Consider the following 65610-nt stretch of genomic DNA (forward strand, 5'->3'; position numbering starts at 1 on the left):
GGTGTGATCTTAAAGACTTGGTATTCATTCGAGGAACATGAAGCGTGAAGACTTTTGTTTTCGTAGTTTCATTTTCTCTTTCTTGAGTCATAGGAAACATCGTACTGTTAAAGGGGGTCGAGGAAATACTAAGGAAAAATTTTCATGTGATGCTCAACTCAAAATCCTACACCTACCAATCCCTTCGAGTGAAGCCATTGGAAATCTCATACAGTTCAGTCAATTTCCTCAGTGACAGAGATGAAGTTCTTCTGGTCTCTAAAGAATTTGTTCTGACTGAGGAGTTAGGAATTCGCCAATGCGGATTGCCTACACTGTGAGGAACATGATAGCCCTGAGGAATTTGAGCCTCAAATTTCCGACCATTGTTGTGCTACGCGCCAGCTGTCCCAAAATATATTATCCACCTAACGGTCATATCATTGAAGGGCATTTATGTCTTATCATGTCGGGCTGCTCCCTAGGCTATAAATAGCCGCCCCCCTACAACCACTAGCTGGTTGGCTGCTCTGAGAGAAACTGACACTTGTCATTTGAGAGCATCCCATCCTCCAAGGACTTTGAGCGAAAATCATCAAGTGAGGAAAACCCAAACCCAAACACCTACAAACCCAAAGTGATTGAGTATCACTGAAGAGATTGATCCTGCATGGATCCGACGCTTGTTACCTTTGAAGATTGTGCTTCTTTCAGACGGTTAGGCGTCATGGTCTAGAGCATCTAAGAGGAATTGTGGATCACTGAGTGACCGAGTTTGTGAAGGTTCGGAAGTCACCTGAAGACTTACCATGAGTGATTGGGCGAGGTCTGTGTGACCTTAGCTCAAGGAGAATACAGTGAGGACTATGTGTCCTCGGGTTTAAATACCTAGCTGCTCCAACCAGATGTACAACTGAGACAGCAGTTGGAATTGGTCTACCAAATTATTGTCTTCACCAAGCCAACTAGTTCTATATCCTCAGCTCTTTCATTTCCTCGGTATTGTGTTGTGTGCTTGTCATATCTGTGTTTGAAGACTTTGACTGAAGACTTTCTCAATTTTCTCAGTTCAATTTCTTCAGTCTGTTTGTCTTCATCCTGTGTTATCCTGTGATTACGCTTTCTGTACTCTGTGCTTGTCTTCATTTCATCATGATGACTATGCTTGTCTTCTGTTATGTTTACTTCCGAGTACTTATTCCGCTGCAAGTAGTTCTTCGCTAAGGAATTTCCTCACTAGCAAATTCCTCAGTGAAGAATTCATAAAAATCGCCTATTCACCCCCCTCTAGTCGATATAACGCACTTTCAATTGGTATCAGAGTAAGGTACTCCCTTGTTCTGTGTGATTTTGGTTTAACCGCCTGGAGTTTTAGTTATGTCGACCGCAGGTATGATCAAGGTCTCTGCTGGGTGTCATACCTTCAACGGGACGGACTACCCCTACTGAAAGAATAAGATGCGAATGCATCTTGAGGCAATTGATAACGATCTCTGGTATGTTGTGGAAAATGGTGTTTCTTCTGTCTCACCCTCACTGAACACTATCGACGTGAAGAGATTCAAGCAACTCGACTCTCAAGCGAAGAATATCATATGTGGCCATCTGAGCAAAGGACAGTATGGAAGAGTGAGTGCTTTGGAGACTGCCAAGCTGATCTGGGATAGGCTGTCCAAAGTCAATAAAGGAGTTTCAACTCAGTGTGACTCTCGAGTTGATGTTCTTCGCAATCTCTTCAACCGCTTCAAAAGACTCGACAATGAAAATGTTCAGCAAACCTTCGATCGCCTCACTGACATCTCAAATGAGCTTCAAGCACTTGGTGCCACTGACATCACCGACCATGAGGTGGTGAAGAAATTGCTGAGATCGCTTGATTCCTCATTTGATACTCTGGCATTGATGATACAAGAGCGTGCTGATTACAAGTCACTTGACCCCGCTGATATCCTCGAGAGGCTAAATACTCACGAGTTCCAGCTTGCTGAAAAGAGAGATCTCCATGGTTCGAGCTATGGCAGATCACGTGCACTGAAGGCCAAGGCAGTATCTGAGTCCGAAGATGATGACTCTTGTAGCAGCCTTGGTGACCCTGAAGAACCGAGTCATGAGCTAGAACTGCTCGTAAAGAAATTCCAGAAGTTCTCAAGACGTGGTCGCTTTGAAAAACCCTCAAGGAGCAATGATTCCTCATCCAGTGAGTACGAGAAGAGGCTTTGTCACAAGTGCAAGAAACCTGGACACTACATTCAAGATTGTCCTCAATGGGAAAAGGAATCGAAGAAGAAGAAATATAAGGACTACAGTTCTAATGATGCGAAGAAAAAGAAGAAATCCTCAAAATCTTCATCATCAAAATCCTCAAAGTCTTCATCTCACAAGAAGAGCAGCTCCAAGAAGGCTTGGACATTCATTGGCAAGGAAATGGACTCTGAAGCTGAATCTGAGGAACAAGAGGAAGAGGAGGCATCTGAGGACTCCGAGTCTGGTGTGGCGAGCCTAGCCCTCGCTACTGCATCCGTCAATAAGTCTATCTTCAACTCTGAAGAAAATGACCTCACCAACAAGGCTGATGAAGGCAATGATGACTATGCTCCCACCTCTTGCAGCTATTCTACAGCTACAATTTTCCGCTTTTCTCTCAATCTTAAGGATGTCTTGGAAGAAAATATACATCTTATACTCTTGATGCATTTTATATCCTGATGATTAATCACACCTTGCATGTTCACTTGCAATTTTGACACTCTGAGGTACTGCATGTTGACAGTTTGAACTCTTGCAGTGGCTACTAAACAGCTGCTGCTGCTGCTGCTACAAAGAGTTCACCCATCCTTGAAGTTGTACACCTTCCTCTGGTTTACTCATTGTTTTAACTTATGATAATTGTTGTGCTTGCTTATCATACATTACTATGCTTCCATTATCTGCTTTGGCAAGTCTATAAATTGAAATCATTGTGTTTCCATAAGATTGTAATCTTGCTATTATTTTTTATTTAGCTGTTTTTATTTTACCAGGTGTGTATGCAGTTCGGGATTCTTATGATATTATCATGTTGCGACATAGACGCTTAGGAAATTCTGATTATAATCAGAACGTAACAATTATTTACAGGGTCATTTAAATTACAACGATTTCTATATCATGAGAATTTGGAATGTGATAATTATACGTGCGTTGCACGTGCACGCTTACCAGTAGGAGAACCAAAAACTCTTCACTGAAGTGCAGTATGTTCGCCCAGCCCAGCCCAGCCCAGCCCAGCCCATCATCAGCGAGACTGGCGTGTGGGGTCACCTTGTCAGCATCATGGTCGAACCAGACCAGCGACCATTCTTCTCTTCTCTCCAAAAAAAAAGAAAAAGAAAAAGAAAAAAGAAGAGACCAGCCCAGACCACACAAATCCTCTCGCTCTCGCACCCGGCCGCTCGTTCCCCATTCCCTCGCCGCCGGCGCCACCGCGCCGCCGCAGCGCCATGCTCCGGCTCCGTAGGTGCGTCCTTGCCCAGCTCCTATCGTCTCCCTCCGCCTCCACCATCTCCCCTCTCCTTCGCCTCCTCTCCGCGGCTGCGCCCGCCGTCTCCCCTAACCCTAGCTTCGCCGTGGAGGATTACCTCGTCGCCACCTGCGGCCTCTCCCGAGCGCAGGCACTCAAGGCCTCCCCGAAGCTCTCCCACCTCAAATCCCCCGCCAAGCCCGACGCCGTCCTCTCCTTCCTCGACGGCCACGGCTTCTCCAGCTCCGACGTCGCCGCCGTCGTCGCGGGAGACCCCAAGGTACTCTGCTCCAGCGTGGAGGGATACCTCGGCCCCGTCGTCGCCCAGCTCACCGGCCTCGGCCTCTCGCGTTCTCAGATCGCGCGCCTCATCTCCTACTGCCACGGCAATTTACATCTGACATCCATCGTCTCCAAGCTGCAATACTACCTGCCCCTCTTCGGCTCCATCGACAACACCCTCCTAGCTCTCAAGCGCTGCTTATACCTTATCTCGTCTGACCTAGAGAGGGTGGTCAAGCCCAACGTCGCGGCCCTGCGGGACTCGGGGCTGGGTGATTGCGACATTGCCAAGCTGTGCGTCCCTAGTCCACGGCTGCTCACAACTAATGTAGAATCCATCCGGGCAATGGTGTCATGCGCTGAAAGTCTTGGTGTGCCTCGTGGATCTAGGATGTTCAGGCATGCCATGTCTGCTGTTGTGTTCCTCGGCGAGGAGAAGATCGCTGCCAAACTGGGGTACTTGAAGAAGACCTTTAGGTGGTCAGATGCCGAGGCCGGCATTGCTGTGTCCAAGTATCCAATCTTGCTAAGGAGGTCTAAGGACTCTCTGCGGAGCAGGTCAGAGTTCCTCATCTCTGAGGTGGGGCTGGAACCGGCATACATTGCTCATCGTCCGCTATTGCTCTCTTACAGCCTGGAGGGCCGGCTCAGGCCCCGGTACTATGTTGTGAAGTTTCTCAAGGAAAATGGATTGCTACATCGCGGCCGGGACTACTATTCTGCAGTCGCGGTGACTCCGAAGGTATTCATGGAGAAGTTCATATGCCCTCACATGGAAGCTGCACCGCACCTTGCTGAAGACTATGCGGAAGCTTGCAGAGGCGAAGTGCCGACTAGATTCAGATTTACATGAACCAAGAATTTTATGGTATTAAAGTTTGAAACTGCTTACTGCACCCCAGAGATTTCGCTTGCGGAGTAAGCTGGTAGGCTTTGTTTCAGTATCCGTGCCTAACTAGATGTTGGTTGTCTTTCTAGTATGGCTATGACATGCTGGTTTGGTCGTTGCTACTTGCTAACACCTGATGAAGCTACTAATTTATTTCTTGAGACCTGGTATGTCCATCTCATCATTCAGCAGAGAAGAGAACATCAAACTGCTATCTTGCCCATTCTCTTGCCTTATTGACACACATATTGGAACTAAGAGAGTGTGAGATCAGGTCATTGTGCAGACACATTGAAATATCTGTGACTAGTATATCTGCATTTGTATATTTGGAATACTGATATGAAAGGACCAGGATGACCACAATATGTTGATCACTGTCGAGGATGGCATTTTGATATAGTTTGTTGGTTGCTTGCTCCAGTTCTTGTTAGCTGAAAATTGATCATTTTTCTTTCTGCAGCATCTTTGTTTGAAGAGTTAAATTTTTGTTAAAGTAATTGATGGTTTACTAATTCATACGAGTATTTTCCTTTATTATTCTCCTGTATTTCTGAATGGTGTACTGGTTGATACTTTCTACCAGTATTACAATTTCTGCATACAGCCTACCAGTACAGTCTTGGTTTTTGAGAATTTGTAGCTATATGTTGATTATTACTGTTTATTAGAGCGAAGGAGAAAGACCTGGGTGACCATTTTATTTTATTTTGCATTTGGATGCCATTGTACAGATAATGCGCCTCTGCCCCCATTCATTGTTTAAAGGTGCAAACAAATTTGCCCTCTCATTTTTTCCGGTTTTAGCTTTTAAGAATAGGAGATAGATAGTCTGTCTATTCTTGTGCAATAAAGGAAAGCTCGACTATGCCATAGAAAGTGTTGTTGTTATACTGTCTGTACTTGATCCACAAAACACATAAAAGAGCTCATTGCCTCCTTGAGTTAACGGTTTGTATTCAGCAAGTTCATGTTCTGTTTATGAAGCAGGTGACTTGTGATGACTATTGGATGTCGTTCAATTGCTTTTCAACCATGCCCATCATCTTTTTGTGCTATGATGAAGCAGGTTGAGGATATTGTCCATGCAATGATATAGGCTTGCTTGCAGGAACCCATGGCAGGTACTTCATAATCTAGAGACATTGTACTTTCTCCTTTTTCATGTTCAGTCACAAACATATGTTCCATTCTCACATGAAAAATAGAACCTGCAGCTACCAAAACAAACTGTGAGCTGCATTAGTTTCAGTCACACCACTGAATTCATTGGTGCTCTCACTTCCTTTTTGTGAAAAAATGCGGTCTGGTGAATTGTTGATTAGTTCACATGGCCTAAACATGTTAGTACAGAACTAAATATCTGTAAAAGAACAGGGCCGGTATCTGAAAAAACTTCCTCCAATGTTATAAAGGAGGCCAACTTTTATTCTGGGGCAGGTACAGAAACTGAGGTGGCGTGTCGATTCTTTTATCGTGCTCAAATTTGTTGCTATGACCTGGCAGCAGTGTTCTTTCAGGCAACGGCTCAAAAGTTCATGTTGTTGAATGTTGTTTAAAATTATATATCACGTTAAAGCAGTCAAAATGTTGCAGAATGCAGTGTACGCTTTTAGAGCATTTATGTTCTATTGGTGTTTGGGTTTATATATTTACTGAATAAATAAAAAAATATGTCTGGTTGCTGCAAATAGTTCCTTTTTTCCTGTTGTGCACCTCCAAAGTGTTAGCTTTGAATTGTAGGCTTATCTCACCATGTTTATTATACAGGGAGGTGACCGGTAGCTGATAGCACAATCTGATCTTCTCAAGAACCGTACTTCGTTCAGCTGCAAGACAAGGCAAATTGCTTTAGGTTATCACGTCCTATAATATCAAATAAACATCCTATTAGTTTACAGGATCACATATTTTTAGGTTTTTAATGCGGTTCATGATGAAACAGCTAGAGCTTATCAGCATAATTTTTTGATATATACTATTACCTAACTGACATGGTATTTCAGCATAATGCGGTTATTACGTCAGTTATTTCCGAACGGAGGGAGTATCACTTATACTAATACTGATTTTAGGTGACCGCTTATCATCCTCTGTATATCACTGATGCTACATGCCACAACAAGTTTTTAGTTTTCCTTTCTAGAGATAGTTGTGCTTAGAATCAGGATATTGTCACCAGATATGCACTCCATTTACCCTTTTAAAGAGAAAGGAGCAGGCATATTTGATAGCCGGAGGCTCCTTGACAACATCCCATTTCAAAATATCGAAACAGTTATTATGTTCTTGCAATGAAATGCCTACTATTCTGATTGTTACCCGAAGTTTGTGACCGTTTTCCCAGGTTTTGGCCTTGCTGCACATTTGCGTCCCTTGTCAAATGCCACTAGATTTATGAGGGTGGGGTGATCTATTATGAGGCATTTTTTTGTGTTCTTCAAAATTTAAACGGTGGAAATGTTTTAATTTTTAAATAGACAAACATGAATGACCATGTTAATGATCCATTACTAATACCATCCGCTTGGGTGCATTCTATGGCTGAGAATAGGGGGGTGTCCCTGGCAGGAAAATGGCACACAAGAGAGATTGTTTTCTGAACTAAACTTTGGCAAAACCGCGGACAGGTACTTATGGCTTTCATGGAAGGAACTCTGAGTATCAGTGGATGTTTGGTGAGGAAGATCTTAAATCTCTCCCTGTCCGATAACACGCTGAGCAGCGAGTGCATCAGGATTGGGTGATTATTCACGGTTTTGGTTTGCTTGGCTCCACACTGCAGAAGACAAAGAATTTGTTTCAAAATCCTGGCAGGTAATTTCGGAGTTAGGAAATTGGAGTATCTACACCACTTTGTTGAGTTTGTTTAATTTATGAGAAAAGCAATGCTAATGTGAGATTCTGTTTATGTTCAGAAGGCAGAATTAGGTCAACAGAACAAGTATTACTATGATGACAAGTTGAAGCGATTGGTAGTGGAAACAACTGCTCATTTATGTCACAAGCTGCATCATTGAGTGGGACATATTATATACTCCCTCTGTTCCTTGATATAAGGTGTATAGATTTTTGAGAAAAAGTCCGAAATATAAGGTGTATTGCGTTGCACCACTCGTCTGGATAATGTTTTTAGGGATTTGACTACATTTCCTTATATTAGGCAGGCTTCTCTATTTTCTCATGTCAATTAGTCAGGTGTAATCTCGCCCAAAACTTGGGAAATTTTCCCTCCACATGCGTTCTTTAATTTCCGTGTCAAAAACTATACACCCTATATCAAGGAACGGAGGGAGTAGTATACAAGCGTAGTTCGGTGTCAAGCAGGCGCTAGATCACCTGAACGTCCTTATGCTAAATGGAAATTCATTTGCCTTGTGCTTTGTGTATGGTATGGTGTGTACATCTTTGATTCAACTCAACATTTTCTACATATCTTACGCTGTAAGTAAATACACTATGCTCCCTAATTTTTAAGCATCGCAATCAATTGAGGACTAAATTGGGAATTGGATCATTTGATTTTGACCGGGTCAACAATTTCTCAAGAGACTTTTTTGTGTGTGAATAAAGACTCTTATTCAATTCTTTTAATTCGTTGTGGTTCTTAATCTTGAAGCTTTTTCATTCAATTGAGGTATCCAATTTCAGATTTGATTCATGATTTTGACCGGGTCAACGGTTTTAAAAATCAATTGGGAGCAACCTGGCCTATAAAAACATATGAATCCTGCGTGCCGTCTCATCACCTAGAAAAAAAAAGCATCAATATGCGATATTGTAGCACCAAAATAGTGCATGCAAACACCAATGCACAAAATTTTCCCACGTAAGTATGGGTTGATTAGCAGATAAAACAAAATCACACTGCAAAAGGCCCATCAAAACACCGTATTGTATATAAAAAGAACACACTCCATCATCTCCCCCTAGCCAAACCAAATACACCCTCGTTTCCAATATATAAGGTGTATTTGTTTTTTGAAAAGTCAAATCTATTTAACTTTGACAAAGTTCATGGTGAAAAATATCAGCATCCACGATAATAAATAAACAAAATATGTAAATTAATTTCATGATGAATCTAATGATACTAATTTGATATTATGGACGTTAATATATTTCTCAATAAATTTGGTGAAACTTAAAAAGGTTTGACTTAAAAAAAAACTAATACTACACCTTATATTTTAAAACATACGTAGTAAAAGAATTATGAAAATCCAACAACACGAATGGCACAAGAATGTTCACCCTACTCTTCTAGTCAATGATGATTCTCTTGACTGCTAGGCAAAATAGGAAACAACTAATGTGATTGTGTAGTTTTTTTTTTGTTGAGAATCATGTGATTGTATAGATAATGCACGGATGTCAATAAGAAAATGTAAAGTTTGGTCAAAAAACAAACTTCCTCCTGTGAGCTACTCCCTCCGTTCCGAATTACTTGTTGCAGGTATGGATGTATCTAGATATATTTTAATTCTAGATACATCCATTTCTGCGACAAGTAATTTAGAACGAAGGGAGTAGATGTCTCCAACTTTTCCTTTTGGATATTGAGCTAAACAATTTGTTTGGACGATTTGAAGATATTGAGACCAACTAGATACCTAGGGAAAGAGCAACTAGCACAAGATACTAATACTTTCAGGTCTTGAGAGGCGAATAGGAATCGTACCTAGTTTTTGAAAAAATGCGGTAAGAAAGTAGTAGAAGGTGCTCTTGTAAAATTCACAATCAGGTCGAATTCAGGGCAAAGAACACTTAAAATCTTTATCCGACGGATGGAAGTGCATCAGTTTTTGTGTCATTAAATTAAAAGAGAAACAAAGAATAAATTCAGTTGTCTTTATATAGGAGAACCAAAAACTCTTCGCTGCTGTATGTTCGCCCAGCCCAGCCCAGCCCAGCCCATCATCAGCGAGACTGGCGTGTGGGGTCAGCATCAAGGTCGAACAGACCAGCGACCATTCTTCTCTCTCAAAAAAAAAGAGACCCGCAAATCCTCTCGCTCTCGCATTCGCACCTGGCCGTCGTTCCCCATTCCCTCGCCGCCGGCGCCACCACACTGCCGCGCCGCCACCACATCGCCGCGCCGCCATGCTCAGGCTACGCAGCCACGTCCTCGCCCATTTCTTCTCGTCTCCAGCCACCTCTCTCGGATCCCCTCTCCGCCGCATCATCTCCGCCGCCGCGCCCGCCATCTCCCCGAACCCTAGCTTCTCGGTGGAGGAGTACCTCGTCTCCACCTGCGGCCTCACCCAAACCCAGGCCGTCAAAGCCTCCGCCAAGCTCTCCCACCTCAAGTCCCCATCCAAGCCGGACGGCGTCCTCGCCCTCCTCGCTGGCCTCGGCCTCTCCGGCGCCGACATCGCCGCTCTCGTCGCTAGGGACCCGCAGCTCCTCTGCGCCAAAGTGGAGAAAACCCTGGCCCCCAACGTGACGGGGCTCACCGGCCTCGGTCTCCCGCCTTCTGAGATCGCATGCCTCGTCTCGCTCTCCCATAACAGCTTCCGCTCTAGATCCATCACCTCCAAGATGCACTACTACTTGCTTTCTCTTTGGGTCCTCTGAGAACCTCCTCCGGGCCCTCAGGATGAACTTCTACCTTCTCTCGTCTGACCTCGACGGCATCGTCAAGCCCAATGTCACCTTGCTGCGGGAGTGCGGGCTAGGTGCTTGTGATATTGCCAAGTTGTGCATCTCAACTCCGAGGCTACTCACCACCAACCCCAAGCGTGTCCAGGCGATGGTGACATGCGCTCAAAACATAGGTGTGCCCCGTGGCTGCGGGATGTTCAGGCACGCGCTGCAGGCTGTTGCATTTCTCAGTGGAGGACAAGATCGCAGCCAGGGTGGAGCACTTGAAGAACACGTTCAGGTGGACGAATGCTGAGGTAGGCATGGCTGTTTCTAAGGCTCCAATGGTGCTGACGCGGTTGAGTGGTGTGGTGTCGTGCCGTTTGGCGGTGGATCAGGGTTTCGGGCCCAGATCCAGTTGTCGCGGGCCGTCGGCGGGATGCGGCGGTGTTGGCTGCTTTGGCCCGCGCGGGCGGCTGCACGTGGTGGGGGCCGGCGACTCTGGTTGGCTGCGGGTGGATCTGGAGCGGCCGCTCCTGACCTGCTTCTCCTGCTGGACGGCGCTGCTCGGCCGGGCCGGCGTTCTGGGCGGCGGCGCTGCTTCGTCCCAGGTCCGGTTCGTTGATGGATGGCGATGTTGGACTCCAGGGCGGCGGCCCCGGGACGGTGGTTGATGTGTCGGTGGTCGTGGAGTTCACGCTGGTGATGCGGCGGCCGCGGTATGCTTGGTGGAGGGAGGCTCGTCTCTCGCAGCTCGGCTCGAGGCGTGGTGGTGGTCCCTGAGTGGCGATGGCGCGGTTGCTGCGTAGGGGTGCGCGGGTCAGTGGAGGTGCTGGTTGGCGTCGATCGACCACGTGGGAGTGGTGGTGTTACTGATTCGGGCGAAAGCTTGGCAGGTGATTGCTGGCCGGCGGAGGCGGCGCTCGTGGGCGTCGCTTTCTTCCTTCGAGGCGGCGTCGTGGTGATCTGTGCATCCTCATCTCTCGGGTCAAGATCTCCGAGCGAAAGTCAGGATCCTTGTTGGATTAGGCGGCGACGGCGTCTCCAATGTCGTTTTCCCTCTTGGGGGCGCTGTCTTGGAGATCTTGGTCCCTTTTGTGCTTCTTGCAGGCTGGACGTGCACCACATCGTGGTCGGCAGGTGCCCGGCCGGCGGTGAGGTTGGTTTGGCATTGCGACGCGTGTGTCAACGACGATGGTGGCGAGTAGAGCCGAGTCATGGCTTGTCCTTTTGATGTCGAAGGTCTGGTGCGCCAATGGGTGAGCCCATGCTGGTTTCTGGCTGTGACAGAGAAGTCGGCGCTGCGGGCGGCGAGGCCGCTACGGCAACGATGACTCCATGAGGGCGGCTTTCAGCGTGCGGTGCTCTCCGGATGTTGCGCTAGACTAGGTCGGTGCAAGGCTTGCAACTTTCTTCTGTGAAGCTCGTCAACAAAATCGGAGCTGCCGTGTCCTCGACATTGCGGTCGACTGTTTGATGTTGTTGTGGCCAGGTCGTCTGCGTGTGCCCCTTATGGGGTTTGTATCTAGGTTTTTGACCGGTTTTTCTCTAATTAACCAGGCAACTCTCTTCTTGTTAATCAATGAAAATAGCAAATCTTTTGCCTCGTCTCAAAAACAAAGACTCTTCATGGGAGTGCAGTATGTTCGCCCAGCCCATCATCAGCGAGACTGGCGTGTGGGGTCACATTGTCACCAGACCATTCTCTCCCTCCCTCTCTCTCTCAAAAATAAAAATAAAATGAAGAGACCAGACCACGCAAATCCTCTCGCACTTGCACTCGCACTCGCACCCGGCCGTCGTGGCCAGGGTGAACTACTTGAAGAACACCTTCAGGTGGACGGATGCTGAGGTAGGCATGGCTGTTTCTAAGGCTCCATCGGTGCTGGCGAGGTCCAAGGAGTCGCTGCAGCGCAGGTCTGAGTTCCTCATCTCCGAGGTGGGCTTGGAACCGCTGTACATTGCTCAACGGTCGGAAATAATCGGTCACAGCCTAGAGGGCCGGCTCAGGCCCGGGTACTATGCTGTGAAGTTTCTCAAGGAAAATGGATTGCTCAAGCGTGACCCAAACTACAGTACCGTTTTCAAGATTAGTGAGAAGGCATTCAGGAAGAAGTTCATATCCCCTCACAAGGAGGCTGCACTGCACCTGGCAGAAGACTATGATGCCGCTTGCAAGGGGGACGTGCCGACTAATTTCAGATTCACATAAAGACGGGCTATGATGTAATTGGGTGCTGGTTGTCTGATGTTGTATGACTGTTAGATGCTGGGTTGGTCATTGCTAACGTGTGATGGAATTGATAATTTGATCCCCAAATACTGGTATGTAATGCTATCACTCAGCAGAGAAGAAACCATTGATTGGTTATGAACTTCTCATCCTCATTCATGTTTTAAACACACTTATTGGAACAAAATAAGTGTGAGGTCAGGCCATACTGCAGTGCATTAAAATTTCAGTTTTCAAGTTAGTTGCTGGTGCATTGAGACAATGAGCCACAGTAAGGTTTCCTTCATGTGGGTGGTGCATTCCTAATATTCTACTACTGGTTTTGCAATTCATAGTTGATAATTGGAGGATCAGTCTGATGTCCGTCCCAAATTTAGGTAAATAGTCTTCTTGGTGCGGTCAATTCACCTGGCTTTAGCTTAATCTGTTTTTCAGTTATGGTTTGATATACAAATCATTTTGGTTTGCTCATATGCAGATTCATAGTGACCCGTCTTTGTTTCAACTAATGAAATACTCCCTCCATCCCATAGTGTAAGTGTAGTGTCAAAAAACGTCTTACATTATGGGACGGAGGGAGTAGATACGTATTCATCCGACTAGGTTCACTAGCAGCTAGTTGGTGTTTCTTCCTTCTTTGTACATCTTCTTTAGTTTTGCTAAAACTCAGTGGTTAGGTTATTGCTTTGGTCGGTGTGATTGTGAATATAGGCACGAAACAGTTGGTATCATGTACATCCATGCTCTGAATTCATGGTCTGAATATCTGCAGAGGCTGCAGGTTCTTAATTACTTCCCCCTAGTATCTTGTTTATTTGAAATGCTGTGCATAATGTGCTAGCCTTCTGGGGCAGATTACTTCCAACTCGCCACATATTCTGCACTTGAATTAGTTTTTGCCACCTTGGGTGTTCATCTGGAGGAAGCTATCATTGAAGTTCAGTGACGGATAGTAAAATTTGCTATATGTGTCTTGAACCATGTTTGATCTAAAAACACAAGGAATTCCAGTACTTTCTTTAACCTCCAAAGTAACTGCCGAAGCGTGCTAGAATTAGTTTAACTTTTAATTATCAAGCAGATAGGTTGTAGTTGTAATGGTCTGTTTTTTGTAACAAAGTAAGCATTTCAGAGCTGGCCGTACTTCAACCAATCATACATCAATGTTTGCTACGTGTCATTTTGCCGTGTTGTTAATGCTCTACTTATTTTCCTTGTCAATGCAGGGTTATGGTAAGGCTCCCGGGGGTAAAAATTGATTTTCCTGGAGAAGGACCTTAAAGATGCATCATTGTTCAACTGCCAACTATTTGTTGTTTTCAGTAAGACACAACCCTGTTGAAGTCTTGCAGTGATTTTTCCTCCTAGGTTTCATTAAGATTTGGTCGCTTTGTTGGCAATGATAAAGGATATTGTGTCGCAGTTCATGCAGTAAATCTATGTCATACACTTGTGTGTTTATATGTTTCATCAGGTTTGTCTGGCCTATGATGATATGGAAGCCCAACTGTACCATTGACCTTGACTTGTTCTGCCCAGCGTAAATGATAAAACAGTTCCCCTTATAAGTTGTGATTGTTTGGACTGCTAGCTGATTCCTCTTTTAGCATTTTCAAAACTCTCATCATTCCTGTGCGTGTATTTAATTCTGTAACTAAAATGCTAGGATGCACAAGTTAACTAAAATGGCAGGACTTACTGGTAATGAAGAAATACCTCTGATGACCATGTGTGCTTAGGGGATGTGAGTCGAGTTCGCTCACAAGAGATGGGCCATCATCCTTTCTAGAAAGACTTTCCTCTGGATATATAAACCCTATTCCACAGGATTTGTGATCAAAGTTTTTGTATTCCAGTCCTGAAAAGCTCATTTTTGTATCAATCGAAATAGCTGTAAACCCACAATATTTTTCATGTCAGCTTGGCTAAAAGAGGCCGACTTGCGACAGCTTCCAATTGCCTCCTCTCTCTACTCCACAGTTCATCGGAATCTAATTGTACTTCATCTGTGTCAGTGTTTTAATTTTGCACCCGATGTGCATATTTTTTTAGAAATCTTAGCAACCTTTCTGGTAGGGGTATTGTCATTTCTAATGTTAATGTTTCTCGGAGAAAGTTAGTGTCGTACTGACCTTCAATCATCAGAGTTTGATGTAAAAATCGACTGCATTTAGAATTTTATCATAGCAGTGTGTTAATTCATTAAAGGAAAGCAATGAAGCAAGTTAAATCGTAACTTCATACATGCTTAATATCGTAAACTTGAAGCATGTGCCTGTTGCAGTCCTGATGGGTACATTATACATTAATAATTTGTATGACATGGCATTCACCAATGCAGTCAGATGAAAATGTGGCTCAAACTATTGATGGATGCCCCCCCGCTCTTTTACCTGTACCCTTGTTTGTTTCTTAATAACTCTGTACTTATGTGTATCAATCTGACTATTGTTTTTCTTCATTTCTTCCTTCGTAGAGAATTGGAGCGTGTCCTTGCAGCCATTGCATATCAATGCAGTCGAAATATAGTAGGCAATCAAGATGCATTTTAGCGTATGTTTCTTTTCTGATATCTGGAATATATGTTGAGATTATAGTAACTGAAATATATGTTAGCTGCAATTTGCTAAAGGGTGATATGCTTATGATCTTATGGATGGAAGCCCTAGAGTTCAATTGCCAGGACTTTTTTCACAAGGTTAGTGTACTGCAGGCCTAGATCCTTATTTATGTTACTACAAAGCTTACGTTTTAGACTGCACCTAAGTTGACATGTTTCTATGGTCTACATTTTGCGGATTGGAGAGTTAGGATCAGCTGGCCCCGAGTGCAAAGAACTTCAAGAAACAACAAAGAGTTGTTGATGGATAATTCAGCCGGCTTGCTTCTCTGTTTGCCAATTGTTTGGAGCTACGAGGGTAACTATTTACTGTATTGTGGTAGATTTCTTTTGCTCTGATAACTAATCTATTTTAAGTTTTTAACTGATTTCAGTGTCCTAAATCTCTAGTGCAAAAACTATAGCACTGGATGTGTTGCCCTTCAGAGGTGGTGCCGGAAGGATCAGGGGCGAAGCCAACATAGAGAAGGAGGCGATTGTGATCGCAGCTAAGGGAAGCAAAAGCACGTGGAGGGGCATTCCTCAGCCTACTGGTACATGTCATTCTTCCAGCAAGCGGCGCCAGTTCCAAAATGAAGATTTGCTTAATTGTGAAAGGATGTTTTGTCTCAAACTCTATATGGTCCAAGATATACAATCATTTCTTGAAAATCATATTACTTCCATCCCAAAAAGCTTGTCTTAGATTTGTATAAATGCGGATGTTGGTTCCCTGCTCTAGTTCTTGTAAGCTGAAAATCTGCGTTCTTTCTGCAGTATCTTTGTTTGAAGAGATTAACGGCTGGCAAAGACTAAGTCTCCTCTGGTGTGCATCAATCAAGGGTTACATGTAGTTCTACTTATGCCCAGCCCGGCAAGGTAGCGGGTATATATGGAAGAAGCTATGTTGTTAATCTGTTATATCGTGATTTAAGACCAGCAAATGGTTAGAATATTAACCCTCGGTTAGCATGGTATCCAATATGCCTAGATTGATATAAATTGTTGCCTAGATTGATATAAGTTGTTACATTCACAGGCTATCTTCATGCAAACAGAGTTAGGCATTAACTGATGCAAGCTGGCTCTTCCAGATGGCATCTACTCTGTTTTCAGTGGTGGAAAAAATATATCTTCACAACTATATTGAGCCTTGAGCGTGTTCTGTAGACTGTAGTCCTTTCTTCAAAATTTTTTAAAGCTGGATGTGATACTGGATGGTCTGAATTATCGGCTGTCTAGGTTTTTTCTGCCCTGAGAATAGATCGCAAACTGTACCTGCATATTTAATAATTTTTGTGCACATTATGTTTTGCTTCCATGGTTTGTATGCTTTTGAACTATTCCTGTCTTCATTTAGGCATGGATGTGGTTCGCAACTCAGTACTTTATTTCGTTGTCCACAATATTGGCTGATAAATCAGTTAAGTGCCAACATTTGTTACACTCTATAAAACCCCACGTCAAGACATCATATATATCATAGATGACCGATAAAATTAGTCTTTTGTTACACTCTATAGCAACTTCACTAAGAAAACGGGACGTGACAACACAAATTGATTGGACCAGTATCTTACAAAACTTCCATCATTATATTAGCCACAATAAACTTCACATGTTTTCCAGCAATTCACATGACATCATTAAAATGTTATAAGTATTGGATAAGAAGAATCGACAACACATTCTTACTGGGATAGCATCTTAGGGTTCCTTGAATATATATCTCATGTCGGGTAAATCCTTAGCTCCCTTCCCCATCTTACTTTTTTTTACGGGGACTTCCCCCTCTTACTAATACTACAGAGTGGCTGTTTAGCTAGAAGATAATCAAAAGGAGAGACGTAACACTGGAATAGTTATTGGTTAGCGTGGATTGAAGGTAAGTGCACCATCTACAAGTAATCACGATTAGCATGTGGGAAAGAAGATGTTAAGTATAAGACTGGTAATGGCGTAATGCATGGAGTAGTGAAAAAAATCCATTCATATATACATCTCTGTTATTTATTCCTTGCTACTGCATTTATTGGTCTCTTTACGATGAACACTCGTATTTGGAGTGGTATTACCCAGAAAAACAATAGAAATGCAACTAACCTTATAATTATAATGCCTCCCTCAAGTTACGCACTGACGAGCCAGTGTGACTCTTAGCTCTGACCACTATCGATGAACTTAACACCCATGGTTAGATTGTAAAACTAAGAAAACAGTGCTGATAAAACTAGAGATGGTGCACATCGTCTTCGTGAAGAACATAAACAATGGCAGTTTCATCATAGCTTTTTTTTTGTTACAATTGTTGGATCTTCCATTCTTCCCGGTGTCTCCTGTTCCATGGGTTTTTGTCACTTTTATTCCTCTCACACCATTTCCTTATCTTCTGTAAATGAGTTTCACCTATTTGATGATAGACTATAGCTAGTGTTGCCAATATGCAGAAGTAAAGCTAGTGAGACGCCTGAGCATGCTATCCATTCAGGTAATCATAGAGTAGTATATATAAAGGCCATAGTACCATTATTCAACGTAGTGAAGGTTGGTGGAGCATTCATTTTCTTTTCATGAAATGAGTGCATAAGAGTTGCATTGGCATCGTGTTCGTGACAAAGTGGGAAAGAGTAGTTTGTTAATAATTCAACTAACTAACGTATAGTCCAATTTTGTTCCTTTAGTTGACCTTAGTTGGAAACTATGCGTATGTTACCTCTCATCCCTCAAACCACTGCAAGACTATTTCAGATGAATTGACCGAGGTTTCACACAGGTGGCAACCATTCAAATGAAATAAAATCAGGAAGTTCCAAATAAATTGGAAAAAGGCGAAAATAAAAAGAAATCCAAACTCTTGAACAAGAGAGGGGGCTCATCCAGAAAATAAAATATAATTAATTTGATAATTTGAGTTAAAAAAAAGGTAGCTCGATCCTTTTGCTACCAGTGCCGGCAATAAGCATCCATCTTGCAGCTTTACTCAGGCTCTTCCAGGCTGGCACTCACATGCAGAATAGACCAAGTAGTCATGTCATCCAGTAAAACAACAGACATAAAACTGACCTCGTAATATGTATATATAATTTCTCGGACACACTAGTTACAACAGGAAGATAGTAAGCTTCCAGTGTGACATGAAGAGAGTAGGAAACATGACGAGAGTAGGAAATTATTCACTAGTTAGTACTCCCAATGTGGTCTAATTAATTCAGTACAAATAGCATTGAGCCACTTGGCACTGGTTACCTTAACACTCAAAGCCTTGACGGAACTGTACCAGGATCAGTGGATCACTAGACTGAAGATCAATAATAATAGTTCATTTCTACATTTTCACAACCATTTGGTCTTCTGTTCTTCCCGTTGTCTTCTATTCCCACGGCTTTGTGTATCTTCTTTTCATTTCTCATCCTCTCCTCATCTACTTTGTATGTGAGTTTCACCTACTTGACATACTAAGAAGCTAATGCTGCTAACATGTAGAAGTGATTCAACCGCAAAAAAAACATGTAGAAGTGAAGTGGGGCACTATATTTGATACCTAGTTGTGCGAACATAGTGGTATATATAGAGGGTAGAGGCGAAGTGGGGCACTGGAATATATAGTAGTATAAATGAAGGGTACAAGTGGAATGATGCACTGGCATTTGCTATCTAGTCAGACAAAGATTTGTGGTATATATATAAGGGAATCACTATAGGTCACCCAACTGATCTTTCCATGCGTGTCCACCGCCTCCATGTCCATCATATATGTTTTAATCAGAAGGCTCCGTAGTAACCTTCGTTAGAGTACATGTTTGCCTGTGGGAAAGAAGATGTTAAGTATAAGAGGGGTGACTGCACAGGAGCAATGAATAATATATGTCGTGGTGAAAAAAAAACATTTCATTATTTGCCAGTTATATACATCTTTGTTATTTATTCCTTGTCACTACATTTGTTGGTCTATTTCTGGCCAACACTTGCATTTGGAGTAGTATTACCCAGAAAAACAACTAACCTTATAATTATAATGTCTCCCTCAAGTTACACACTCACGAGCCAGTTTGACTCTTTGCTCTCACCAACATCTGAGATGAACTAAACACCCACGATTAGATTGTGAAACTAAGGAAACTGTGCTAATAAAACGGAGAGATGGTGCACGTCGTCTTCATGAAGAACATAAACAATGGCAGTTCCATCACAACAGCAGAGAGCCAGAGACAGACTCTATACAGCCTGGACCGTGGCCTGGGTCGTGAGGCCCGGGGCGGCCCGGGCCCTGGCCAATTCTTGGCGCCGCCACTAGTTCCATCATAGCTCTTTACAATTGTTGGATCTTCCATGCTTCCCGATGTTTCCTATGTTTTTGTCTCTTTTGTTCCTCTATCATCATTTCCTTATCGTTTTTACACGAGTTTCACCTATTTTGATGATAGACTAAAGCTAATGTTGCCAATATGTAGAAGTAAAGTGAGAAGCCTGAGCTTGCTATCCATTCATGTGATCATAGAGTAGTATATTTTAAGGCCATAGCATTATTCAAACAAGTGATGGTTGGTGGAACATTCATTTCTTTTCATGTCTTTTAATGAAACGAATGCACATGAGTCACATTGGCATCGTGACAAAGTAGGAAAGAGTAGTTTGCTAATCATAATTAAACTAACGTCTATTCCAAGTTTGTTCTTAGAACTCCAAAATTAAACAAGTTGAACTTCAGTTGAAACGATGCATATGTTGCCTCTCATCCCTCAAATAATTGCAAGAATATTTCGGACGAATTGATAGTCGTTACGCGTGGCAACCATTAGAGGAAACAAGAGAGGGGGCTCATTCATACATCAGCACTAAAATTAAATAAGTTGTTTTCCATTATAGTTAAATGTGTAAGTTTTTTTTTGCGGGTGAAAAGGGATTTCTCATTACTCAAGGTGGTCTCTCAGCGGAGGCCAGACGTACAACAGGGTCAATCCCCGAGTGGAACCACACAGCGGTTCGTGGGGTTCGTCGCCCGTAAGAGGCAAGTTCATGGCTACATTTATTTTGTGACCGGAAACATAGAGTAAATGAGATCTCCCTTCCAGCGGCAGTCGCTAAATCTCGTATCTCCTGAATGAGGGTGCGGTGCACCGAACGATCCTCCCCATTTGCTGTGATCATCGCCACAGCCTCCGTGCAATCAAGCTCGACCGTGATAGCCAACCCGGTCCTGTTTAGGGCCAGCTCCAGGCCCTCCTTGCAAGCCGCAAGCTCCGCTCCGAGCGCATTATCGCATGTGCGCAGCTCTCTACATGCAGTATAGATGATTTCTCCTCGATCATCGCGCAAAATCATCCCTCCTCCTGCCGCTTCCGTCTCCGCAATGAAACTGCCATCGGTATTCAGCTTAGTGCGTCCCGACGCTGGCGCGGTCCATGATCGCTCCTCCTTAGCCTCCTTGGGATGCCGAGTGACAAACGGCGGCAAGGAGACCGTCATCTTCCCCTTGACCACATCCACATTTGGGAATTGTTAGATACAGAGCGGTGAAGTAATGTACCCATGCAAGAATCGTCGTGAGGCTTCAGGAGGTGGCGGCTTCTTGTCATGCGTGATCTCATTCCGGACATGCCAGGTTCTCCACATGATCATAAGGACGACCATCCTCGTAGCCTCGTCAAGGGGGTCCAGCAGGGTAAATAGCCATTCCGGTCCTGTGTACAGGATGTCCTCCACCTTGGGGATACACCAATCCGTGGCCATAGCATGCCACAGCTCCTTTGCCAACGGGCACCTGCAGAAAGCATGGAACATATCCTCCCGTTCCAGTCCACATAAGGGGCATAGGTCAGAAACCTCAAGATGGCGAGAGAGCTTATTTGCCCAAGTAGCAAGAGAGTTCGTAACGATCCTCCAAGCAAACACGCGTACCTTTGGGGGAGCAGGGCACCCCCATATGATCTTCCAGATGGCGCGATGACCATCTGGTGCCCTACTCGTGGCGGTGGCCAGTGGACGCTCGCGCTCGTCCATGGCGAACCGATAAGCGGATCGAACGGTGAAGATACCGTTCTTCTCCGAGGCCCATGCGATGATGTCGTCGGTGACGCATGTCGAAGTACGAATGCTGGAGATCATCTCCACGTCTGCCGGGTGGAAGTAGCGATGGAGCAGGTCAAGGCGCCATGACCTATCCTCATGCAGGAGCTCGGCCACTCGTCGTAGTCGGCAGGTACCCTGTTGGGTGATAAGTTGGCGTGAAGGTTCGCGGGGGATCCATTTATCTCGCCAAATCCGGATGTTACGGCCATCCCCTACATGCCAGACGATGCCCTTCTTGAGGAGCTCAAGGCCATACTGAATGGCCTGCCACGTAGGGGAGGCGTTGCCTGAGAAGATTGTATCCTCTAGGCTGCCTTCAGGGTAGTACCTCGCCTTGAGCACCTGCGCACATAAACTGTGAGGATTTATTAGTAAGCGCCACGCCTGCCGGGCAAGGAGGGCCTGGTTGAAGGCGCGAAAATCTCGGAAACCCAGCCCGCCCTGTGTTTTGTGCGCCAGGATCTTTGGCCAAGCCAGCCAATGTGTCTTCCTCTTCCCTTCCGATGCTCCCCACCAGAAGTTCCGGACCATGCGGTTGAGGTCATCACATACAGACATAGGAAGCTTAAACACCCCCATAACATACGTCGGTATAGCCTGCACAATAGCTTTGATCATCGTCTCCTTTCCAGCCAAGAATAACGTGTCTCCCCATGCTATGATTCTCTTCAATAATCTGGATTGCAAGTTTTGAAATTTCCCACGAGACATGCGACCCTTCGGTGTGGGTAGCCCCAAGTATTTATCCTCAAACAAATCTGTCATAAGAACTGCACGTACTTTCTGCTGCTCTTCACTTGTACACGCATCACCAAATAAGGCACTGCACTTGGCCGGATTAATGCTATGTCCGGTGGCTCTCTCATAAGCATGCAGGACTTGCTTCACATTTCTTGCTTGCTCCTCTTCAGCTTTGAAAAAGAGTAGCGTGTCATCTGCAAAGAGCAGATGGGACACACCAGGAGCTCTGCGGCACACCTTTAGCGGGGTAAATGTGCCACTCCAAAATTTTCTTTTGGTTTTTAGCAAAAACCTTGTTGGTTTTTGAAGAGAGGCCATTAATTTTTTTTTCAGAAAACCTCTCTCTTAAAAACTTTCACCTTTGGCAAGGATTTTCATTTACATCCTTTTCAAATTGGGTGTTTGAATTATGGAAACTTTTCTTCTGAATTCTTCTCCTCTCAAGTGTATTTTTTTTTGAATTTGATTATTTTCATTTAAAAGGAAAACCCTAGGAGTTTTTGGGGCTTCTCTCATTTTGGAACCACCCATGATTTTATTTTGCCTCATGTGGAGAGACCTCCCAAAACCTCTCCATCCACTTTGAAACAACCCAAACTTTCTGTCCAAACTAAAAAAAAAATCCATTTTTGGATTTTATTCCAATTATTTCTCTTTCCAAAATAATTCTGTCTTTTCATTTGAACCTAAGGGATTTACAAAGCAAGTACCCTAATGCCTTTGATCCTTGAGCCCAAACCAACTCCCCTGGATAGTCCTTAGTACCCACAACCTAGAACCCTCTTGATCCACTCTTCTTCTTTTCAAAATTTTCAAATTTCACTCACTGCAAGTTTGGACCAGATTTGCCAAATTTGGTGAAATTCATATCTACACTTCCCCAAAAATTCCACCAAAATTCATACAAGCTCTAGTTGCAATGAGAGACCACTCCACCAAAAATCAGCTCAAGGAAAAATCCCTAGAGGCCAGAATAATTCTGTCGAACACTTGGCATGCACTGTTTTTGTTCATATTCAGTAAATTCAGAGTTTCAGTGTCGTTTCCCCGACAGAACTTCAGTCACATGCCCACTGTGCATTTGGCTCGATGCTTGCAGCCCCTCCCTCTTGTCCGGATGTTCACACGCGCGCTTGGCGCCTTCCTGGCGTCGGTGGCGCCCTGGGCCGCCTGCGCCGGCGTGCTTTGCGGCGGCAGAACCACCGTAACGGCCGACAGGGGGCAACACCGCGGCAGAACGCCGTTCGGCGCCGCCCAACCCTCCTGGTAGCTCCGCGTGGCCATCTCCTTGCCAGCGCACGCATGCAGCACCGTCGCCGTGGCCTGGCACGCGCAGAGCGCGTTCTCTGCCACCAACGGGCCGTGCTGCCGTTCTGTCGAGGGCAGGCCGTAACCCTCCCTCCCGTGCTGAGTTGGACCCTGTAATGGCACCACCGCTCCACCTAGGCGATGCTCAAGCTCCTAAGCCGACCGTCCCGCCACAGCGCTGCCGTCATCACCCGCCGGACTTATCCGTTCACGGCAACCGCCTCGGGCCGGCTATAAATAGCACCCCCGAGCTTGCTCTCGCCCCCGCACAACTCCACCACCTCACTAGACCCCGCCTAGCCACTGGGAGAGCCTCGAGGGGCCTTTCTTCTTCGACTCCGGCCGCCCCGTTTCGCCTCGGCCTACACCTCGATTCGCTCCGGTGAGGCCGTCTCCGGCTCCCCAACTTCGTCAGCAACCCTCTCGAGCAACTAAGAGTCTAACCCCCACTCCAATTTGATCTTCACAGCTCTCTCCGACGAGGTCCACAACCACCCGAATCGCCGTCCGCCGGAGCCAGCGTCGCCGCCGACGTGGTACTCGCCGGCGACCACCACCACCTCCCACAGACGCGGAATGGCGCCCTGAACACGGAGGTACTCTCCGATCTCCCTGCCTCGCCGTGGATCGCCGCTAGCGACCACCGCGGCTCTCGGGCGCCGACGAGCTTCGTCTCCCGTTTGAAAATTCAAACCTGACGGGTGGGACCCGCCCGTCAGCCTCTCAGTTCTTTTTAAACGAACCGTTTTCTGAAGGCGTCTTCTGCCAAAGTACGTCACCCCTCTGGGCCGGCGTATTTTCAATCGAATCGTTTTCTATTTTTATAAAGAAAACCCTGGAAAGTTTCTGTTTCATTACAGATAGGTCCCTGGACAAAAACACTAATAACTTTTAAACAGAAGAGTATTTTTAATTGATTCTTTTTCTGTCCTCTTTGAAATTTTGTCTAGTTTTTTATCAGATTTATTTGAAAAATATTTGGAGAAATTTTTGTGCACCTCACGGTATTCACGATAGCGCGTATATTTTCTTTATACCGTAGATACCGAAGGAGGTGACGGGACCGCAAACTTCACCGAGCTAGGCTCTGACTACTCTGAACCAGGCAAGCATGTTTGAAATTTTGATATGATGATTGTTTTGGCATGTTTGCATTAAGTAGTTTCATGGCATGTTGATGAACATACCGACGAATGTCATGTTACATGCAACGATGAGGCAAGTGAGTTTCGGAAATCCATAAGTGGATGGATGTGAGTATGCATGGCCATGTGTTGGCATGAGGATGGGTAAGATGGCAGTGTTGTAGCATGCCAGTCTTATGCCAGACTATATGACTTCAGTGTCAACCCGTATCGGTCCAGTTCCTTCCATTTTCCCTTCCCTGTACTACCACATGTTTTTCGCAAGGAATATGGCTTAGTAAGTTGCAAACCGCTTTCTTGGTACACACCAAAAGGAGAGGCCGTGATGATGGTTCCATGGCCCTGGATTAAAGCCAGTCATCCGGTCAGGGGGCATGGGTGTTTCCGGTTGGGACCGAGAGGGGGGCACCCCTTAGAGCGCGCGTATATAAATTTGATCCCATGCTATTCGAGATTGTGATCTCCCCGTCTCAAAAGTTTTTCTTGGACGATGTCTAGGGTGATTCCTGGCATCGAGAGGTAGGATGGGCGTGTACTGGCTAGCTGTGTTTTCTTCCGAAAGACCGTAAACGGAACTAGTCCTTCGTGACTACGGAAATCCGTTGGCTGTGGGAAAATTTTTCGTACAAACTCTACAGAGTCATATATTCCTTTGAATCATCTATTCCATGTCCAAGTTCGGTATTATCTTATCCTGACAAATGTCAGTTTTGATGACAGAGACTCCGGTGAATCACATGAGTGCTAAGTCCGGTTAAATGTTTATTCCCGTGGATGGACTAACCCGTTTATTATCATGAATTGAATATTTATTGTGAGTATTATTTACTTGTGAATAAAAGCCCTTTCTGCGATGTCACTCAGACGTCCGACTGTGGCATTGTTATTATTTACTTTCAATAAAATCCCTTTCTGCGATGTCGCTCAGACGTCCGACTGTGGCATTGTTATTATTTACTTTCAATAAAAGCCCTTTCTGCGATGTCGCTCAGACGTCCGACTGTGGCATTGTTATTATTTACTTTCAATAAAAGCCCTTTCTGCGATGTCGCTCAGACGTCCGACTGTGGCATTGCTATTATTTACTTTCGATATAAGCCCTTTCTGTGATGTCGCCCCGACGTCCGACTGTGGCACGCATGTCTTTTATTTTCAGTTTAAGCCCTTTACGTGGTGTCGCTTAGACGCCCGACTGCGGCATGATCTTTATTTATTTGTTCACCCTTCGAGGCGTCGCTTCAGACACCCCATCGGTTTCCTATTATTTCTTTTTGTTGGGTTTTCAGGCGGACTACCGCCGATTCCCTTTTTACTTACCTTGCTTGCTAAATTTTGAATGTGCATTGGTAAAATTAATCATGACACATCCATGCATGCATTTGTTATATCTTACGTCCGAACTGTCTTGCGAGTACTTTCAAAGTACTCACCTGGCTTGTTGATTTGGCCAGATGCTGACGAAGGCGATCTCATGGATGAAGAATTTGATAGCGAGTCCGATGCCTAGAGGAATCCCAGTCAGTCTCGTGCGACCCTGGATTTGGTCACTGTATTATATCCGTTTCCGCTACCAAATAAATTCATCGAGCCTCACCTCGACGCTCGATGAGATGCCAGTTTTAGAGTCATGTATCTCACTCCCCGCTGTGATTTTCCACCACCACCCTATCCTCGAGTCAGTAGTATGCCTCCACACCACTGTGTCATATCCGCCATCATGTATAATTATTGGCGTGCTTGTAATAATTTGGTTGAGCAACCGTAGCTCGACCCTGTAATATATTTTATGCTACTGGCTTATTGTATCAAGAATTTGTCTACCAGTAAGGAGGATTTTTCTCATACTGGACTCAAAAGATTGGTTTCTCAATAAACATTTTTATTGGAAAACCGGTCGTGACAAGCTTGGTACCAGAGCCAGGCTGACTGTAGGAAGCCACTAGGTGTGATCGCTAATCGGTTATTAGCATAAGAGTTAATTCGTGTGGTTCCGCCCCTGGCACCCGCTACATCTACTCGGCGCAGCGCTACTCGTATGGAGCCTATTAGTGAGGCGGAAGTTGAGTCCCCAGCCTCGCTACGCCTCACCCTTGGCAGGGCCAAGGAAATCATCAACATCTCTGACTAAGTACGCTTAGCCGTCATGCGATGTACGGCCGTGTAAGATATGGGAAGTAGCTTGTTTGCGCATCATGTAGGAACTGGGAGAAGTGCACTAGCCTAAATAACATGTCAGGATTATGTGCGCATATCCTGAGTGATGTATTGTATAATTACCGCCCGCGTGTAAGATATGTAATGAGCAGTCCTTCTCCGTGCGCAAATCGATTTGTTTTTCTCCGGTAAGGTTGGTTATTTAATTTATTTGCCAGCTTTGTGCATTTATGGAATTGTTTTTGCGACCCTTTTCGCTTTTCTTATGGGTTTTACAAAATATATCCCCAGAGTGAAAAATGTCTCGTCCTTGGACTCGCTCCATGCCAACTCCACCAGAGGAAAATTATGGCACTCGACCGGACAAAAATTTCGCACAAGAGCAGTCGAGTCAACCGGTCAGTGAAACGGCACTTTCCCAAATGTGCCGCCTTTATGAGCAGAGTCAGCAACAACATCGGGAAATGATGAACCAAGTCATCAACATGGGAAATCACCATGGACAGTATCAGCAACATTCCAAGTTATCTGAGCTACAGAAGACACGTCCCCAAACATTTTCTCATACCGACAAGCCTCTTGAAGCCGATGATTGGCTTCGAGATATGGAGAGAAAATTAATTATTGCAAAATGTTCAGACCCCGAGAAGGCACTATATGCCCCGCACTATCTCACAGGAGCAGCTGCATCATGGTGGGAGAATTTTCTGCACATGCACCCCAACGAAAGTGATATAACCTGGGATGATTTCAAGGAAGGTTTCCGTGGTGCACACATTCCTAAGAGTATTATGAAAATCAAGAAGAGAGAGTTCGATGACCTCAAACAAAGGAACATGACAGTGTCAGATTACAACGGTCAATTTACTCTATTGTCTCGCTACGCCAATGAAGAGCGTATGACTGAAAGCAGGAAGATGGAGAAATTCCTTGACGGTCTGGCGCCCGCGCTTAAATGCCAACTGGTCGTGCACACTTTTCCAGATTTTAAGACACCAGAAGAGCACACGGAACATCTCAGGATTGTGCTAGGGGAACTTCGGAAACATCAATTGTATGTCAAGTTCAGCAAGTGCGAATTTTGGCTAAGACAAGTAGGTTTTCTAGGCCACGTGCTGACCCAAGACGGTATTGCAGTGGACCCGGAGAAAGTCAAGGCCGTACTTGGCTGGAAGTCACCAGCCAGCGTAACGGACATATGAAGTTTCTTGGGAATGGCAGGATATTACCGCAGATTTATTGAAGGATTCTCCACCATAGCCAAGCCAATGACGCAGTTACTCAAGAAGGACAAGAAGTTTGAATGGACAGAAGCCTGCGAGAAAAGTTTCCAAGAGCTAAAACGGAAATTAACGACAGCACCGGTATTAATTGTGCCAGACATACACAAGAATTTTGAAGTGTATTGTGACGCATCCCGAAAGGGACTCGGGTGCGTGTTGATGCAAGAAGGCAAGGTTGTCGCATACGCTTCAATGCAACTTCGCAAGTATGAGGAAAATTATCCCACTCATGACTTAGAAATGGCAGTAGTCATTCATGCACTCAAGGAATGGAGGCATTTCTTACTTGGAAATCGATGTGAAATATACACGGACCATAAAAGTCTCAAATATATTTTCACACAGCCAGAACTAAACTTACGGCAACGACGCTGGTTGGAATTGGTAAATGATTATGATGTTGGTATCCACTATCATCCAGGAAAATCAAATGTAGTGGCCATGCTCTTAGTCGGAACCCCAGCTCCGACGAAAACAGTCTGCAAAGCTTGAGACCTGAATTCCGACAAGAATTTGCCAAACTCAACTTGTTAATGATCGCAGAAGGCACCATATCAAACTTGGAAATACAGCCCGACCTTGTGGAGAGAATTAAAGAAGCTCAGCCTGGTCACCCCAGCATCGAAGGAATTAAAAGAAAGGTGAGTATGGGCAAGGCCTCAGAGTTCGTCATAGACAATGGAGGAATATTATGGTACGGAGACAGACTCTGCGTGCCAAATATAGAGGACCTCAAACAGCAAATTCTAGCTGAAGCCCACACCGCCCCATATTTGATCCACCCTGGAGGAACCAAAATGTATAAGGATATTCAGGAAAGATTTTGGTGGCACGGTATGAAGAGGGACATAGCCACATTCATTGCATGTTGCGATTCTTGTCAACGCATAAAAGTTGAACATCAAAGACCAGCCGGACTACTGCAACCAAGCAAAATACCTGAGTGGAAATGGGAGGAAATAGGGATGGATTTCATTGTCGGACTACCTCGGTCACGACACGGGAATGATGCCATATGGGTCATCACCGATAGATTAACCAAGGTGGCACATTTCATTCCAGTGAAGACGACCCACAACACTCGGAGGCTTGCCAGGATTTATCTCTCCCGTATAGTTTGTCTGCATGGAGTCCCGAAGACTATAATATCCGACAGAGGCACTCAGTTCGTCTCGAGGTTCTGGGGTCATCTACAACAGGCTCTGGGAACTCAACTGGCCTTCAGTACAGCATACCATCCTCAAACTGATGGACAAACTGAACGCGTAAACCAAATTTTAGAAGACATGCTGAGAGCATGTGTCCTCACCTATGGGACCAGTTGGGAGGAAAGCCTACCATACGCCGAGTTTGCATCCAACAACAGTTACCAGGCCAGCCTGCAAATGGCACCCTTTGAAGCCTTGTACGGGCGGAGATGCCGTACCCCGCTAAATTGGTCAGAGACCGGTGACAGCCGTATCTTCGGTCCAGACATGCTCAAAGAAGCCGAGGAAAAGCTCAAGCTAATCAGGGACCGACTCAAGACCGCTCAAAGCCGACAGAAGAGTTATTACGATCGGAAACATCGTGAGGTCAGATTCGAACCCGGTGAATTTGTGTACCTACGAGTATCACCTATGAGGGGACTGCAACGGTTTAAGATTAAGGGGAATTTAGCACCTAGATTCATTGGACCATTCTGCATAGTGACACGAAGAGGCACGGTAGCTTACCAGTTAGACTTGCCCGAAGAATTGTCCGACATCCACAACGTGTTCCACGTCTCCCAATTAAGGAAGTGCGTAAGCAAACCAGAGAAACAAGTATCCCATGAGAACATTGATGTGCAGCCAGACCTCACCTATCGGGAACGTCCAGTAAAATTATTAGAGGAGTCTGAAAGGAGGACCCGACAGAAAACCATCAAGTTTTTCAAAGTTCAGTGGAGCAATCACACCGAAAGTGAAGCAACTTGGGAAAGAGAGGATTTTCTTCGGGCAGAGCATCCACACTTATTTAAGGATCAGCTGAAATCTCGGGGATGAGATTTTTCCTAAGGGGGTAGGTGTTGTGACACTCCAAAATTTTCTTTTGGTTTTTAGCAAAAACCTTGTTGGTTTTTGAAGAGAGGCCATTTAATTTTTTTTTCAGAAAACCTCTCTCTTAAAAACTTTCACCTTTGGCAAGGATTTTCATTTACATCCTTTTCAAATTGGGTGTTTGAATTATGGAAACTTTTCTTCTGAATTCTTCTCCTCTCAAGTGTATTTTTTTTGAATTTGATTATTTTCATTTAAAAGGAAAACCCTAGGAGTTTTTGGGGCTTCTCTCATTTTGGAACCACCCATGATTTTATTTTGCCTCATGTGGAGAGACCTCCCAAAACCTCTCCATCCACTTTGAAACAACCCAAACTTTCTGTCCGAACTAAAAAAAAAATCCATTTTTGGATTTTATTCCAATTATTTCTCTTTCCAAAATAATTCTGTCTTTTCATTTGAACCTAAGGGATTTACAAAGCAAGTACCCTAATGCCTTTGATCCTTGAGCCCAAACCAACTCCCCTGGATAGTCCTTAGTACCCACAACCTAGAACCCTCTTGATCCACTCTTCTTCTTTTCAAAATTTTCAAATTTCACTCACTGCAAGTTTGGACCAGATTTGCCAAATTTGGTGAAATTCATATCTACACTTCCCCAAAAATTCCACCAAAATTCAGACAAGCTCTAGTTGCAATGAGAGACCACTCCACCAAAAATCAGCTCAAGGAAAAATCCCTAGAGGCCAGAATAATTCTGTCGAACACTTGGCATGCACTGTTTTTGTTCATATTCAGTAAATTCAGAGTTTCAGTGTCGTTTCCCCGACAAAACTTCAGTCACATGCCCACTGTGCATTTGGCTCGATGCTTGCAGCCCCTCCCTCTTGTCCGGATGTTCACACGCGCGCTCGGCGCCTTCCTGGCGTCGGTGGCGCCCTGGGCCGCCTGCGCCGGCGTGCTTTGCGGCGGCAGAACCACCGTAACGGCCGACAGGGGGCAACACCGCGGCAGAACGCCGTTCGGCGCCGCCCAACCCTCCTGGTAGCTCCGCGTGGCCATCTCCTTGCCAGCGCACGCATGCAGCACCGTCGCCGTGGCCTGGCACGCGCAGAGCGCGTTCTCTACCGCCAACGGGCCGTGCTGCCGTTCCGTCGAGGGCAGGCCGTAACCCTCCCTCCCGTGCTGAGTTGGACCCTGTAATGGCACCACTGCTCCACCTAGGCGATGCTCAAGCTCCTAAGCCGACCGTCCCGCCACAAGGTTGAGATTATAGTAACTGAAATATATGTTAGCTGTAATTTGCTAAAGGGTGATATGCTTATGATCTTATGGATGGAAGCCCTAGAGTTCAATTGCCAGGACTTTTTTCACAAGGTTAGTGTACTGCAGGCCTAGATCCTTATTTATGTTACTACAAAGCTTACGTTTTAGACTGCACCTAAGTTGACATGTTTCTATGGTCTACATTTTGCGGATTGGAGAGTTAGGATCAGCTGGCCCCGAGTGCAAAGAACTTCAAGAAACAACAAAGAGTTGTTGATGGATAATTCAGCCGGCTTGCTTCTCTGTTTGCCAATTGTTTGGAGCTACGAGGGTAACTATTTACTGTATTGTGGTAGATTTCTTTTGCTCTGATAACTAATCTATTTTAAGTTTTTAACTGATTTCAGTGTCCTAAATCTCTAGTGCAAAAACTATAGCACTGGATGTGTTGCCCTTCAGAGGTGGTGCCGGAAGGATCAGGGGCGAAGCCAACATAGAGAAGGAGGCGATTGTGATCGCAGCTAAGGGAAGCAAAAGCACGTGGAGGGGCATTCCTCAGCCTACTGGTACATGTCATTCTTCCAGCAAGCGGCGCCAGTTCCAAAATGAAGATTTGCTTAATTGTGAAAGGATGTTTTGTCTCAAACTCTATATGGTCCAAGATATACAATCATTTCTTGAAAATCATATTACTTCCATCCCAAAAAGCTTGTCTTAGATTTGTATAAATGCGGATGTTGGTTCCCTGCTCTAGTTCTTGTAAGCTGAAAATCTGCGTTCTTTCTGCAGTATCTTTGTTTGAAGAGATTAACGGCTGGCAAAGACTAAGTCTCCTCTGGTGTGCATCAATCAAGGGTTACATGTAGTTCTACTTATGCCCAGCCCGGCAAGGTAGCGGGTATATATGGAAGAAGCTATGTTGTTAATCTGTTATATCGTGATTTAAGACCAGCAAATGGTTAGAATATTAACCCTCGGTTAGCATGGTATCCAATATGCCTAGATTGATGTAAATTGTTGCCTAGATTGATATAAGTTGTTACATTCACAGGCTATCTTCATGCAAACAGAGTTAGGCATTAACTGATGCAAGCTGGCTCTTCCAGATGGCATCTACTCTGTTTTCAGTGGTGGAAAAAATATATCTTCACAACTATATTGAGCCTTGAGCGTGTTCTGTAGACTGTAGTCCTTTCTTCAAATTTTTTTAAAGCTGGATGTGATACTGGATGGTCTGAATTATCGGCTGTCTAGGTTTTTTCTGCCCTGAGAATAGATCGCAAACTGTACCTGCATATTTAATAATTTTTGTGCACATTATGTTTTGCTTCCATGGTTTGTATGCTTTTGAACTATTCCTGTCTTCATTTAGGCATGGATGTGGTTCGCAACTCAGTACTTTATTTCGTTGTCCACAATATTGGCTGATAAATCAGTTAAGTGCCTGATTAATGCCTACTTGGTGGGTCATTGAGTATCTGATTAACTGATTTATTGGCCGATTAACTGCCGTTCACCTATTAATCCCCTACTCACCAGCCGATCAACAGCTAACGATTTCCTTAATATTGTCTTATTTTGCTATCTGTTAGCATACACGATGACAACGAAATTATGTCTTAATTTTTGTTCTCTATGAAATCCAGCCTATTCATATATGGTAGTTGATTGATTGATTTGCTGTATTGCTCAAGAGCTTTAGATAATGGACCATTTATTCATAGTTAATCATGTATTTGAGCTATTAAGAATTTATTTAGGATCTTACTTCAAGACATTTCGTGTCACAGGCCACTGTGGTTGTCTTGAAAGATTGTCCTCCCTCTGTATTAGCAATCTCTTAAATATGCGGGATTTTTCAAATCTGCGGGCATGCTGCAGGAACTCCTCATGAGAAGTAAGCACCCCTTTGGCTAGGTACTGGTTCTCTTATGCATTGAAGTTTATGCCCTTATTTTGTCAGACTTTGGTATATAATCGGGAGCACTTGGTGCCGTGCGAGAGAAACTCCTAGTAGTCCAATTCTATCTGGAGAGATTTTCATTTCTTAATGCCTCAGATCACTGTTAAGAACAATTGAAAGACATGGTTCGAAGCAATGATCACATGACAAGATTGCACCATCAATGTAGTTTACAAATTCTGCCATTGCTCTTGTATGCTCCCACACGCCGTAGCATGACATAACAGGGGACCCCTAAATTCATTAACCTTTCCTCTCCAATATATGGACGTAGTACATTCTTCATGAGATAATTAAAAGACTGGTGCTGTTGTATGCAATGCGAAGACCAGGCAGATGATCCCAATACGAAAGCCAAAGCTCTGCTATTCGGTCATTGCATCCAGACAAAATCAACAAGGCTCTCTGGTCTTTGCTCCAACATCCAACAGTTGGACCAGAGTATTATTAACTATCTGCCAGTGTTTGCCAACCTTTATAGCTTTGTTGAGTACTGCTGTCATTTTCGGTCTCTAGTAATGTAATGTAATAATTACATTACTAAAAAAATCCACTTAGCTGTAAACAGATGGGTAAAAGCTGGAACATGAGAGGTATGTAGTGATTTTTTTTTCTGAAAATAAAAGGTATCCAAAGAAACTATGTCTAACCAGTCAAATCAAGTAGGGCATTCAAATGATAAGAAAAAACAATCTAGAAAATAATCAAAAGTTGCAGTTTTCAGATGAGGAAGGACGAAAGAGATAATAAATGAGAGCTGTAAAGAGAAGGAAGGGTAGCCGTCCATTGCCATCCATGGCCATGGACTTGCAATCCAACTCCCCTATATATACGACACCTACTAACCCCAATCTCCATCCATTCACTCCCTGTCCTCTCCTCTCCTCGCTTAGCTTTCTTCCTCCTTGGTAGCTCTAGTCTCCTTGCTGTGGGTAGCCATGGCGGCCCCGATGTTGAACCAGCTCAACACCCTCGTGGCCAACATGTTCGCCGCGGTAAAGCTATTTACTATTTTGGTGCCAATTATGCGGAAATTCATTTAGGTGGATAGGTAACGCGATATTTGTCGGGGAATTTGATGGTTTTGTTTTGTCTTTATTTGGTGGCTAGGGTTTGCTGGACGATCAGTTCCAGGAGCTGCAGATGCTACAGGAAGGGAGCGCCCCAGACTTCATCGTCAAGGTTGTCACACTCTTCTGCGAGGACGGCGAGCGTATCATCGGCGAGATCGCCAAGCTGCTGTACACAAGCTTCCTTTCCTTTGCTCGCCCGCCCGTGTTGTGTGATCCAACCATTAGTGTAGAGTGGTTAGTTTGATTTTTAGCTTGGGGATATGGTTGCTGTTTTTTCAGAGACAAGCCATGTGTGGACTATGACAAGGTGAGCGGTTTTGTGCTTGAGCTCAAGGGAAGCAGTGCATGGTGAGCTCTTTTCTTCTTCTTTCATGTCCTCTTTGTATGTGATTGTGCAACAGTATAGGAATCGTGATTGTTTCGGTTCTTGACGTGCAAATTAGGTGTTTAGCTCCCTGCTCGATACATGGTAAGGTGTCCAATCATCTTGGGGGAGAATTACGGTCTGTTTCATCATTGTAGTGTTTTATGTCGTAGATCTGACAAGGATGGTCCATTTCCTGCATTGGTTGGACGACTCAACAGTATATATTGATGTTCTTTCGTATTAGTGCCACTTCTGGTCGATATGTGGAGGGCTGAGATCTGTTGGGCATGTTGCAGTGATTTACCATATAGATCCGACAAAAATTATCCGTCCCATACACATTGGGCAGCTCAACAAGTAGATCTTCCCATTTATTTGGGGAGAGGTGACATCCATTTGGCCGTTATACTCATTTAGATTTAGATACGACGAACAACTTTGTCGTCGTACTGTTTTGTGATTTAGATACGACAAGCCGATTGGCCATTGTATTGTTTTATGATCTTCATTCCAGAAACAGTTTGTCTGTTATATTGTTTTATGATTTAGGTCAGACAAACAATTAGGCCATTGTACTGTTGTGTGATATGCATCCGACAAACTGTTTGGCCATTATACTACTATATTATTTAGATCTGACAAATTGTTTGGCCGTTGTTACCATTTGATGATTTGGATCAGACAAATATGATCTGCTTCCCATGAACCAGACAGCTCAATGAGTACTGTGGTAAGTGGTCCAGCCGATTAAAAAAAATCCATTCAGTCATTGTCATGATCCGACATCGATAAAAAAACATCATATGTTCCACACACATCAAAAGGCTCAAAGAATCACTTCATCTCCTTTTTAAAGTGGGGGCTCCTATAATTAATTTGGGTAGGATTATCATACTGTATTTTATCGTCACATCATTCCATGACATAGATCAGAGAAACATGTTTGTTCAGCCATTGTCATGTTTAATAATTTAGATCTGTCAAATATTATATGTTCCGCACACATCAAGCGGCTCAAAGAGTAGCACTTCACATCGTGGGTCTCTTATAATTAATTTGGTGAGGATTATCATGCTCTCTTTTATCGTCACAACATTCCGTGACATAGATCAGAGAAACATGTTCCGCTGCATTCACATTACTTGGATGGTTTTGTACACTCGAGTTATCTTATATATTCAGGTCAATTGATCCCATTTGAACTAGTTGATAGTTTTGCAAGGTTAGCCTTTGTGTGATTATTAATATACATCAATAGTATTATCCTTAGAAACTAATATTATTATGCCCAAACTGTTCCCTTGCCTAATCAAGTTAAAGTCCATGTATGTTTTTGGTCTATACATGTGATTCTTATGGAATCAGAGGAGTAAGCCAATGAGTCACTACCGCTTTACTCATAAAATATCTAGCTTATTCAAAGTCATTTATCGTGGATTAGCACTTTCATTAGAGAAACTATACATATTTTCTATTGGATGGATTAATGTTTCATATTGCATATGCTCTGGTGAAATAAATTGCTTTGCTTACACTGGGCTTTCATAGTTGTATTTAGTTGACCTCTTAACTCAGGTATAGATAATCATAGTGCTACATCTATTCGCTTAGGATTCTGAAGTGAAGAGATAGAACTGCAATTTTCATTTTCATTCATTAAAGCGGTTTTTGTGGGTCTTTCTGATTGTATGCTATTGCATATTGCAGTATTGGTGCTCAGAGAGTGAAGAACAGCTGCATTCAGTTCCATCAGTGTTGTCAGGAGAAGAGCAGAGATGGGTTAGTACCTTGTATCATTATGTCACACTATGGTATTTTTGTTCATTGTGTTACTGAAATCTCCATACTGAATGTGATGGCCTAGTGTGCTCTACTCATCTACTGTAACATATTTCCATATTTATTAGTGTTAGTATATTTTGATGCAATTGCATGTTCATTGCCTTTGTAAACTACTCATTTTATTCAGCCTGTATAGAGACACAGATTTGGGTGACTCCACTGAGCTTGTTGGGTTAGGAATATAACTGCGCTAGTACAATTTTCTAGTTAATCATATCCTAATGTTGTATTAAATGTAGGAACACTATTCCATGAATATTTAGAAACAAAAATTGAAGCGATAAGCTGGGTTCTCTTTACAACAGTGACGGCAATGCCCCAATTATCATAGCGTTTAGAGCTATAAAAGGGAAACTAAGTTTTGTCTTCTTCTCTGAATATTGCACATCTATACAATAAATAAACATATAACTTGTTGATGTTTCAGTTTTCCAATTGAAGCGATAAGCTGGGTTCTCTTTACAACAGTGACGGCAATGCCCCAATTATCATAGCGTTTAGAGCTATAAAAGGGAAACTAAGTTTTGTCTTCTTCTCTGAATATTGCACATCTATACAATAAATAAACATATAACTTGTTGATGTTTCAGTCTTCCGATTGATGTTACAAGCACCTTTTTACATGTAAGTTTTCAAAATAAAGGTGTCATTCTTTGTTAGAGTTACCCCTTATCTCTGTTAGATTATTGTCTATGGACGCAAGTGTATATCTTGTTAAGCAAGTATGTCCAGGACTCCAGGGTGATATTCATAAGACCTCTAAATAAGCTGTTACGATAATTCTACCAGAGGAAAAAAAACTATGGAGGCAAATTGTAATGGGATGAGCATTTTTGGTAGTTTTTAATTATTATCATGTTTTTTTCATGAGCTGCTAATTATTAACACGTTTCTTTCGTGAGCTGCAAATGGGAAGGAGTTTCACAAGTTACTGGACTGTTTTCCTTGTAGGTGCCTGAACTCACTGGATTCTGTGAGGAACGATTTCTATGATGTGTGCAGCATGTTCATGCCACATGCTTCAGGTACTACTTTTAAAAAACTCATCTTAAACTCTTTGTAGCATTACAGTAGTAAAACTGGAATGCGAAGGAGACACTTCTTATCCTAAAGTTTGCTTGATGTGAAAAACATTGAACCAAACAAATGAAAAGCTTGTTAATGAGATGAATGTAGTATTTGCAGTGCTAAAGTGTACTCAGAGAGTCAGAGGTACTAAGTTGTCTAGAGTAGTGTTTGGGACTACTGGAAATCTCAGTTGAAAACCTCTGTTGATAGATAACTGGTTTGCATATCTTTTATATATGAATATTAGCTTCAATGTAGCTCGAAAGGTCACTATAGTTTTGCATCAACCTATCACATCATTGATATTTGATACACTTCATGTCTTGCTTCATTGTCTGGATGATGGACATCCTTGCAAATACTCTGCGTTTAATTGTTTGGGCTGTAGTTCTTAGTAAAACTCATTTTCTTATATTGCAAGCATTTCTTAATGGGTTACGCAACTAACCTGTTGTTCTGTTTCTGGTGCAGCTGAGCCAGCAGGTCCAGGCCTTAATCCTTAACTCTAGACTTGAGCGATAAAGCTGGAGCTGCATGTTCTGATGGCACAACACCTTTGAAGTCCTAGAACATGCTCAACCTAGCTTATATAGCTTGGAGTCATTTGCTTATGTGGGGTCTGTAGCTGTCTGGTGGCAAGCTAATCATCTACTAGTATCAATGTCTTTGTTATCATCCGTAGTTTCGTTTGGAATTCTGAGTGGTCAAATAAAAAATTCAGCTGTAGCTGTTTTGTGGATTATTGGTGGTTAATATGGTGTCTTAGTTCTAGTCGGTTTGTTGTTCGTAGAAATGCAGCTGCAGTGTAATCTTTACAATATTGTGCCTCGTCGATCGGTGTACCGACTGTTGTGGTACATTGTGGAGAACAGATTTGATCTATCTATTTTATTTCATATTATTAAGACGAGGCAAACAAGTCACCACCTTTCATCAACTAAATAATTTCCTCTGCAGATTATACAGTATATACAATTATAGCGGATGATGTTTAAAGCCGATAAAAACTAAACATAACAAGTGTGCGAATGTCTGCATTAGAATGGGAACAATGGAAGTTGATCCAAACTAATCATACATTCTTACCAACCTACTAACTCAAGCAGCTAAGCGTGCATTTTGTAATGGTTGGAGCCTCAACTTCTGAACATCTGTTGCTTTAACAGGAAGATATCCTACTCTCGGTGGGGCAGCATATGCCTCGGATCTGACTGAATGGATGTTAGCTGGAGCAACAAGAATTTACTACAGAGAGAGTATATGAAGAGTATTCCTCTCTTGGCTTCAGATTAACTGCTTCCGGCCTCAACTTTTAGAATCCACATGGAAAAAATGCACCAAGTTCGCATACAAGTATATTTAAAGGGCTACTAGTGTATTAAGTAATTTGATCTGAACTATGTTCATGCATTTGGTTTTGTTACCCCACAAGTTTGATTTCTTTGCGTTTCATCACATCCATCTTTACTGACCTACAGTACAAAAATTTGAATTGGCAGACGGCAACACCGATCCAAACAGGCTCTAAGTAGCCCTGTCATCCAGTCAAACAACAGACATCAAACTGACCTCGTAATAAGTATATATAATTTCTCCGACACACTAGTTACATCAGGTACCTCCCAGTGTGACATGATGAGAACAGGAAGGTAATCACTATTAGTTATTACTCCCAATGCGATCTAATTAATTCAACACAAATAGCATTGAGCCATTGGGCACTGGTTACAACACTCACCACTGGTCATCAATACACTAGTTTAAACCAGAGAAGCTGTACAGATCCATTCAGTTGAAGATCAATAATAGTAGTTCATTTCTACATTGTCGCAACCATTTGGTCTTTTGTTCTTCCCGTTGTTTCCTATTCCCACGGCTTTGTGTATCTTTTTTCTCCATTTCTCATCCTCTCCGCATCTACTTTGTATGAGAGTTTCACCTACTTGACGTACTAAGATGCTAATGCTGCTAACATGGAGTACAAGTGAGGCAGGGGGGGGGGGGCACTGGAATTTGATATCTAGTCGGGCAAAGATAGTGGTATATATAAAGGGTAGAGGTGAAGTGGGGCACTGGAATATTGTGGTATAAATGAAGGGTAGAAGTGGAATGATGCACAGGCATTTGCTATCTAGTCACGCGAAGTGTGTAAAGGGTAAAAGTGAAATGAGGCACTGGAATACAATATCTAGTTACCTATTTGTAATTTTTTGTTGTTGAAATAAACTCATATAGGATCTAGTGTTGAAACTCTCGCCAATACAAAGCCAACAGTAAAAACAGATTATGAATAGGACATATGGTTGAGCTAGAAAACTATTTTTTGTCTTCAAAATTGGTTTTAATGTACTAAGAGCACCTACATCCGGACGCCTCAAACCCCCATGAAATGCCCGGATGGACGACCCGGTCAGTGACCGGTCAAAAAAAACCTGACCCAGACGGACGCCTCAAGCCGGCCTCAAATGCCCAGGTTGACCATCACCCCTCATATCCTGCCCAAATATGAGGCGGATATGAGGAGGCCCGGGTGCAACCAGACGTGTCTGCCATGTCGGGACCGACCCACGCTGGCCCACCCTGACCCCACATATAATCGCCCCCATCCGCTCCTTGGACCAAACCTTAGCCATTCCACTCCACTCTCCTCCAGTCCACTCCACACTCAAGCTCCCATCTGGCGATCTCCGGCATGACAGGCAATGGATTAGAATCCTCCGTCAACTGATCCGTGAACTAGGACCTCATCTCAGGCGTGCCCGAGGAGGAGATAGTCGTCCGCGGTGCGCTCCACCGCCCCCACGAGGAGAATGCCCGACATCTATTGAACTCGATCCGGCGCGAATCCATCGCTTCCGCCCAAATGGTGCATGGATCCGGCGCAAGGCAGGTCATCGCTACCTCGTGGAGGCGGTGTGCTCCATCTGGCATCCAAACGCCCCCTTCGTTGGCGCGCGGGTGATGGCCATCCTTGGTCCGTCTGCTGAGTGTATGGCATGGTGTGCCTGTCGTGCGAGCTGGAGGGCGCTTGAGGTCGCGACAACCCTCGCTGTAGACGTCGACGAGGTGGAGTCGCACTCTCTGGCGCCTCAACGGATGGCCTGCAACACTGGGCGCCACATCCACACATCATGGTTGACAGGGCCTCCAACCATGATGGATGCCGTTGACCTCACATCGACCGACGACCGGAGAAACACTCCAAGGGGCGCAACCGGCCACTAGACACGGACACGGTGGAGTCGGACGAGCTGCACTTAGATTAGGTTTCACGTTGCATGTAATTTTATGGATTTGAGGTTTCTTAATTGATGTATCAGTTGTGGAAGAGATTATTTGAGATGTGACCGTTCACTATGCATGGACGCGCCCGAGCGCGACCATGTTTTTTTTAACACAGTACAGATGCAAGTGCTCATATATGCACGCATACACTCACCCCCTTAAACGCACACACGCACACCCTACCCCTATAAGCACCTCTGAGAGACTGAGCCGGCATATCATCTTGAGATTTTACAAAGTCACCGTAGGCGCCTCTTAGTCGACTGGAACGTCTCCTCCCACTGAATACGCATCGCTGAAAATCTTGAAATAAATCCAAGATAAATGCGAGCACCGAGACATGAACCCGGATGACTGGAGATACGACTGTCCTTCTAACCATCCAACCATAGGTTGACCGCGGGCGTTTGAGGGGTTTGATTTGGTGTATCCAGCCGTAGATGCTCGAATATCATCTTGTTTATCTCTTCCTTTGTGTAGTCAGTAATTTCACATTTCTCTTCGTGTGTGTACTTAGAGATTTTCTTGTTGCATGGTGATAGATTCCTTTTTTGCTTTTTGCATGGAATCTCCTACCCAGTAAAAAGTTGTGCCATACAACAAACGCGCCGGCGATTGCTCCTTATAAAACTTGTTAGTAGTCACGACCATAAAACCCCACGTCAAGACATCATATATATCATAGATGACCGATAAAATTAGTCTTTTGTTACACTCTATAGCAACTTCACTAAGAAAACGGGACGTGACAACACAAATTGATTGGACCAGTATCTTACAAAACTTCCATCATTATGTTAGCCACAATAAACTTCACATGTTTTCCAGCAATTCACATGACATCATTAAAATGTTATAAGTATTGGATAAGAAGAATCGACAACACATTCTTACTGGGATAGCATCTTAGGGTTCCTTGAATATATATCTCATGTCGGGTAAATCCTTAGCTCCCTTCCCCATCTTACTTTTTTTTACGGGGACTTCCCCCTCTTACTAATACTACAGAGTGGCTGTTTAGCTAGAAGATAATCAAAAGGAGAGACGTAACACTGGAATAGTTATTGGTTAGCGTGGATTGAAGGTAAGTGCACCATCTACAAGTAATCACGATTAGCATGTGGGAAAGAAGATGTTAAGTATAAGACTGGTAATGGCGTAATGCATGGAGTAGTGAAAAAAATCCATTCATATATACATCTCTGTTATTTATTCCTTGCTACTGCATTTATTGGTCTCTTTACGATGAACACTCGTATTTGGAGTGGTATTACCCAGAAAAACAATAGAAATGCAACTAACCTTATAATTATAATGCCTCCCTCAAGTTACGCACTGACGAGCCAGTGTGACTCTTAGCTCTGACCACTATCGATGAACTTAACACCCATGGTTAGATTGTAAAACTAAGAAAACAGTGCTGATAAAACTAGAGATGGTGCACATCGTCTTCGTGAAGAACATAAACAATGGCAGTTTCATCATAGCTTTTTTTTGTTACAATTGTTGGATCTTCCATTCTTCCCGGTGTCTCCTGTTCCATGGGTTTTTGTCACTTTTATTCCTCTCACACCATTTCCTTATCTTCTGTAAATGAGTTTCACCTATTTGATGATAGACTATAGCTAGTGTTGCCAATATGCAGAAGTAAAGCTAGTGAGACGCCTGAGCATGCTATCCATTCAGGTAATCATAGAGTAGTATATATAAAGGCCATAGTACCATTATTCAACGTAGTGAAGGTTGGTGGAGCATTCATTTTCTTTTCATGAAATGAGTGCATAAGAGTTGCATTGGCATCGTGTTCGTGACAAAGTGGGAAAGAGTAGTTTGTTAATAATTCAACTAACTAACGTATAGTCCAATTTTGTTCCTTTAGTTGACCTTAGTTGGAAACTATGCGTATGTTACCTCTCATCCCTCAAACCACTGCAAGACTATTTCAGATGAATTGACCGAGGTTTCACACAGGTGGCAACCATTCAAATGAAATAAAATCAGGAAGTTCCAAATAAATTGGAAAAAGGCGAAAATAAAAAGAAATCCAAACTCTTGAACAAGAGAGGGGGCTCATCCAGAAAATAAAATATAATTAATTTGATAATTTGAGTTAAAAAAAAGGTAGCTCGATCCTTTTGCTACCAGTGCCGGCAATAAGCATCCATCTTGCAGCTTTACTCAGGCTCTTCCAGGCTGGCACTCACATGCAGAATAGACCAAGTAGTCATGTCATCCAGTAAAACAACAGACATAAAACTGACCTCGTAATATGTATATATAATTTCTCGGACACACTAGTTACAACAGGAAGATAGTAAGCTTCCAGTGTGACATGAAGAGAGTAGGAAACATGACGAGAGTAGGAAATTATTCACTAGTTAGTACTCCCAATGTGGTCTAATTAATTCAGTACAAATAGCATTGAGCCACTTGGCACTGGTTACCTTAACACTCAAAGCCTTGACGGAACTGTACCAGGATCAGTGGATCACTAGACTGAAGATCAATAATAATAGTTCATTTCTACATTTTCACAACCATTTGGTCTTCTGTTCTTCCCGTTGTCTTCTATTCCCACGGCTTTGTGTATCTTCTTTTCATTTCTCATCCTCTCCTCATCTACTTTGTATGTGAGTTTCACCTACTTGACATACTAAGAAGCTAATGCTGCTAACATGTAGAAGTGATTCAACCGCAAAAAAAACATGTAGAAGTGAAGTGGGGCACTATATTTGATACCTAGTTGTGCGAACATAGTGGTATATATAGAGGGTAGAGGCGAAGTGGGGCACTGGAATATATAGTAGTATAAATGAAGGGTACAAGTGGAATGATGCACTGGCATTTGCTATCTAGTCAGACAAAGATTTGTGGTATATATATAAGGGAATCACTATAGGTCACCCAACTGATCTTTCCATGCGTGTCCACCGCCTCCATGTCCATCATATATGTTTTAATCAGAAGGCTCCGTAGTAACCTTCGTTAGAGTACATGTTTTCCTGTGGGAAAGAAGATGTTAAGTATAAGAGGGGAGACTGCACAGGAGCAATGAATAATATATGTCATGGTGAAAAAAAAACATTTCATTATTTGCCAGTTATATACATCTTTGTTATTTATTCCTTGTCACTACATTTGTTGGTCTATTTCTGGCCAACACTTGCATTTGGAGTAGTATTACCCAGAAAAACAACTAACCTTATAATTATAATGTCTCCCTCAAGTTACACACTCACGAGCCAGTTTGACTCTTTGCTCTCACCAACATCTGAGATGAACTAAACACCCACGATTAGATTGTGAAACTAAGGAAACTGTTCTAATAAAACGGAGAGATGGTGCACGTCGTCTTCATGAAGAACATAAACAATGGCAGTTCCATCACAACAGCAGAGAGCCAGAGACAGACTCTATACAGCCTGGACCGTGGCCTGGGTCGTGAGGCCCGGGGCGGCCCGGGCCCTGGCCAATTCTTGGCGCCGCCACTAGTTCCATCATAGCTCTTTACAATTGTTGGATCTTCCATGCTTCCCGATGTTTCCTATGTTTTTGTCTCTTTTGTTCCTCTATCATCATTTCCTTATCGTTTTTACACGAGTTTCACCTATTTTGATGATAGACTAAAGCTAATGTTGCCAATATGTAGAAGTAAAGTGAGAAGCCTGAGCTTGCTATCCATTCATGTGATCATAGAGTAGTATATTTTAAGGCCATAGCATTATTCAAACAAGTGATGGTTGGTGGAACATTCATTTCTTTTCATGTCTTTTAATGAAACGAATGCACATGAGTCACATTGGCATCGTGACAAAGTAGGAAAGAGTAGTTTGCTAATCATAATTAAACTAACGTCTATTCCAAGTTTGTTCTTAGAACTCCAAAATTAAACAAGTTGAACTTCAGTTGAAACGATGCATATGTTGCCTCTCATCCCTCAAATAATTGCAAGAATATTTCGGACGAATTGATAGTCGTTACGCGTGGCAACCATTAGAGGAAACAAGAGAGGGGGCTCATTCATACATCAGCACTAAAATTAAATAAGTTGTTTTCCATTATAGTTAAATGTGTAAGTTTTTTTTGCGGGTGAAAAGGGATTTCTCATTACTCAAGGTGGTCTCTCAGCGGAGGCCAGACGTACAACAGGGTCAATCCGCGAGTGGAACCACACAGCGGTTCGTGGGGTTCGTCGCCCGTAAGAGGCAAGTTCATGGCTACATTTATTTTGTGACCGGAAACATAGAGTAAATGAGATCTCCCTTCCAGCGGTAGTCGCTAAATCTCGTATCTCCTGAATGAGGGTGCGGTGCACCGAACGATCCTCCCCATTTGCTGTGATCATCGCCACAGCCTACGCGCAATCAAGCTCGACCGTGATAGGCAACCCGGTCCTGTTTAGGGCCAGCTCCAGGCCCTCCTTGCAAGCCGCAAGCTCCGCTCCGAGCGCATTATCGCATGTGCGCAGCTCTCTACATGCAGTATAGATGATTTCTCCTCGATCATCGCGCAAAATCATCCCTCCTCCTGCCGCTTCCGTCTCCGCAATGAAACTGCCATCGGTATTCAGCTTAGTGCGTCCCGACGCTGGCGCGGTCCATGATCGCTCCTCCTTAGCCTCCTTGGGATGCCGAGTGACAAACGGCGGCAAGGAGACCGTCATCTTCCCCTTGACCACATCCGCATTTGGGAATTGTTAGATACAGAGCAGTGAAGTAATGTACCCATGCAAAAATCGTCGTGAGGCTTCAGGAGGTGGCGGCTTCTTGTCATGCGTGATCTCATTCCGGACATGCCAGGTTCTCCACATGATCATAAGGACGACCATCCTCGTAGCCTCGTCAAGGGGGTCCAGCAGGGTAAATAGCCATTCCGGTCCTGTGTACAGGATGTCCTCCACCTTGGGGATACACCAATCCGTGGCCATAGCATGCCACAGCTCCTTTGCCAACGGGCACCTGCAGAAAGCATGGAACATATCCTCCCGTTCCAGTCCACATAAGGGGCATAGGTCAGAAACCTCAAGATGGCGAGAGAGCTTATTTGCCCAAGTAGCAAGAGAGTTCGTAACGATCCTCCAAGCAAACACGCGTACCTTTGGGGGAGCAGGGCACCCCCATATGATCTTCCAGATGGCGCGATGACCATCTGGTGCCCTACTCGTGGCGGTGGCCAGTGGACGCTCGCGCTCGTCCATGGCGAACCGATAAGCGGATCGAACGGTGAAGATACCGTTCTTCTCCGGGGCCCATGCGATGATGTCGTCGGTGACGCATGTCGAAGTACGAATGCTGGAGATCATCTCCACGTCTGCCGGGTGGAAGTAGCGATGGAGCAGGTCAAGGCGCCATGACCTATCCTCGTGCAAGAGCTCGGCCACTCGTCATAGTCGGCAGGTACCCTGTTGGGTGATAAGTTGGCGTGAAGGTTCGTGGGGGATCCATTTATCTCGCCAAATCCGGATGTTACGGCCATCCCCTACATGCCAGACGATGCCCTTCTTGAGGAGCTCAAGGCCATACTGAATGGCCTGCCACGTAGGGGAGGCGTTGCCTGAGAAGATTGTATCCTCTAGGCTGCCTTCAGGGTAGTACCTCGCCTTGAGCACCTGCGCACATAAACTGTGAGGATTTATTAGTAAGCGCCACGCCTGCCGGGCAAGGAGGGCCTGGTTGAAGGCGCGAAAATCTCGGAAACCCAGCCCGCCCTGTGTTTTGTGCGCCAGGATCTTTGGCCAAGCCAGCCAATGTGTCTTCCTCTTCCCTTCCGATGCTCCCCACCAGAAGTTCCGGACCATGCGGTTGAGGTCATCACATACAGACATAGGAAGCTTAAACACCCCCATAACATACGTCGGTATAGCCTGCGCAATAGCTTTGATCATCGTCTCCTTTCCAGCCAAGAATAACGTGTCTCCCCATGCTATGATTCTCTTCAATAATCTGGATTGCAAGTTTTGAAATTTCCCACGAGACATGCGACCCTCCGGTGTGGGTAGCCCCAAGTATTTATCCTCAAACAAATCTGTCACAAAATTAAGAACTGCACGTACTTTCTGCTGCTCTTCACTTGTACACGCATCACCAAATAAGGCACTGCATTTGGCCGGATTAATGCTATGTCCGGTGGCTCTCTCATAAGCATGCAGGACTTGCTTCACATTTCTTGCTTGCTCCTCTTCAGCTTTGAAAAAGAGTAGCATGTCATTTGCAAAGAGCAGATGGGACACACCAGGAGCTCTGCGGCACACCTTTAGCGGGGTAAATGTGCCACTCCAAAATTTTCTTTTGGTTTTTAGCAAAAACCTTGTTGGTTTTTGAAGAGAGGCCATTAAATTTTTTTCAGAAAACCTCTCTCTTAAAAACTTTCACCTTTGGCAAGGATTTTCATTTACATCCTTTTCAAATTGGGTGTTTGAATTATGGAAACTTTTCTTCTGAATTCTTCTCCTCTCAAGTGTATTTTTTTTGAATTTGATTATTTTCATTTAAAAGGAAAACCCTAGGAGTTTTTGGGGCTTCTCTCATTTTGCAACCACCCATGATTTTATTTTGCCTCATGTGGAGAGACCTCCCAAAAACTCTCCATCCACTTTGAAACAACCCAAACTTTCTGTCCAAACTAAAAAAAAAATCCATTTTTGGATTTTATTCCAATTATTTCTCTTTCCAAAATAATTCTGTCTTTTCATTTGAACCTAAGGGATTTACAAAGCAAGTACCCTAATGCCTTTGATCCTTGAGCCCAAACCAACTCCCCTGGATAGTCCTTAGTACCCACAACCTAGAACCCTCTTGATCCACTCTTCTTCTTTTCAAAATTTTCAAATTTCACTCACTGCAAGTTTGGACCAGATTTGCCAAATTTGGTGAAATTCATATCTACACTTCCCCAAAAATTCCACCAAAATTCAGACAAGCTCTAGTTGCAATGAGAGACCACTCCACCAAAAATCAGCTCAAGGAAAAATCCCTAGAGGCCAGAATAATTCTGTCGAACACTTGGCATGCACTGTTTTTGTTCATATTCAGTAAATTCAGAGTTTCAGTGTCGTTTCCCCGACAAAACTTCAGTCACATGCCCACTGTGCATTTGGCTCGATGCTTGCAGCCCCTCCCTCTTGTCCGGATGTTCACACGCGCGCTTGGCGCCTTCCTGGCGTCGGTGGCGCCCTGGGCCGCCTGCGCCGGCGTGCTTTGCGGCGGCAGAACCACCGTAACGGCCGACAGGGGGCAACACCGCGGCAGAACGCCGTTCGGCGCCGCCCAACCCTCCTGGTAGCTCCGCGTGGCCATCTCCTTGCCAGCGCACGCATGCAGCACCGTCGCCGTGGCCTGGCACGCGCAGAGCGCGTTCTCTGCCACCAACGGGCCGTGCTGCCGTTCCGTCGAGGGCAGGCCGTAACCCTCCCTCCCGTGCTGAGTTGGACCCTGTAATGGCACCACCGCTCCACCTAGGCGATGCTCAAGCTCCTAAGCCGACCGTCCCGCCACAGCGCCGCCGTCATCACCCGCCGGACTTCTCCGTTCACGGCAACCGCCTCGGGCCGGCTATAAATAGCACCCCCGAGCTTGCTCTCGCCCCCGCACAACTCCACCACCTCACTAGACCCCGCCTAGCCACTGGGAGAGCCTCGAGGGGCCTTTCTTCTTCGACTCCGGCCGCCCCGTTTCGCCTCGGCCTACACCTCGATTCGCTCCGGTGAGGCCGTCTTCGGCTCCCCAACTTCGTCAGCAACCCTCTCGAGCAACTAAGAGTCTAACCCCCACTTCAATTTGATCTTCACAGCTCTCTCCGACGAGGTCCACAACCACCCGAATTGCCGTCCGCCGGAGCCAGCGTCGCCGCCGACGTGGTACTCGCCGGCGACCACCACCACCTCCCACAGACGCGGAATGGCGCCCTGAACACGGAGGTACTCTCCGATCTCCCTGCCTCGCCGTGGATCGCCGCCAGCGACCACCGCGGCTCTCGGGCGCCGACGAGCTTCGTCCCCCGTTTGAAAATTCAAACCTGAGGGGTGGGACCCGCCCGTCAGCCTCTCAGTTCTTTTTAAACGAACCATTTTCTGAAGGTGTCTTCTGCCAAAGTACGTCACCCCTCTGGCCGGCGTATTTTCAATCGAATCGTTTTCTATTTTTATAAAGAAAACCCTGGAAAGTTTCTGTTTCATTACAGATAGGTCCCTGGACAAAAACACTAATAACTTTTAAACAGAAGAGTATTTTTAATTGATTCTTTTTCTGTCCTCTTTGAAATTTTGTCTAGTTTTTTATCAGATTTATTTGAAAAATATTTGGAGAAAATTTTGTGCACCTCACGGTATTCACGATAGCGCGTATATTTTCTTTATACCGTAGATACCGAAGGAGGTGACGGGACCGCAAACTTCACCGAGCTAGGCTCTGACTACTCTGAACCAGGCAAGCATGTTTGAACTTTTGATATGATGATTGTTTTGGCATGTTTGCATTAAGTAGTTTCATGGCATGTTGATGAACATACCGACGAATGTCATGTTACATGCAACGATGAGGCAAGTGAGTTTCGGAAATCCATAAGTGGATGGATGTGAGTATGCATGGCCATGTGTTGGCATGAGGATGGGTAAGATGGCAGTGTTGTAGCATGCCAGTCTTATGCCAGACTATATGACTTCAGTGTCAACCCGTATCGGTCCAGTTCCTTCCATTTTCCCTTCCCTGTACTACCACATGTTTTTCGCAAGGAATATGGCTTAGTAAGTTGCAAACCGCTTTCTTGGTACACACCAAAAGGAGAGGCCGTGATGATGATTCCATGGCCCTGGATTAAAGCCAGTCATCCGGTCAGGGGGCATGGGTGTTTCCGGTTGGGACCGAGAGGGGGGCACCCCTTAGAGCGCGCGTATATAAATTTGATCCCATGCTATTCGAGATTGTGATCTCCCCGTCTCAAAAGTTTTTCTTGGACGATGTCTAGGGTGATTCCTGGCATCGAGAGGTAGGATGGGCGTGTACTGGCTAGCTGTGTTTTCTTCCGAAAGACCGTAAACGGAACTAGTCCTTCGTGACTACGGAAATCCGTTGGCTGTGGGAAATTTTTTCGTACAAACTCTACAGAGTCATATATTCCTTTGAATCATCTATTCCATGCCCAAGTTCGATATTATCTTATCCTGACAAATGTCAGTTTTGATGACAGAGACTCCGGTGAATCACATGAGTGCTAAGTCCGGTTAAATGTTTATTCCTGTGGATGGACTAACCCGTTTATTATCATGAATTGAATATTTATTGTGAGTATTATTTACTTGTGAATAAAAGCCCTTTCTGCGATGTCGCTCAGACGTCCGACTGTGGCATTGTTATTATTTACTTTCAATAAAAGCCCTTTCTGCGATGTCGCTCAGACGTCCGATTGTGGCATTGTTATTTTACTTTCAATAAAAGCCCTTTCTGCGATGTCGCTCAGACGTCCGACTGTGGCATTGTTATTATTTACTTTCAATAAAAGCCCTTTCTGCGATGTCGCTCAGATGTCCGATTGTGGCATTGCTATTATTTACTTTCGATATAAGCCCTTTCTGTGATGTCGCCCCGACGTCCGACTGTGGCACGCATGTCTTTTATTTTCAGTTTAAGCCCTTTACGTGGTGTCGCTTAGACGCCCGACTGCGGCATGATCTTTATTTATTTGTTCACCCTTCGAGGCGTCGCTTCAGACACCCCATCGGTTTCCTATTATTTCTTTTTGTTGGGTTTTCAGGCGGACTACCGCCGATTCCCTTTTTACTTACCTTGCTTGCTAAATTTTGAATGTGCATTGGTAAAATTAATCATGACACATCCATGCATGCATTTGTTATATCTTACGTCCGAACTGTCTTGCGAGTACTTTCAAAGTACTCACCTGGCTTGTTGATTTGGCCAGATGCTGACGAAGGCGATCTCATGGATGAAGAATTTGATAGCAAGTCCGATGCCTAGAGGAATCCCAGTCAGTCTCGTGCGACCCTGGATTTGGTCACTGTATTATATCCGCTTCCGCTACCAAATAAATTCATCGAGCCTCACCTCGACGCTCGATGAGATGCCAGTTTTAGAGTCATGTATCTCACTCCCCGCTGTGATTTTCCACCACCACCCTATCCTCGAGTCAGTAGTATGCCTCCACACCACTGTGTCATATCCGCCATTATGTATAATTATTGGCGTGCTTGTAATAATTTGGTTGAGCAACCGTAGCTCGACCCTGTAATATATTTTATGCTACTGGCTTATTGTATCAAGAATTTGTCTACCAGTAAGGAGGATTTTTCTCATACTGGACTCAAAAGATTGGTTTCTCAATAAATATTTTTATTGGAAAACCGGTCGTGACAAGCTTGGTACCAGAGCCAGGCTGACTGTAGGAAGCCACTAGGTGCGATCGCTAATCGGTTATTAGCATAAGAGTTAATTCGTGTGGTTCCGCCCCTGGCACCCGCTACATCTACTCGGCGCAGCGCTACTCGTATGGAGCCTATTAGTGAGGCGGAAGTTGAGTCCCCAGCCTCGCTACGCCTCACCCTTGGCAGGGCCAAGGAAATCATCAACATCTCTGACTAAGTACGCTTAGCCGTCATGCGATGTACGGCCGTGTAAGATATGGGAAGTAGCTTGTTTGCGCATCATGTAGGAATTGGGAGAAGTGCACTAGCCTAAATAACATGTCAGGATTATGTGCGCATATCCTGAGTGATGTATTGTATAATTACCGCCTGCGTGTAAGATATGTAATGAGCAGTCCTTCTCCGTGCGCAAATCGATTTGTTTTTCTCCGGTAAGCTTGGTTATTTAATTTATTTGCCAGCTTTGTGCATTTATGGAATTGTTTTTGCGACCCTTTTCGCTTTTCTTATGGGTTTTACAAAATATATCCCCAGAGTGAAAAATGTCTCGTCCTTGGACTCGCTCCATGCCAACTCCACCAGAGGAAAATTATGGCACTCGACCGGGCAAAAATTTCGCACAAGAGCAGTCGAGTCAACCGGTCAGTGAAACGGCACTTTCCCAAATGTGCCGCCTTTATGAGCAGAGTCAGCAACAACATTGGGAAATGATGAACCAAGTCATCAACATGGGAAATCACCATGGACAGTATCAGCAACATTCCAAGTTATCTGAGCTACAGAAGACACGTCCCCAAACATTTTCTCATACCGACAAGCCTCTTGAAGCCGAGGATTGGCTTCGAGATATGGAGAGAAAATTAATTATTGCAAAATGTTCAGACCCCGAGAAGGCACTATATGCCCCGCACTATCTCACAGGAGCAGCTGCATCATGGTGGGAGAATTTTCTGCACATGCACCCCAACGAAAGTGATATAACCTGGGATGATTTCAAGGAAGGTTTCCGTGGTGCACACATTCCTAAGAGTATTATGAAAATCAAGAAGAGAGAGTTCGATGACCTCAAACAAAGGAACATGACAGTGTCAGATTACAACGGTCAATTTACTCTATTGTCTCGCTACGCCAATGAAGAGCGTATGACTGAAAGCAGGAAGATGGAGAAATTCCTTGACGGTCTGGCGCCCGCGCTTAAATGCCAACTGGTCGTGCACACTTTTCCAGATTTTAAGACACCAGAAGAGCACACGGAACATCTCAGGATTGTGCTAGGGGAACTCCGGAAACATCAATTGTATGTCAAGTTCAGCAAGTGCGAATTTTGGCTAAGACAAGTAGGTTTTCTAGGCCACGTGCTGACCCAAGACGGTATTGCAGTGGACCCGGAGAAAGTCAAGGCCGTACTTGGCTGGAAGTCACCAGCCAGCGTAACGGACATATGAAGTTTCTTGGGAATGGCAGGATATTACCGCAGATTTATTGAAGGATTCTCCACCATAGCCAAGCCAATGACGCAGTTACTCAAGAAGGACAAGAAGTTTGAATGGACAGAAGCCTGCGAGAAAAGTTTCCAAGAGCTAAAACAGAAATTAACGACAGCACCGGTATTAATTGTGCCAGACATACACAAGAATTTTGAAGTGTATTGTGACGCATCCCGAAAGGGACTCGGGTGCGTGTTGATGCAAGAAGGCAAGGTTGTCGCATACGCTTCAAGGCAACTTCGCAAGCATGAGGAAAATTATCCCACTCATGACTTAGAAATGGCAGCAGTCATTCATGCACTCAAGGAATGGAGGCATTTCTTACTTGGAAATCGATGTGAAATATACACGGACCATAAAAGTCTCAAATATATTTTCACACAGCCAGAACTAAACTTACGGCAACGACGCTGGTTGGAATTGGTAAATGATTATGATGTTGGTATCCACTATCATCCAGGAAAAGCAAATGTAGTGGCCATGCTCTTAGTCGGAACCCCAGCTCCGACGAAAACAGTCTGCAAAGCTTAAGACCCGAATTCCGACAAGAATTTGCCAAACTCAACTTGTTAATGATCGCGGAAGGCACCATATCAAACTTGGAAATACAGCCCGACCTTGTGGAGAGAATTAAAGAAGCTCAGCCTGGTCACCCCAGCATCAAAGGAATTAAAAGAAAGGTGAGTATGGGCAAGGCCTCAGAGTTCGTCATAGACGATGGAGGAATATTATGGTACGGAGACAGACTCTGCGTGCCAAATATAGAGGACCTCAAACAGCAAATTCTAGCTGAAGCCCACACCGCCCCATATTTGATCCACCCTGGAGGAACCAAAATGTATAAGGATATTCAGGAAAGATTTTGGTGGCACGGTATGAAGAGGGACATAGCCACATTCATTGCATGTTGCGATTCTTGTCAACGCATAAAAGTTGAACATCAAAGACCAGCCGGACTACTGCAACCAAGCAAAATACCTGAGTGGAAATGGGAGGAAATAGGGATGGATTTCATTGTCGGACTACCTCGGTCACGACACGGGAATGATGCCATATGGGTCATCACCGATAGATTAACCAAGGTGGCACATTTCATTCCAGTGAAGACGACCCACAACACTCAGAGGCTTGCCAGGATTTATCTCTCCTGTATAGTTTGTCTGCATGGAGTCCCGAAGACTATAATATCCGACAGAGGCACTCAGTTCGTCTCGAGGTTCTGGGGTCATCTACAACAGGCTTTGGGAACTCAACTGGCCTTCAGTACAGCATACCATCCCCAAACTGATGGACAAACTGAACGCGTAAACCAAATTTTAGAAGACATGCTGAGAGCATGTGTCCTCACCTATGGGACCAGTTGGGAGGAAAGCCTACCATACGCCGAGTTTGCATACAACAACAGTTACCAGGCCAGCCTGCAAATGGCACCCTTTGAAGCCTTGTACGGGCGGAGATGCCGTACCCCGCTAAATTGGTCAGAGACCGGTGACAGCCGTATCTTCGGTCCAGACATGCTCAAAGAAGCCGAGGAAAAGGTCAAGCTAATCAGGGACCGACTCAAGACCGCTCAAAGCCGACAGAAGAGTTATTATGATCGGAAACATCGTGAGGTCAGATTCGAACCCGGTGAATTTGTATACCTACGAGTATCACCTATGAGGGGACTGCAACGGTTTAAGATTAAGGGGAATTTAGCACCAAGATTCATTGGACCATTCTGCATAGTGGCACGAAGAGGCACGGTAGCTTACCAGTTAGACTTGCCCGAAGAATTGTCCGACATCCACAACGTGTTCCACGTCTCCCAATTAAGGAAGTGCGTAAGCAAACCAGAGAAACAAGTATCCCATGAGAACATTGACGTGCAGCCAGACCTCACCTATCGGGAACGTCCAGTAAAATTATTAGAGGAGTCTGAAAGGAGGACCCGACAGAAAACCATCAAGTTTTTCAAAGTTCAGTGGAGCAATCACACCGAAAGTGAAGCAACTTGGGAAAGAGAGGATTTTCTTCGGGCAGAGCATCCACACTTATTTAAGGATCAGCTGAAATCTCAGGGACGAGATTTTTCCTAAGGGGGTAGGTGTTGTGACACTCCAAAATTTTCTTTTGGTTTTTAGCAAAAACCTTGTTGGTTTTTGAAGAGAGGCCATTTAATTTTTTTCCAGAAAACCTCTCTCTTAAAAACTTTCACCTTTGGCAAGGATTTTCATTTACATCCTTTTCAAATTGGGTGTTTGAATTATGGAAACTTTTCTTCTGAATTCTTCTCCTCTCAAGTGTATTTTTTTTGAATTTGATTATTTTCATTTAAAAGGAAAACCCTAGGAGTTTTTGGGGCTTCTCTCATTTTGGAACCACCCATGATTTTATTTTGCCTCATGTGGAGAGACCTCCCAAAACCTCTCCATCCACTTTGAAACAACCCAAACTTTCTGTCCAAACTAAAAAAAAAATCCATTTTTGGATTTTATTCCAATTATTTCTCTTTCCAAAATAATTCTGTCTTTTCATTTGAACCTAAGGGATTTACAAAGCAAGTACCCTAATGCCTTTGATCCTTGAGCCCAAACCAACTCCCCTGGATAGTCCTTAGTACCCACAACCTAGAACCCTCTTGATCCACTCTTCTTCTTTTCAAAATTTTCAAATTTCACTCACTGCAAGTTTGGACCAGATTTGCCAAATTTGGTGAAATTCATATCTACACTTCCCCAAAAATTCCACCAAAATTCAGACAACCTCTAGTTGCAATGAGAGACCACTCCACCAAAAATCAGCTCAAGGAAAAATCCCTAGAGGCCAGAATCATTATGTCGAACACTTGGCATGCACCGTTTTTGTTCATATTTAGTAAATTCAGAGTTTCAGTGTCGTTTCCCTGACAGAACTTCAGTCACATGCCCACTGTGCATTTGGCTCGATGCTCGCAGTCCCTCCCTCTTGTCCGGAGCTTCACACGCGCGCTTGGCGCCTTCCTGGCATCGGTGGCGCCCTGGGCCGCCTGCGCCGGCGTGCTTTGCAGCGGCAGAACCACCGTAACGGCCGACAGGGGCAACACCATGGCAGAATGCCGTTCGGCGCCGCCCAACCTCCTGGTAGCTCCGCGTGGCCATCTCCTTGCCGGCGCACGCATGCAGCACCGTCGCCGTGGCCTGGCACGCGCAGAGCGCGTTCTCTGCCGCCAACGGGCCGTGCTGCCGTTCCGTCGAGGGCAGGCCGTAACCCTCCCTCCCGTGCTGAGTTGGACCCTGTAATGGCACCACTGCTCCACCTAGGCGATGCTCAAGCTCCTAAGCCGACCGTCCCGCCACAAGGTTGAGATTATAGTAACTGAAATATATGTTAGCTGCAATTTGCTAAAGGGTGATATGTTTATGATCTTATGGATGGAAGCCCTAGAGTTCAATTGCCAGGACTTTTTTCACAAGGTTAGTGTACTGCAGGCCTAGATCCTTATTTATGTTACTACAAAGCTTACGTTTTAGACTGCACCTAAGTTGACATGTTTCTATGGTCTACATTTTGCGGATTGGAGAGTTAGGATCAGCTGGCCCCGAGTGCAAAGAACTTCAAGAAACAACAAAGAGTTGTTGATGGATAATTCAGCCGGCTTGCTTCTCTGTTTGCCAATTGTTTGGAGCTACGAGGGTAACTATTTACTGTATTGTGGTAGATTTCTTTTGCTCTGATAACTAATCTATTTTAAGTTTTTAACTGATTTCAGTGTCCTAAATCTCTAGTGCAAAAACTATAGCACTGGATGTGTTGCCCTTCAAAGGTGGTGCCGGAAGGATCAGGGGCGAAGCCAACATAGAGAAGGAGGCGATTGTGATCGCAGCTAAGGGAAGCAAAAGCACGTGGAGGGGCATTCCTCAGCCTACTGGTACATGTCATTCTTCCAGCAAGCGGCGCCAGTTCCAAAATGAAGATTTGCTTAATTGTGAAAGGATGTTTTGTCTCAAACTCTATATGGTCCAAGATATACAATCATTTCTTGAAAATCATATTACTTCCATCCCAAAAAGCTTGTCTTAGATTTGTATAAATGCGGATGTTGGTTCCCTGCTCTAGTTCTTGTAAGCTGAAAATCTGCGTTCTTTCTGCAGTATCTTTGTTTGAAGAGATTAACGGCTGGCAAAGACTAAGTCTCCTCTGGTGTGCATCAATCAAGGGTTACATGTAGTTCTACTTATGCCCAGCCCGGCAAGGTAGCGGGTATATATGGAAGAAGCTATGTTGTTAATCTGTTATATCATGATTTAAGACCAGCAAATGGTTAGAATATTAACCCTCGGTTAGCATGGTATCCAATATGCCTAGATTGATATAAATTGTTGCCTAGATTGATATAAGTTGTTACATTCACAGGCTATCTTCATGCAAACAGAGTTAGGCATTAACTGATGCAAGCTGGCTCTTCCAGATGGCATCTACTCTGTTTTCAGTGGTGGAAAAAATATATCTTCACAACTATATTGAGCCTTGAGCGTGTTCTGTAGACTGTAGTCCTTTCTTCAAAATTTTTTAAAGCTGGATGTGATACTGGATGGTCTGAATTATCGGCTGTCTAGGTTTTTTCTGCCCTGAGAATAGATCGCAAACTGTACCTGCATATTTAATAATTTTTGTGCACATTATGTTTTGCTTCCATGGTTTGTATGCTTTTGAACTATTCCTGTCTTCATTTAGGCATGTATGTGGTTCGCAACTCAGTACTTTATTTCGTTGTCCACAATATTGGCTGATAAATCAGTTAAGTGCCAACATTTGTTACACTCTATAAAACCCCACGTCAAGACATCATATATATCATAGATGACCGATAAAATTAGTCTTTTGTTACACTCTATAGCAACTTCACTAAGAAAACGGGACGTGACAACACAAATTGATTGGACCAGTATCTTACAAAACTTCCATCATTATGTTAGCCACAATAAACTTCACATGTTTTCCAGCAATTCACATGACATCATTAAAATGTTATAAGTATTGGATAAGAAGAATCGACAACACATTCTTACTGGGATAGCATCTTAGGGTTCCTTGAATATATATCTCATGTCGGGTAAATCCTTAGCTCCCTTCCCCATCTTACTTTTTTTTACGGGGACTTCCCCCTCTTACTAATACTACAGAGTGGCTGTTTAGCTAGAAGATAATCAAAAGGAGAGACGTAACACTGGAATAGTTATTGGTTAGCGTGGATTGAAGGTAAGTGCACCATCTACAAGTAATCACGATTAGCATGTGGGAAAGAAGATGTTAAGTATAAGACTGGTAATGGCGTAATGCATGGAGTAGTGAAAAAAATCCATTCATATATACATCTCTGTTATTTATTCCTTGCTACTGCATTTATTGGTCTCTTTACGATGAACACTCGTATTTGGAGTGGTATTACCCAGAAAAACAATAGAAATGCAACTAACCTTATAATTATAATGCCTCCCTCAAGTTACGCACTGACGAGCCAGTGTGACTCTTAGCTCTGACCACTATCGATGAACTTAACACCCATGGTTAGATTGTAAAACTAAGAAAACAGTGCTGATAAAACTAGAGATGGTGCACATCGTCTTCGTGAAGAACATAAACAATGGCAGTTTCATCATAGCTTTTTTTTTGTTACAATTGTTGGATCTTCCATTCTTCCCGGTGTCTCCTGTTCCATGGGTTTTTGTCACTTTTATTCCTCTCACACCATTTCCTTATCTTCTGTAAATGAGTTTCACCTATTTGATGATAGACTATAGCTAGTGTTGCCAATATGCAGAAGTAAAGCTAGTGAGACGCCTGAGCATGCTATCCATTCAGGTAATCATAGAGTAGTATATATAAAGGCCATAGTACCATTATTCAACGTAGTGAAGGTTGGTGGAGCATTCATTTTCTTTTCATGAAATGAGTGCATAAGAGTTGCATTGGCATCGTGTTCGTGACAAAGTGGGAAAGAGTAGTTTGTTAATAATTCAACTAACTAACGTATAGTCCAATTTTGTTCCTTTAGTTGACCTTAGTTGGAAACTATGCGTATGTTACCTCTCATCCCTCAAACCACTGCAAGACTATTTCAGATGAATTGACCGAGGTTTCACACAGGTGGCAACCATTCAAATGAAATAAAATCAGGAAGTTCCAAATAAATTGGAAAAAGGCGAAAATAAAAAGAAATCCAAACTCTTGAACAAGAGAGGGGGCTCATCCAGAAAATAAAATATAATTAATTTGATAATTTGAGTTAAAAAAAAGGTAGCTCGATCCTTTTGCTACCAGTGCCGGCAATAAGCATCCATCTTGCAGCTTTACTCAGGCTCTTCCAGGCTGGCACTCACATGCAGAATAGACCAAGTAGTCATGTCATCCAGTAAAACAACAGACATAAAACTGACCTCGTAATATGTATATATAATTTCTCGGACACACTAGTTACAACAGGAAGATAGTAAGCTTCCAGTGTGACATGAAGAGAGTAGGAAACATGACGAGAGTAGGAAATTATTCACTAGTTAGTACTCCCAATGTGGTCTAATTAATTCAGTACAAATAGCATTGAGCCACTTGGCACTGGTTACCTTAACACTCAAAGCCTTGACGGAACTGTACCAGGATCAGTGGATCACTAGACTGAAGATCAATAATAATAGTTCATTTCTACATTTTCACAACCATTTGGTCTTCTGTTCTTCCCGTTGTCTTCTATTCCCACGGCTTTGTGTATCTTCTTTTCATTTCTCATCCTCTCCTCATCTACTTTGTATGTGAGTTTCACCTACTTGACATACTAAGAAGCTAATGCTGCTAACATGTAGAAGTGATTCAACCGCAAAAAAAACATGTAGAAGTGAAGTGGGGCACTATATTTGATACCTAGTTGTGCGAACATAGTGGTATATATAGAGGGTAGAGGCGAAGTGGGGCACTGGAATATATAGTAGTATAAATGAAGGGTACAAGTGGAATGATGCACTGGCATTTGCTATCTAGTCAGACAAAGATTTGTGGTATATATATAAGGGAATCACTATAGGTCACCCAACTGATCTTTCCATGCGTGTCCACCGCCTCCATGTCCATCATATATGTTTTAATCAGAAGGCTCCGTAGTAACCTTCGTTAGAGTACATGTTTTCCTGTGGGAAAGAAGATGTTAAGTATAAGAGGGGAGACTGCACAGGAGCAATGAATAATATATGTCATGGTGAAAAAAAAACATTTCATTATTTGCCAGTTATATACATCTTTGTTATTTATTCCTTGTCACTACATTTGTTGGTCTATTTCTGGCCAACACTTGCATTTGGAGTAGTATTACCCAGAAAAACAACTAACCTTATAATTATAATGTCTCCCTCAAGTTACACACTCACGAGCCAGTTTGAAATCTTGGTCGCTACTGTTCTGGTGAAACGTGGCGAACATCCGCACCAGCTGTGTTAAGAAACAACAGTCGGCGGGCACGCACAAGCCGAAACGAAAAGGGAGAGCCCGGCGTCACCGTCGGCGTAGCCAGGCAACGGCGTGCAGCCCCAAGGTTGTGGCGACGATGAGAAGCCGGCCGGAGACCCGGCGCTTTGCCCGCTCCAGGGCGCATACGGGCCATGGCCGCCAGGTGGATTCATCATCCCCGCGCGAGCCACCTCGGCTTGTTCGGTCGAGCGCTCCGACTGCTCCGCCACCGCCGCAGCCACGAGTGCCGCGCTATCCCGGGCCTTCTTGGCGTTGGCCTTGTTCTGCCGGTCGGTGGTGACAGCCTTCCGATGCTGAACTTCCGCCCTCAAGTCGGCGTTAGACATGCCTGGGGGCTTGGACGACGGCGCCCTCTGCTTCCTCTGCTTCGGCTGGGCGACGGCGGCGGTGGCATCCGTCACGGCGCGGGGGACCACGTAGTTCTTCGGCGGCATGTCGGCCGGCTGGGAGGGAAGGAGGAGATTGGCGGGAGGAATGGAGAATGAGAGGAAAGCCGAGGGAGGAAAGCGGGAGGAAACGGCGGGAAAATGCCCTCCTCTCGCCGACAGAGCGGCCCCATGCCCCTTTTCGCTTCTGCTGGTGACCCCCGGGCGGTTGGGTTCGGCTTGGGTGCGTCGGCTGTTATTTTGGCCCAAACCAACGCTAAATGAGATCCTGGGGGTGGGACTGGCCGATTTCCGCCCGCCGGTGCTAAAATATCGCGGGGGGGGGGGGGGGGGTGCTGTTGGGGGCGTGGCTGGAGATGCTCTTAGGAATTAATAAATGCAAACTGACTTCCATTGCATGTGATTTATTTTTTAGTGTTGAGAAATATACCTTGAGAACTATGCCGAGCTTCTACTACTGACCGTTATGAAAGGACATGCTAATGCTGGATATTATACTATATTTTTTTTCACACACTCCCAAGATGGGATATATTACTCGATGTGATAAATTATCAGGTATATAAAATTTTCTATCATGAGAGCAAGATTGCTAGACCTATTCTGCATATCTTTCAGTTTTTTGTGCATGCTATCTTTTGCTTCCATGGTTTCTGTGCTTCAGAACTCGTGTTTTCATTCAGGCATGGATGTGGTTCATAACCCAATACTCCCCCTCGCAATTTGTTAGCCTATGAGATGACAAAGAAATTGTATCTTGTTGCTTCTTCCCTGCAAAATTCTGGATCTTTAAAAATTTAGGAGTTAAGCTATTTACAATTTAATAATTTACAATACAGATTAATAATTTAGGAGTCATATTGAAGAAATATGTTGTAGGCCTGGTTGAGATGTGATTTACATTTTGTTGTCACAGATCGCCCTCTGATGCTGTATTAGCAGTCCTTTAATGTGTGGCCTGAATTATGATGGGCAGAAGCTTTCCTATCAATTGCTCTCCTGAGTTTCTCTCTCCTGTATTAGCAATGTCACACATATTTCTTTCTTTTTTTGAGAATAATTGTTACACATATTACTGCCATTGAGATCAACTGCATTTAAACATGAAAAATACGTACATCTTCTCATAAACCTACTGCAACTTGTTGCAGGCATCAGTCAACAACAAGAATGGAGAGAGTGAAGCACGCTGGATAGGCTGCATTGATCCGGTCGATGCCTAGCGTTGGCTGGCTGACAGAACCGGAGAGGAGAGCTATGCATGCATGATTGGTTAGCCGCACTTGATCTTCTTGAACCTGGCCGGCGACGACAGAGGCAGCTCGAGCGGGCAGGTGGCCTCCAGCCTGTGAGCGTGTCGCCGTGCGGCGGATACTTGACCTCCCCTGTGAGCTTGAGCTGCAGCCGGAACACGCCTGCCGCCGCGCTCTCCTTCACGAACTCTGCCACCCCAACGCTTCCGAGCGGGGCAGTGCTCTGGCCTGACGCCGCGACGTTGTACACCTCCTTCTTCAATGGCCGGATGTTCCCGTGCGAGCTCCCCCGCATCCTGACGTTGGCGAAGCGCTCGCCGGCGAAGAGCAGGTCCGCGTCGAGCGGCGCGCCAACCCTGGCGTGCATGGCCCAGTTTCGGTTGTGCACAGCGACGGCAAGGGAGATGTCGTAGACGAGCGTCGTGCCGTTGGGGCCGGTGAGGGCCAGGCGGGCGAGTGAGGCGTCCTCGACGGCGACTTCGTCCTCCCCGTCCGCGACGAGGATGGCAACCAGGAGGAGGAGGAGGAGGATGATCAGGAGGCAGCGGTGGGGAGTGTGGCCCCGAGAGCCGTCGTCGCAGCAGCAGCAGACAAAACAGTCGCCGTCGCCGCAGTCAGCAGGGCAGTCGCCATCGCTCATGGTGCTGATTGTTTCTTGTTTGTGCCTGATCTGATTCTGTCATTCTGATCGATTGAGCAGCAGGGCAAAGCGATGTATGCATATATAGATTAGAGATCACAGATGAAAACGGATCCGACTCCAACGAGTCGATCGTAAGCAAGGTAAGAGCCGCAACACCTTCCATTTTCGATCATGATGGCGTTCCGGTGTTCGTCTCCAAGTCGGATTAGGGAGGTGTCGATTTTGTTTGTAGCAAATGATATTTGGCCCTGCTCTAGTGCAAATTCGGCGCCAATGTGTAGATATCCAATATTTCCCCGCGCAAAATTTTGAATTGAAAGTTACTCGCTCTTAAATGGAATTCATACAAAAATCTACTCTACTTGAGAGGTGCTTAGGCAAAACATGCATCCCTTGACCCACAAAGTGGTGGTGGAAAATGGATATGATCGATATTACCATGTGTAAAATTAGACAAGATTAGAGGACACCTTTTTTTTTCATTTCTTTCTGAAAGATATTTCCATCGCTACTAAAATCCAACTCGAACAGCTCCTACTATCATTGTGCCCACGCTGAATTATGTTCAAGCTGCAGGGAAAGCGAGTCCAGTACAAAAGATTAACAGGTGGCCTGTTGTCTTGGCGGGACAGCAGGTTCTAAATGTTGATGCATCCTTTTCGGTTGGTGATTATTCTGGGTCATGTGGAGCAGTCATTCGGGACTGCCATGGAAACTTTATCTCTGCTTCTACTGCAAAGCTTGAACATGTAGCAGATGTAGTCTCTGCTGAAGCTGTGGCGTTGGTTGAAGGCTTCAAACTTGCACAAATAAGTGGATGCAATAACTTGCTGGTGAGATTACATAACTCCACTGTGGTACAAGCACTAAACTCAAACGAAGGGCATTCAATGGTGGCGGCGCCGGTGTTGCAGGATTGTTGAAATTGTCTTCGGGATATCATGAAGGTTACTATTGAGTATTGTAGTAGGGAATCAAACATAGTTGCTCACGAGCTAGCTAAATGGGGAAGTGAAAATCCTCCTGCACTATGGTTGGAGGCATCCCCTGGTTTTATTTTTAAGATTTTAGCAGATGATGTAAGTGCTATTTGATTTTTGAATAAAGCTAGCCTGGCCGGAGGTCTTCCTGTCAATTTTTTTTTTAAATTCATCCCATTCCTCTTTTTAAAAAACAAGAATTTAATTGTAGATTTAAGTATTCTCATTTCTTTTAAATTGATTGCATCAGAATATCACATTTGCATTTTAGTACTCTAAAACTTAAAAGTATGATATTTGCAAAGTTCAAAAGATAGGTTCATATGTATCGAATTTTTGAATGTTCCTCTTCCAAAAAATTCACGGGAGTGGCGACACAAAGAAGAAGGTGTTTTTCTTATGTTCGAGTGTGCAGTTTTAATAAATGATTTTCTGATTATTGCATTTTGTAACCAAATATTTAAAATGACTTTTATCTATTATAAAGGTTCACGACAAGAACAAAGCACCCCAAACATAATAAAAATTACGTTGAGGCCTCTCGGCCACTGAACGACCACTGCACTGTTAGGACGAGCCGCTGATGCACCGCTATCGCCAATCTCTTACCGAAGCAGACTGACCCTATCGATGATAAGTCAAAAAAGTCTTCGTGCATGTGCCTCTAAGGGTCATCACTCCAGAGCCACAGTCGTCACTATTGAACTCTGATCTCAACTGACACAAAAAAACTCGTCGTCCTGCACTCATGGCATGAAACCCTAACCTCACCGCCCCAAGTAGACAACAAGAATATGCCAGAGCTCCGCTGAATCCACCCCGATAGAAAAATTGAGGAGGATCGGAGTCCGTAAGACTAGCTCAAAGATGAAGCGTCGCCATCTGCCACAACATCGGCCCTGCAAGGACTAGACCGAGGTACCGGGACCTCCTCCCTGTTGTCTGTAAGTGCATCTAGTGCCCCTTAGTGATTTTGGTGTATTGAAGACTTATAGGTTAAGGGACTAATGCATTTGTGAGTGTACACAGGTCTATAAGTCTATAAGGAGTTTGATATTTACAGAGAAAGTCGGCCCCTAAAAATGAAGTTCTTCGACTAAAGACTTTGGTATTCTGAAGACTTTCTGAAGACTTTGAAAGTGAAGAAATTGGTGTGATCTTAAAGACTTGGTATTCATTCGAGGAACATGAAGCGTGAAGACTTTTGTTTTCGTAGTTTCATTTTCTCTTTCTTGAGTCATAGGAAACATCGTACTGTTAAAGGGGGTCGAGGAAATACTAAGGAAAAATTTTCATGTGATGCTCAACTCAAAATCCTACACCTACCAATCCCTTCGAGTGAAGCCATTGGAAATCTCATACAGTTCAGTCAATTTCCTCAGTGACAGAGATGAAGTTCTTCTGGTCTCTAAAGAATTTGTTCTGACTGAGGAGTTAGGAATTCGCCAATGCGGATTGCCTACACTGTGAGGAACATGATAGCCCTGAGGAATTTGAGCCTCAAATTTCCGACCATTGTTGTGCTACGCGCCAGCTGTCCCAAAATATATTATCCACCTAACGGTCATATCATTGAAGGGCATTTATGTCTTATCATGTCGGGCTGCTCCCTAGGCTATAAATAGCCGCCCCCCTACAACCACTAGCTGGTTGGCTGCTCTGAGAGAAACTGACACTTGTCATTTGAGAGCATCCCATCCTCCAAGGACTTTGAGCGAAAATCATCAAGTGAGGAAAACCCAAACCCAAACACCTACAAACCCAAAGTGATTGAGTATCACTGAAGAGATTGATCCTGCATGGATCCGACGCTTGTTACCTTTGAAGATTGTGCTTCTTTCAGACGGTTAGGCGTCATGGTCTAGAGCATCTAAGAGGAATTGTGGATCACTGAGTGACCGAGTTTGTGAAGGTTCGGAAGTCACCTGAAGACTTACCATGAGTGATTGGGCGAGGTCTGTGTGACCTTAGCTCAAGGAGAATACAGTGAGGACTATGTGTCCTCGGGTTTAAATACCTAGCTGCTCCAACCAGATGTACAACTGAGACAGCAGTTGGAATTGGTCTACCAAATTATTGTCTTCACCAAGCCAACTAGTTCTATATCCTCAGCTCTTTCATTTCCTCGGTATTGTGTTGTGTGCTTGTCATATCTGTGTTTGAAGACTTTGACTGAAGACTTTCTCAATTTTCTCAGTTCAATTTCTTCAGTCTGTTTGTCTTCATCCTGTGTTATCCTGTGATTACGCTTTCTGTACTCTGTGCTTGTCTTCATTTCATCATGATGACTATGCTTGTCTTCTGTTATGTTTACTTCCGAGTACTTATTCCGCTGCAAGTAGTTCTTCGCTAAGGAATTTCCTC

General features: G+C 44.4%; 2 protein-coding genes and 1 pseudogene across 3 annotated transcripts; all 3 read left to right on the forward strand.

Annotated features, from left to right (window-relative positions):
* The first annotated feature begins 3338 nt into the window (after positions 1–3338).
* On the forward strand, positions 3339–7885 carry LOC147963254 (uncharacterized). Of its 2 annotated transcripts, XM_087527865.1 has the most exons (4): positions 3339–4318; positions 4394–5773; positions 6420–7466; positions 7568–7885. In XM_087527865.1, the coding sequence occupies exons 1-2, from the start codon at positions 3459–3461 to the stop codon at positions 4611–4613; spliced, it is 1080 nt and encodes a 359-aa protein (XP_087383991.1). In that variant the 5' UTR covers positions 3339–3458; the 3' UTR covers positions 4614–5773; positions 6420–7466; positions 7568–7885. The 2 variants fall into 2 exon arrangements, with proteins under 2 accessions (XP_087383991.1, XP_087383990.1); XM_087527864.1 differs by having other exon boundaries at positions 3339–5773.
* A 1455-nt stretch (positions 7886–9340) lies between these two features.
* On the forward strand, positions 9341–16473 carry LOC147963255 (uncharacterized; annotated as a pseudogene).
* Positions 16474–33634: 17161 nt separating this feature from the next.
* LOC125515494 (histidine-containing phosphotransfer protein 1-like) lies at positions 33635–38265 on the forward strand. Its single transcript, XM_048680979.2, has 6 exons — positions 33635–34009; positions 34125–34255; positions 34367–34435; positions 36162–36233; positions 37248–37321; positions 37836–38265. Exons 1-6 carry the CDS (start codon positions 33953–33955, stop codon positions 37865–37867), a joined length of 435 nt encoding a protein of 144 aa, XP_048536936.2. The 5' UTR covers positions 33635–33952; the 3' UTR covers positions 37868–38265.
* Positions 38266–65610: the final 27345 nt, after the last annotated feature.

This window comes from Triticum urartu, chromosome 6A (assembly GCF_056163025.1).
Source record: "Triticum urartu cultivar PI428250 chromosome 6A, HENAU_Tu73, whole genome shotgun sequence".
NCBI classification, from domain to species: Eukaryota; Viridiplantae; Streptophyta; class Magnoliopsida; order Poales; family Poaceae; genus Triticum; species Triticum urartu.

Coding starts and splice junctions, on each gene's coding strand:
- LOC125515494 (XM_048680979.2), top strand. CDS start 33,953: ATGGCGGCCCCGATGTTGAACCAGCTCAACACCCTCGTGGCCAACATG. Junction 34,256..34,366: donor GGCGAGATCGCCAAGCTGCT/GTACACAAGCTT, acceptor CTGTTTTTTCAG/AGACAAGCCATGTGTGGACT. Junction 36,234..37,247: donor CAGGAGAAGAGCAGAGATGG/GTTAGTACCTTG, acceptor TTTTCCTTGTAG/GTGCCTGAACTCACTGGATT.
- LOC147963254 (XM_087527864.1), top strand. CDS start 3,459: ATGCTCCGGCTCCGTAGGTGCGTCCTTGCCCAGCTCCTATCGTCTCCC.